Below are 72,089 nucleotides of genomic sequence, written 5' to 3' on the forward strand. Positions count from 1 at the left end.
TTCTGCAGAAAGGGTTTGCCAAGCCTCACCGCGTGGACACCTAACGGACAGTCTCCGATGAGGATACCTACCTAATTCGATAGCTTTTGTTAGCCTTAGAAGTTCTCTCGAGCGCCCCCGATCTACCCGTGGTAGCCGCACTAGCCCAGCGCTCGCTCAGTTGACACGAGGCCCAACTTTCCAGTAGCAGACTACAGGTTCTTAGGGAAAATCCAATCCTCTCATATTAGGATGAAGCCGTCTCAAGGGTACCCTGTCTAGTCAACTCATCGGCCCAGCAATTTCCCTCTATGTTGCTATAACCGGGAACCCAAATGAGCCTAATATCGAATTATTCCGATGCAATCGAGAGGGAAGTCAGGCATTCTCCGACAAATTTCGAACGCACAAACAATGAGCCCAAGGCTTTAATTGCCGCTTGTCTGTCGGAGTAGATATTTACCTCCTTTACTTTAATTACAGAAGCGAACAGCCAGTCCATTATTTCCTCAATTGCGGCTACATCTGCTTAGAAAACACAATCTCTATTGCGGGAAGATATTCTCAAAACGAGTTTAGGTACGGCACGAAACAACTCTTGCATGTTTGTGCCTCGAACAGGTCCTGTCATTTTGGCCAAACTATGCCTAGTTCGTAAAGCACTGTCATTCAAAGTAAATACTTCCAAGTACAGAACCTTTGCACAGAAATTTCTACATCTTCTTCATTTCAATAATTCCTACAGAATTTGAATGCCGCGGTCCATACTTGTCGGTTTCATAACCCTTAGTTTAGCTATTCATTAGTAGCCATTTTAGCAGCCAGATGTTTATCTTTGAGCTCCTCTGAATTTTCGCAGACTTATGCACTTGTTGTTAGTGCCTGATGTAGCATTTTTCTCAGCGTGTGAAAATAGAGACCCCAGCTTGTCTTATAAAAGGTTTTTCAATTGGCGGGGGTCGATTTTGGCGCCCTGTGGCAGCCATTTTGTTTTGGTGATATCTGTCAAATCTTTTATTTATTATTCAGTTGTTTATGCCAAATCATCATGGCAAGTTACACGATTGAACAGTACGTTCAAATGATAAAACTTTATTATCAAAATGAGTGTTCATTAACGCAAACGTTACGCGCATTGCGCCCATTTTTCGGTAGACGTGGTGGCCCTTCAAAGTCGACTCTTCAACGTTTGGTGGCCAAATTTGAGACGACCGGGTCAGTTAACAATCAGCCAACACCCGTACGTTCAAGGAACGCAAGATCAGCCGAGAACATTGCCGCGGTCCGTGAAAGTGTACAGCAGAACCCGAGGCAGTCTATTCCTCGCGTGCACAAGAACTTGGCCTTTCGCAGACTTCAACTTGGCGAATTTTGCGTCGGGACTTGGGCCTACACCCGTACAAGATCCAACTGACCCAGGAGCTCAAAGTTGATGACCATACACAACGCCGTATGTTCGCTGACTGGGCTTCGAATCGTTTGGCAGAGAACCCCAGTTTTGGGGGAAAACTCATCTTTAGTGACGAGGCGCATTTTTGGATGAATGGCTGTGTTAACAAACAAAATTGCCGTACATGGGACGACACCAATCCACATGAGATTCACCAGGTGATAATGCATCCTCAAAAAGTTACCGTTTGGTGTGGATTTTCGGCCGGCGGCGTCATTGGTCCGTACTTATTTGAAAACGACTTTGGTGAGGCGGTCACCGTCAACAGCCAGCGCTACACAACGATGATTACCAATTTCTTATGACCCATATTGAACCATATGGGCCTAGACGACATGTGGTTCCAGCAGGACGGCGCTACGTGCCACACAGCAAACGCCACGATTGACATTCTGCATGAACGATTTGAGGGTAAGGTTATCTCTCGCAGGGGTGATGTGAATTGGCCACCAAGGTTATGCGATTTGACCCCGCTAGACTTTTTCCTGTGGGGTTTCTTGAAGTCTCAGGTCTATGCAAATAAACCATCATCGACCGATGCTCTAAAGGTGAACATAACACAGGCCATCGCTAAAATTCAGCCGGATCTATGCGGAAGAGTCATTGAAAATTGGACCACTTGGATCCGTTCCACCGTAAGAAGCCGAGGCGGGCATTAATGGCATATATGCGCCTTTCAAATAAAAAAATAATTTGTGAATAACTCACACACAGCTTGTTTTATTCCAATTCAACATCTACCCGCCCTTATTGAAAAACGTTTCCTATAGGCCTTATCTAATACCCTTTGCTCATTAACCGAAACAGCCCTACGTCCTGGGGAATCCAGTACTCATTAATGTTATGCTCTTGTTCCGATGGGTTTTTAAAGCACTTGAGGTTATACTTTATCGACCGAAAAGCCAAGGCAGGCAGCTAAAGGGGATAAGAGCTGCACACACTTTTTTGCTATTTCAGTTGCATTTGAGGATATCTGAGAATTTATTTCACATTCGTAAAACCAACCACCATCTGTAAAGGACGAATATCAATATATTATATATATATATGTAAGTATCCTAAGGTTCCCTGTTAGAACAAAGGGCCACTACAAGATTTCGCCATTCGGGCTGGCTGTACGCCAAAGTTTTCACTTCACTCCAGCTCAGCTTCATGGAGCAGATTACCAGTTCTAGAAGCGGTCTCCAGGCTCCAAAATTCCGCGTTTGATATAAAGTTCGGCCAGAATATTCTCCTGAAGCAACGATTTATGAAGCCTTGCTATGCATTATTGCCAGCTGTTGGGACATTAGAGGTTTCGCATCTACGCAGCAGGCAGAGTTTCACATTTGAATTCAAGATTTTCATTTTCGTGCGTTTTGAAAATCAATATACACTGCATTAAAATCAAAGGGGATTGGAATTTATTGACCAGTTTTGCTAATTTATTTGCTTCTTATTTAATTTTAATGATTTTTTAATAAAAGAAAATAAACCCAAGTTTTAATGTAAATTTAAAAAAATCCAAAAAAATCTTTAAAATAGTTTCAGGTATACAGTTTTAAAGATCATTCTATTTCGGTAAAATAAAGTGGAAGTTTCAAGCCCCCGAGTGTTTTCTCTGGTATAAAAAATTATCGATCGTTCATTATACGAAGAAAATGTATAACGCCGTCTACAAAAAAATTATCAAAAATCAACGAGATTTTACTATAACAAAATTTAATGGGACATAAAACTACATATCCGAATTTCTCCAATATTCTAAATAGTTAAAGGGAAAACTTAAAAGAAATGTTTAATGAATAAGAAATAAAAAAGTTATCCAAACTTGTCAATGAATCTTAGTGTTTTAATTATACAGGTGGCGCAAAAGTAACCTTGCGATGTTTTTTGGCTGTAATTTAAAAAAAAAAATGAAAAACTTTGATTCTTCTTGTGGATTATTTTTATTTGGTCTTTTAATTTTTTTACATCAAGTCGAGAATATGATGTCATGTTAATGGCTGCCCCCACAGTTGATTGCCATTTGAGCCCTTTTTATGGCATTTTCCATCACTTTGGCCAAAACTTCCGGCGATAGGTCCTCAGATTCTTGGCGGATATTGTCTTTAAGAGCTGCAAGAGTCTGAAGCTTATTGACATAAACCCGCGACTTCAAAAAGCCCCACAAAAAGAAGTCTGGAGCGGTCAAATCAGGCGATCTTACTGGCCAGTGCAAATCACCAAAACGGGAGATTAGGCGCCCGGGAAATGCATCCTTCACCGTATCGGTTGTGGCACGTGCAGTGTGTGCCGTTGCACCGTCCTGTTGGAACCACATGTTTTCCAATCCCAATTCATCAAGTTGCTGCAAAAAGAACTCGTTGATCATTGCTCTGTAGCGCTCAACATTCACAGTAACCGTTTGGCCCGCGACGTCTTTGAAGAAAAAAGGCCGATGACTCCTCCAGCGACTTTGAGCGGGTGTAATGGCTCTTCGTGGATTACACGCGGATTTTCAGTGCCCCAGAAGCGTAAATTTTGCTTATTTACGTACCCGCTAAGATGGAAATGGGCCCCAGCACTCATGAATATTTTTGATGAAAAATCATCTTCCTCTTGGTGGTGATTAAGGATGGCTTGAGCGTATGTTAGACGCGATTGGCGGTCAGCAGCTAACAGCTGATGCACCGTCTGGACTTTGTACGGAAACATCTTCAAATCTTGTACCAAAATTCGCTGTAAAGACCGTCGACTGATACCCATTTGCGTGGCACGTCGTCTGGTCGATGTCGACGGCGCTTCCATGACATCCTCGGCTACAGCAGCAATATTCTCAGCAATATTCTCTGCAGAACGGCTACTCCGGGGTCTGCCACGCCTGGCAGCATCTCGTGTTGTGCCAGTCTCTTCGAGGTGAGCGGCTAAACGTCGCAGTGTTTCACCAGTAGGCGTTGGACGGCGAGGAAATCTGCGACGAAATTCACGTTGTGCCAAAGTCTTCTTCTTCTTAATTGGCGCGATAACCGCTTACGCGATTTTGGCCGAGTTTAACAAAGCGCGCCAGTCGTTTCTTTCTCGTGCTAACCGGCGCCAATTGGACACACCAAGTGAAGTCAAGTCCTTCTCCACCTGATCTTTCCAACGCAGAGGAGGCCTTCCTCTTCCTCTACTACCACCAGCTGGTACCGCATCGAATACTTTCAAAGCCGGAGCGTTTGTATCCATTCGGACGACATGACCCAGCCAACGTAGCCGCTGGATCTTTATTCGCTGCGCTATGTCTATGTCGTCGTAAAGCTCATACAGCTCATCGTTCCATCGTCTGCGATATTCGCCGTTGCCAACGTGCAAAGGTCCAAAAATCTTACGCAGAATCTTTCTCTCGAACACTCCAAGCGTCGCTTCATCGGATGTTGTCATCGTCCAAGCTTCTGCGCCATACGTCAGGACGGGCATGATGAGAGTCTTGTAGAGTATTAGTTTTGTTCGTCGAGAGAGGACTTTACTGCTCAGTTGCCTACTTAGTCCAAAGTAGCACTTGTTGGCAAGAGAGATTCTACGTTGGATTTCAAGGCTGACATTGTTATCGGTGTTAATGCTGGTTCCTAAATAAACGAAGTCTTTTACAACCTCGAAATTATAACTGTCTACAGTGACGTGGGTGCCGATACGCGAGTGCGCCGACTGTTTGTTTGAAGACAGGAGGTACTTCGTTTTGTCCTCGTTCACCACCAAACCCATTCGCTTTGCCTCTTTATCCAGTTTGGAGAAGGCAGAACTAACAGCGCGGTTGTTAAGGCCGATGATATCGATATCATCGGCATACGCCAACAATTGTACGCTCTTATAAAATATTGTGCCTGAGCGATTAAGTTCTGCGGCTCGTACGATGCTCTCCAACATCAGGTTAAAGAAGTCACACGACAGCGAGTCACCCTGTCTGAAACCTCGTTTGGTATCAAACGGCTCGGAGAGGTCCTTCCCAATTCTGACGGCGCTACTGGTGTTGAGCAACGTCATCTTACATAGCCGTATTAGTTTTGCGGGGATACCAAATTCAGACATCGCGGCATACAGGTAACTCCTTTCCGTACTGTCGAATGCAGCTTTGAAGTCGACGAAAAGGTGGTGTGTGTCGATTCTCCTTTCATGGGTCTTTTCCAAGATTTGGCGTATTGTGAATATTTGGTCAATGGTAGACTTTCCAGGTCTGAAGCCACACTGATAAGGTCCAATCAGTTGGTTGACGGTGGGCTTCAGCCTTTCACACAATACGCTTGCTAGAACCTTATAGGCGATATTTAGAAGACTAATCCCGCGGTAATTGGCACAAATTGCAGGGTCGCCCTTCTTATGGATTGGGCAGAGCACACTTAAATTCCAATCGGCAGGCATGCTTTCATCCGACCATATTCTGCATAGGAGCCGATGCATGCACCTTACCAGCTCCTCGCCGCCATGTTTGAATAGCTCAGCCGGCAGTCCGTCGGCGCCCGCGGCTTTGTTGTTCTTTAGCCGTGATATTGCTATTCTCACCTCGTCACCTGCCAAAGTCACCGACCGATTATTGGTCAAATAAATAGTCAGCAATATTCCGCGTTCTGGAGCAGTGTAGCGTAACATTGTTTATTAACGTGTATTTCGCATGTGTTTACTACACAAATGTCAAAACAGAACTGACATTAGGGGCCAATCGCAAAATGTATAGCATTTTCTGATAGGAGGATTGCTTTAGCGCCATCTGTTATAATTGGAGCCTCCATCCTTTATTTGGTGTTTGGGCTCCTCTCATATTTGTGGCATGTTGTTGTTGTTTCACAAATGGAGGGACTTACAGCAGCAGACTCCGACTCCGAGCAGCAGATATTTTTTGCATTTGCATTTAATTTATTGTGCCATAAAACTGCATATTCAACCTTTTCTAAGAATTCTAATTAAAATGTCTGAAATTTTGATGAAAATTTATGGTTTTTTTATTTTCATAAAGTTTGTAAGATTTATTTGATTTTTGTTGGAAAATAAACCATATTTTCGTAAAAATATTATTAAAGTGAATAAAAAACAAATAAGTCTTAGTGGTAAAGTCATTTAAAGCAGTATGCAACAAATTTTAATTAAACTTTAAATTGCATACAAATCAGTTGCACGCATCTTTGAGTTTTGCAAAGATTTTACCAGCCATAACTTAAATGTGAGATAAAATGACTTTAGCAAAAATAACTATTAAATTTCTTACGAACAAACAAAGAAATGTGTGAAAATTTGTTACACAATCGTCATATGGAACTGATTGGTAAATTTTCCCACCAATCACATCACCATCGCAACAACCTTTGCCTCTAACAAGGATATGAAGCGTGTGAAATATTTACAAGCATTTGTAGCAGTCAATTCATTTTATCACATGACACTTTTAGCATCTGTCAATTTCTATGCATTGGATGTGAAGTGGCAGGTCGTGCTGGAAAAAGGACACATCCCCACTTACATGCAAAAGACCGCTTGCACTGGCATGTGCGCCATAAAGTATGCAATTATTTTACGACCAATGCTGGCAAAATTTTTCCTGTCAACAAAGTCATAAACAATAAGATCAAAGAATATCACTTTTCATGTGACACCAATGAATTTGTCGTAAGGCCGCCACAACTTACGCATATCCGGATGCACACATTCGAAAAATATGTATACATTACTTTGTGTGTGTATATGTGTGCGGGGATTTGTGGGGCAATTCGTGTGACGGTGTGTGTTAGAAAAGCAATTTGCGAAATCAACAGGATTTACAGCACATCGTAAAGTGAAAGTAATAAAATCATGTTCAGAGAAAATAAAAATCGCTGTTAGCCATCAGAGTTAGGCTACGCGTTGGCTTAGCCGTTTGATGTGAACGCTGAAATGCTATTGAGTGCACACAAGCATGTAAGCTATTTGTGTTGGTATGTGTAGGCATAGCCATAACAATGACGTCAATGTCGAGCTAACTTACAATTATAGTAAGCCAGCACTTGCAGTGATTGCGGTCTTTGATGAGCAGATATGGATATAGATATTATTAAGAGGTGTTAATATTTCATTGATTTCATTAATTTTGGCTTTTTGCTCACTTAACTTCAATTACCTCTGCTAATTTATTGATTTTTCTAATATTTCCTTCATGAGGGTATACAATAGAACGCAAAATAATTGTGTAATCATCGAAATTTCTTTTGTCGTCTTCAAAACAGACTGCATTAGAGGCAATACACATAAACCAACGTTTAGTCTAGCCATCAAAGCTTCTTTTAAATGCGTTTGAAGATATCTTCTTCAGCTCCTTCAGCGAATTCTCTTTAAGGGATTACATGGGTTTCGTCGAGTAAAAAATGGCTACTTTTAAAATTTTTTTCTATGTAAAAAATTATTTATTTAACTCAAACTTTTTTCTGCCTTATATTTAAATACATATTTAATGAATAGTTTCTCAAATTTTCAAAAAAAAAAAAAATTGAAGCTCCTCCATTGTGATGTCATTTTCGGTGGGTCCGCGTTGCCAGCATAACTCCTGACAGGATCATTGAAAATGAAAAAAACAAAAATAAGTGTTTTAGTTAAGACCATAAATTCGTGCTTGAACGAAGGAAAGAAAAAAAAGTAAAAATTGGAATTTTGGCAGGCATTTTTCCAAAAAAAATTAAAATTTCGGTCAAATTTGCTTGACATTTTCTTTTTTTTTTTTAAATAGTTCTAATTAAAAAAAAAACAAATTCCTTCGTTCAAGCACGAGTAAATTGTATCTCGAATACCTGTGTAAAATTTCATCAAGATCGGTTGAGTAGTTTTCGAAAACATTAGACAACCGACTTTGAAAACATGTTTCCGAGAAAAACGCGTTTAAAGTTTTGAGTAACAATAAAAGTGGCTTGGAGCGCACAAATTCCAAACGCTGTATCTCCGAAACTATTATTCAGATCGACTTAAAAATTTAGGATAATATTCTTGAGATGTTGTAAAAATTAATAAGCAAAAAAAACGATTTTTTTACCCAGGAAACCCACGAAACCCATCTAACCCTTTAATGACCTCTATCGACTCCGACTCAAAGCGGCATCCGCGGAGTGGCAATGTAAGTTCTGGGAAAAAGAAAAAGTCACAGGGGGTTAAATAGGGTGAATACGGTGGTTTTTCTATGGTATTTGTCGAGTTTTTGCTCAAAAAAGTGTTCACAATATGAGCCTTATTAGAGGGTGCGTTACCAAGGTGCAAGATCCATGAGCTATTTTTCGACAAATTGCTACGGATGACTTCCAAATAATATTCTTTATTTACCGTAAAACCGTTTGGAACGAGTTCCGAGTGCACAACACCATGATAATCAAAGAAAACGAGTAGCATCACTTTAATTTTTGACCGACTTTGACGTGGTTTTTTCGGTTTTGGTTCATGTGGATAGCGCCATTCAGCCATTCAGCCGCCTGTTGACTGGTTTGCATGTCAAACTCATATACCCACGTCTCATCACCTGTTATGATGCGCTGGATAAACGTTGGATCCGAATTTACTTGCTCAACCATGACTTCAGCACCTTCTTCCTATGAATTCTTTGAAAGAAATTCAACTCCATTAGAACGAGTCAAGCAGTCACGCGTCTCATGCCCAATTGATGGTATAAAATATGGCGAATTGATTTGTAAGACACACTAAGATCACAACCTATCTCCCTCAAACCTAAATAATAATTTTCCTGAACCATTTCCTTGACTTTTTAGACGTTTTCATCCGTTGAAGACGTTGATAGGCCACCAGATCGGGGCAAATCTTCCACGACTTCTCGGCTCTATGCAAAAGCCTTATACTACTCGTAGATCGGTGTTTTTGATAAGACACACTCGCCATAGGCTTTCTGCAATACTTTCAAAAATTCGGCACACGAAATCCGGTTCAAAACACACAATTTAAGACAAATTTTTTGTTCGATATTTTAATCCTGTGGTTGGGTGATATAATTAAATGCCAAAAACAAGCTAATTGCCAGACCGCGCTCAAACTCTGCGACACTATAGGGGACAGTTGTACCAACATTACAGCAAAAAAAATGTAGACGTACTCTTATGTGTAACGTGCGCTTTTTAAATGAAAAATTCCCGATATTTTTTTATAGAATCTAAAATAATTTTTTACTGATAGCAATCTAAGTTTATTTGTGTTTTTATATATTAATTAAATACACTTTAAATCGATAAGTTTCATTTGAAATTTTGAAAAATTTTTGGTTTTTGTTTGTTTTTCGCTCACTCGCTTGTTCAGCACCACACTTTTCCTGAGCGTCTGCAGCGTCATAACATCGTCTAAGCAAGCAATATTTTGCTCTGCCCCATCCAAGCATATATTGAGTGCTGATATTACCTCCTCGGATGTAGTTTTATTCGTATTTAGCATAACGGTTGATATAGGAACTATAACAGAATAAAATTAAAGTACTTTTAAAATATTCATCTGTCTGTTTTTCTGTTTCTTTATTTTCTTCTTCTTCTTAATTGATGCGATGACCGCTTACGTGATTTTGGCCGAGTTCAACAAAGCGCGCCAGCCGTTTCATGCTAACCGGGACCAATGGACCAAACACACCGAGTGAAGCCAAGTACTTCTCCACCTGATCTTTATAACGCAAAGAAGGCCTTCCCCTTCCTCTGCTACCACCAGCTGGTACTGCATCGAACACTTTAGGTTGGTTGTACCCATTCGGACGACATGACCAAGCCAATGTAGCCGCTGGATCTTTATTTGCTGCGCTATGTCTATGTCGTCGTAAAGCTCATACAGCTCATCTTTCCATCGTCTGCGATATTCGCCGTTGCGAAAGTGCAAAGGTCCAAAGATCTTCCGCAGAATCTTTCTCTCAAACACTTCAAGCGACGCTTCAACGGATATTATCATCGTCCACGCTTGTGCGCCATATGTTAGGACGGGCTCTTTTTTCACGAATTTATCCTTTAATAATGTTCAGAATTTTTTGTTTCATCAGTTTGCAAGTACTCCACAAACGAAATTCCTTTCTCATCCCTAAAAACGGATTTTAACACCTTCTTGGCTGATTTCTGAATACGAACTCGTTTCCAGATTCACACCACTCTTTAGCCTCTTGTTTTGATTTAAGATCATGGTGATAGGCCCAAGTTTTATCCGTACTGATGAATGGACGCCCAAACTTCACTATATCCTTTCAAAAACATTTTAAATATTGCTGAGAAAGTTGCATTCGAATGTGCTTTTGTTCCATTGCCAGCGAATGCGGCACCCATTGTGCACTCCGCTTTCTGAAACCCAATACTTCAGTCGAAATATTGCTTGCACTGCCTAATGACATGTCTAGTGCTTCTACTAAAATCTTTTCAGTCACTCGCAGATTTTCCAATACGATATCCTACATATATTTTCTCCACGTTTTCTGGTGTTGTTGCTGTTTTTGGACGTCATTGACGTGTGTCGCCTTCAAGGCTTGACGAAAGACGTTTAAATTCAGCAACCCGCCATTCTACTGGTTCTCCCTTACTGAACCGCAAAACTTATGGAACAACCTGGTGTATTGAGGTTTAGTTACGAAAATCTGCATTGACAGCTGCTTCGCATTTTACTTACTGCTACTTGGCTTGTCGTTGCCAAATTTATTAAAAATATTTTCTAAACGCTCCGTTGCTCTTCAATTAACCCATCGTTTAGCATTCTCATCATCAAAACGCAGTACAAATTTGGTGCCATTTAAAACCAATTTTCATGCTTCCGAAATTTTGGTCCGAAAAGCATGAAAAGGTAACAAAGCATAACAACTTGGCAAGGCGAAACATCAGCACGTAAAAACACAAACACACACCCATACATATGCAAGCATATAATCAGCTCCTTCCATTGCGTACTTGGGACTGAGCTCGCTTTCTAAGCACTTTGATAGTTATAAGCACCGTAAATCTCAGCTTATATGTATATCTGTGTATGTGTATATAGACACAGTTGCATATGTATGTAGTGTACGTGTGTGCTTGTATGCCACAGATATCTCATTCCTGCCACCTACGCCGCTGGCAACTTCGTTGCGCACTACAGGAGGTCACAGATGTGAGGGTAATGAAGATCAGCAAATGAGGATGCCATAAACCGTTATACCGCTGTGATTATGCCACGGCACCTAACTACGACTGTGAAGCTTATAATGTATGTACATAGCAAAAACCATAAACATGGATGCCCTTTGACCATTTGCTTGATGGGATATTACTAAGCGTTCAAGTACTCAGTCCAGTCAAGCAGGCCAACACAGGTCCAATAGCTTTTGTGTGGCGCATACTTAGGAACGTACACTTACAGCCACTCAGTATTTGGCGGGTATTAACGAGCATGAAATGTGGCAAACATTCACTCACACATATGCACATAAAATACACATATACATAGGTATATATGTAAATGGAAATAGAAATACATAGCTAACACACACATGTTTCCGAACACACGCATGGTTGTGTACATAAGTGTGTGTGTATGTATGCACGTAATACAGTATACGCACGCCTACTGTGACGTTGGCACTATCCTTTGGCTTGTATGCGGCCATTGTTCATTGTTGCCAGCCACCGCGACCCGAGCCGCAGTCTCTATCATCAACAACAGAATTATATTCACTATTTTTTTCAAGTTGAATAGCCTCTTTCAGTGTTGCTCTTCTTCTTACTGCTTGGTGTTGCTTTGGCAGTTTCTGCCCGACGACAAATTTATGTTAGCCGCATACTCGCATTACCTCCCAGCTCATTTCAAATTGTCCAAAATAACAGATCACAATATCTTCCATCAGCCATAAGGCCCTTTGGTATTTCTTGTTGTTGTTGTCCAGGCATTCGTTCTGAACAATGCGGCCACTTAGAACAGTTGCTTTTAGCCGTAGAGTTGTTGAGGGAACCCTTGTGCGGAGACACGTGTGTAAGCACACCTGCCCAGCTGGAAGTTGCCCTATGGCAGCTGATAGCAATGACTGAACGCCTCTTATACTATGGACATACTATTGGCACTTTAGTGCAAAGTTCGCGTTCATAAATACAGGGTCGCCCTTCAATTATATTTGACACTTGTGAACTAGACAGCTGCAGTATTCAAACAGACAGGCAATGTAGCACGTCAAGGCCATAATAAAGACCCAAATCACTAAAAATCATGTTTTAATTATTTTTATTTTTAATCATTCAAACCTAAAAAACATTATTGGCTAATTAATTTTGCGCCACCTTATATTAAGCATGATTGCGAGTATATAAAACGAAACGAGGAGATACGCAACGTATTTCGTAAAATGGAGCCGCAAGTGAAGAAAATATTGTAAACAGCGTTAAAGAAAATGGAAGACGATCGGTTGGCAAAGATTGGGAGGAAAGATCAACTTGAAACAACACGACCTCCAGGTAGGCCACCAAAGTGTTGGCACGAATGTTGGATGACTGGATACCGATCCGAATGTTGCAATGATTATATTTTTATATCAAAAAACAATCACATATTGTAATTTTTTCGTTGAAAAAACAGGACCCAGTTCTGCAATAAAGATGAAAAAGAAGGAGAAGTATATTATAAAATTCGAACAAATTGTCTAAATGCCCAACCATTTGGATGCTCAACTAAAAAGTATTTCTGGAGAGCGCAATCAACTCTGTTGCTTAATTTATCCATTGTCCCATATAGCAAATGCTGCTTCCACAATATTATTGCCCTATCATGTATCTCGATTTCGAGGATTGTGTTCGCGTGAAATTTTGATTTCATAATATTAACTAAAGCATAATTTTAAGCCCTGCACACGAATTATACACTAATTCAAGGTATGTAATCGCGCCGTTTTTATAATAGTACCAACCCTTTTATATTCTAAATATTCCGAATAATTATTAGTTTGAAGAAAAATAACTCCTTTTGTTTTATGGTCGATATCTGGCTTATGGCGATGCTACGATTTCTAACATACCGATCAACTTCGATTTTTTCTGTGATTTTATAGACATTTTCGATATTATTGATATTTTCTTTAACATCAAAAATGCCTGAACGGAATCGATGAAACCAAAATTGCACGTAATAACCATTCACAATTTCAGCGGCCTGGCAGCATTTTCGCCTTTATGAAAGAAAAACTGTAAAATATACCAAATTTTCAGTGAAGGTTAAGTTTTTTCTGGTACATATCAATATTTTGGATTCAGGAATATCCCATTGCACAGACCCATGCAGTAAGAGTCCAGAAGACAGGCAATGTTCGGCTGCACCTCCTTTTGAAGGTTTGAAGAACCAAGAGTCGATCGCTGTGTAATGCTTTAAGTTATAGGTAGATAGGCATTTTGAATTATTACAATGATACTGGTAGCATCGCGTCACTTGAAATGGTTCAAAAAGTGATGAAGCGATTTGTGCAAAATCCCCGACGAAATGCCAATAAAATGGCAAAAGAACTGAAAATATCTGACTGTAGCATCCCCCACATACTGAAAAATGATTTCCAAGTCAAGCCTTACAAGATCCAAAAGGTGCATGATCTCACCCCAAAGCACACAAAGCACCAACAAATCAGACTTGAGGGAGCGAAATAGTTGCTTCGCTTGGCCGAAAGCGGTGAATTTCCGAACATTTTATTTTCTGTCGAGATAATTTTTGAGCCAATTGAGCAATTCGTAAAATCCCAAAACGATAGGGTTTATTTGACCATCCGTTCACGCGAGAATTTGAGTCATCGATTGACCACCAGGAGGTAATGGCCACCCGCCACAGGTAATGGTTTGGGGCTATGTAACTGCAGATGGGCGCTCTCCAATCGTTTTCAGCGAGGCTGCCATCAAGGTAAATGCGAAATGTTATCACGAAAGTTTTCTGGAGGTTGCTTTGAAGCCGCGGGCACACATACAAACATTACGGTGCCAGACCATGGATGTTTCAAAAGGACTCAGCACCGTCTTACAAAGCTCGATTGTTCCAAAAATAGCGAAAAAAAAACGTTCCGAACTAAAATTCACCAACCGCGAATCCGATGGATTACTCTCTTTGGACCATTTTGGAGAGCAAGGTCCGAGCTAAAAGGTTCATCAGTCTCGAGACGCTGAAAAAAGCCATTCTCCGCGAGTGGGCCAAAATACCTGCAAGTCACATTCTCACATTCGGGCAGCATGCGATTCGTTTTTAGACCGTCTCAAGGCTATAGTCAAAGCAAAAGGTCGTCATATCGAGCAAAAGTAAATTGATTCTTAATTTTGTATTATTTTCACACATTTTTGAGTTGAATAAAAGTAATTTTCCAAACTAAGTTTATGGCATTTTTAATTGGATACACTCGAGTGTCGGAATCTGTACTTACCTATATCTAACCAACACAACTTCAGTTTTTGACGACTTTTGTTGGAAAAAAACCACTGTCATCTCCCTTATTAAGTCACGAAATCAGCTACTGCCTTCAATTTCGCTGAGAGCCCATTAGAGGTTTGACGTTGCGACAACTTTTCATTCTGTACATTGTGATGAGTACAGGTTTTCGATGCTTGTTTCTTAAGAATCACACAGTACTTAAGTCAAAAGTACTAACACCATGTTGAGCATTTCTTTAGGCCATAACATGCATTTTTTGTTACACATATCCATTGTTTCTTATTTGACAGAATTTTTCTTTACAGATAGATGGGTTCAAGTTGCGCTGCCTATCGAGAGCGTTACATTTTTATTTTACCTGAGCGCTTTTTCATAGTTCGCTGAGGGGCAACCACACACAAAAATACTCAGGCGTAGCCAATTGCTTGACTTTATTACTGACATGCCGTAGAGTGATACCTACATTTTTCTGATCACTTCTCATCCATAGCGCTACTTTACTTTCTGCGAATTTGACAACATCAGCTGATTTTCGTGTAAATTGATTTAGCAGTTTTTTTGCTCTCTAACCTCGAAGTTTTAGTTCTTTCTTCCTAACATTTTGATGTTTTATGTAAAATAAAAACTTTTTAAAAATGCATTCGAAAATTCACTCAGTTCTATTTAACTTAACTTTTTTTCATCATCTGGTGACATTGTCGGCGATTGTGATTATTGTTGTTGTTGGCGATTATTCCTGGGTTATTTGTGTGTGACATTTTTTCGCTTTATTTAAATTTCTTTGTTTGTTCTTTTTCTCCTTGGAGGAGTCAAATCTCTCCCTCGCAACTGCAGTGTTGCTTAGTTCTGGATCTTAAAAACCACTAAAATACCCATTTATATAGTATACAAGAATATACTAATTTTTTATTGAATTGCTTGAATTGCAAAGTTCTTGCATGCGCGAAAAATTGTCTCTACTTTATGAGTGTTTTTTTTAATAAATGTGTCATTGTTATGTACAGTAGACTGTATTGAAAAAACAGAGTTTTTAAAATCCATCCTTGTGTTTAAAACATTTGATAAGAGAATTTCTTAAAAAAAATGACGAAAAACATTTTATGCTATATTTGAGGTTAAGTAGCAAGATACGGTGCTCCTTCTTCACAAAGGTCGTTGTGATTTCTTTAGTATCTTTGTTTACTTTTATTACTTTATCTTGAATTCGTATTCACTAAATTCAATAGCTTTTTAAAATTTATATAAAGGTTTGAAATGTTAAGAAGAGTTGAGGGGGAAGATCCAATATTCTTTTAAAACTCCAAAAGGAGCGAAACAAATAATATTTGCATTTTCAGAACATCAAATGTTATAAGAACCAATAAATTTTTAATAGCACTGAAATCTACACAGAAAAAGTTTTAAATGCAGGAGTGACCTTTTTTGGGTTTTATTTTAACTACACATGTTTTTTTATAGGTAAAAGGAAACATACACCAAACTCAAAAATGTTCGAATTTTTGGGTATAAAAAAGCACTAAATTTATTGCGAAGTGCAAAGGATTGGCAACACTGCACAATTACACCAATATGGCGTCACGCACTCTCTAATGGGCGCAATCTTTTTCTATCACTTGGTAAAAAGATTCCAAAGGTGAGCTCTTTAATAAACCGTTATTCTGCTCTGAGCGAGTTTGACCGAATCAGCTGATGTGTTGAGATTTTGTTGTTGATATATAAAAAAAATTAACCAATGGCAATTCGTTGCCATCTGAGCAACGACTGATTAGACGAGCGTGTAAATGCATGTGAAATGATCGAGTAGAATTCGGCTGCTGAGTCGGCAAGAGACTTGACAGCCAAAGTTCTCCTCACAATTTTCTTTTTCACCACATCTCGTAATCTCTTATCCCTGTTTCTATCATTCTTGCTGGCCACCAACTACGCCTATTGTGGTTAAACGATATACAGTACAAACTTATTTGATTGAGTACTCTGTAGAGCGAAGCATATTTTCTTTTATAAGTATAAGGAGATATAAATTTAAGCTAAGTTCATTAAGAACTAAATAGAAAACATGTTAATGGTAGAAGCTGTTCCAGCCTACGACAAGGCAACCAAATGGGCCGAATAAATAAATAATTGATATTGCCTGCCAAGGGTGATCGCCATTAGAAAAAACTTTTTCTAACATTTTGCTGTTTCATGCACGGAGATTCGAACCTTCCCACTACCAAATGATAGTCACGCTCCAACCCGTTCGGCTGCCGCTTTTTTTGGAAAATAATAATTTCAAATTATAAAAATGTGTGAGTTGAATATGATTTGATATTGTAAATAAAATTCGTTTATGTATTGAATGGACCAAGTTAAAGGGTTATTAAATTCCTGATTTGAGCTCTATGAACAATCCTTATTGAGTGAACAAGTCTTGCACGAATAATGTAGTTTACTTTATCCGGATTGTACTGTATATACTTAATTATGTGTACCGTGTGGAGCTGGTATAACTGATTACATAATTATCTTTAAGTAGTACAAAGTAGTTTTGTCCTAAAGTCAATAAGAATTTTGTTCATTTGGCCGAATAAGTAAATAAATAAATTTAATAATAAATAAAAGAAGTTTATTTAGTTTATGGATAGACTGAATTCTCGCCTAAACATACTCCGGTGCGTCTAATCCTTTCGATTTACAGCTGGGTTTCCTTTACGACTACAGTCTCTCACACACACACACACACATATGTAGACATATAGCGGTCGCTAGTTTTGATACAATCTTTTTGCTGTGCCACTTCAACTGACTAACCAATTGATCGGTTGGTTGACCGTCTGACTGCTGTGTGCCGATTGAACACTTTTCCAGATTTAAGTAAAAATGACTCAATTTTCTGGCCACTTAACGGCTATGCCAACCGCACTTAACGGAAAATATTGCGTCGAGTATTATTTATTTAACAAATAATTCAACAAAGTTACTGAAGTATTTCACAAACGAATGGTTGAATTACTTCGAAGAGGCTTACACTGACTGCTATTTTTTTGGAAAAATATTAACGTGCGTTAAACTTTTCCGTATGTAATGGTTCAAAACGAAATTTAAAAAATGTAAGATAGTACCATCCATAAATTCAGCTTCAGAAAAGGTTTTGTTTGTGTTTGTTTCGGCGTTCCAAAATAAACAAAAGACAATTCGATGCATTTTTCAGTACCACTAGATCAAAAACGAGTTGTCGGAGCAGCCGACCTAAGATAGTATAGCCCTTATCCCTCCGAAAACCAACAGACAGAGCTGAGATCTTCCAATTCATTAAAGGTTTGTGCACCCAAAATAACGAGCGTACGTCTGGATAGAGCAGGACAATGGCACAGAAGGTGCGAGATCGAACTCATTACAATAAAAACTATGTTTTTTTTGTTTAGTATAGCATTAACGCCGAGTCTTGACGTATTATCGAAAAAAAGTGCTAGAAAGCCAAGAAGTATATCTGCATAAGTATCTGTGCCGATGGGTAGTTCTCCCAGCATCTTCCTAGCGTATGTGTATGCCATATGTCTATGTGCAGAGATTAACTTAGATAGAACTTCCGGAATGAGCGAACTGCCATTCTGAGCGCTAGTCACGCGGCACTCAAGGCTTTGCCATTCAGTGAGATTAAGTCCTCACTGGTTCTTGAGTGCATCGAGAAACTGAATCTGTAATTTGAGTCCCAGGACACAGGGGTATAACTGGGAACACGCATTGGAAAGCAGACGCATTGGCCAGAGAACTGGTACCGAAAGAGATTTAAAAACCTCATAACTCCCCCAAGAATTAATTGAGAATGCTCACGCGCATCCTCACAGGCCATTGCAGACTACGAAGTCATCTGCGCATGATCCGTATATGTTCCGCAGATTCTTGTCGCTTCTGTGACCAATCCTCGGAGACTCCAATACGTCTTCCCCTAGAATACATCGCAATAGAGACAAGTAGAGGGCACAAAACTATGAAGTCGATGTGCAAACCTCCGATAAATCTATTCTAATCCAATAAAAGTTTATTTTTTAGATTGTGAGTGAGCTAGAATTGCTTCTCAACCATTTCTGTTAAAATATGTGCCCAGGCAAGATGTAGTAAAGAGCGTTTGACTAGTGAAATCATATTATTCGGATTAGGGAAAGTGGCATTTTGGTATTCAAATTTGTGGATAAGTATTCTATGAACAAAGAGTGCTTGAACATTTCCAATCAAGTGCGTTTTCTACTACAAGAATTTTTCTCCAAAATACTTCAAACCAAATATTTCAATGGACAGGCTCAAATCTGGTGATATTGGCGGTTCACCTCAAGCGCTTCTGAGTTTTAGTGTGAAATTTGTCAGATAATTTGATGTACCTTTTGCTTTGTACGATTATTCACGGTCCTGCTGAAACATTCATGGTTTAGAGCCAAATTAATTTGCTACCCAGGCAAACTTTGCCGGAATGGTATCACGGCCTACTAGATCTTAGGAGACACGATATGAGAAATACGGTATGGATAATAACAGGGAATTGTCTGATTGGAAGGCATGCAAATATACTGTAAGTTTATTGCCTAAAGCTTACCCATATTTCCACACTCGCTAGCCTTAAGGTCTCGCTTCATTTGAAATCGTGGTTTTTGGGTGTTTTTTAAAAGCATGTAAAACAGAAATGAAAAAATACTTTATATTTTTGTTTCGAGTATTTTACTAATGATTATTCAAGGTGAAGTCCAAAATAAATAAGACTGAGCTAAAATAGAAACGACAGGGGCTTTGTTCTAATAACTTCAAGTTTATTTATTCAAAACAGTCCCCTCTGGTCTCGATACACTATTTTGGATGGCCTTTATGAACGCAAAACGTTTTGCCAATGCAATTTTCCGAATAGGTAAAAGTCACAGGCAGCCATATCAGGCGAATACGGTGAGGGATTCTAGTCAAAAAATAAGTCAGAAGAGTGGATGGATGAGATGGTGCATTATCATGCAATGAGCGCCAGCTTCCTCTTTCACTGTATTCCTGGAGAATTCGATGAATGCGATGCAATAAACGCTTCAAAACGCCGAGATAGAAAATTGCATTGACGGGTTGGCTCATTAGAACTCGTGAAACTCTTGAAATCGTAAAAAGAAATTAGCAACGACTTGATTTTTGACTTCTCCAAACGCAGTTTTTTGGTGGTGGCTCGTCTGGAGCCTTCCATTCGGCACTTTGACGCTTAGTTTTAGGTTCATCTTGGAAACACCTCGTTTCATCACCAATTAAAATGTTGTAAAGGAAGTTCTCGTCTTTTCGCGCTTCTTTAATGAAATCTTCCGAATGCCGAATTATGAGCAATTTTTGATCCTCAGTTAACTTGTGCGGAATGAAATGTGCACAGACCTTCCGTAAGCCCAAATGATCAGTTAAAATGCGATAAATCGATGTTTTGGTGATATTCAACCCCGACTCCATGAATTTCAATGATGCTTAATTTTTAATAAATTTACAAACAATTTCGATGGAGCTGTCGGTGATTACTGATTTAGTTTATTGTCGTTTATGTCCTCACAGCTATCTTTGAAACGTATAAACCACTCATAAACTCTAACACAAGATAGACAATCATCGCTATAAACTTTTTTCATCGATTCAAATGTTTCGGTGAACGTTTTACCGATTTTAAAACAAACATTTTTGTACCGAAGACACAAACATACTGACACTTTAGACGCAATAACTTCGCTTCCACTAAACCGAATGATACCAAGCTTTCACTGGAAGTCAGCGAGGGATGTAACTTTCAATGCACTAACTCATTAAAAAGATAGCGCCATCAAAACCATTTTTATGACGTCAGTCTTGTTTATTTTGGACTTCACCTTGTATAAGATTATACCTACACATCACAGAGTGCACTGCTAGTCCATTTCGTATGCCGAAAGTCAACCTTATTACCCCCACACGAGTATCAGAGCACTTTAACTATCTTTGTTTTTTAAACCATATAAAATAAATTACGACCTTAAGAAACCATTTCGACTCTTATGGCAAGATATTAATTCTCGTAGAACCTGTGATAAATCGGACTCGCTTTTGACCGTTCAGCAAACAATAACTATTATCCTCACTCAGTAAGTGGTTGGTGAAATTTCTAAACTTTTATTTGGCTGATGAATTTTTTAGTAGGCACACAGTTTTAGTCCTGAACGTTTAATAAACACCTGCCTTTCTTCGCCCAGCGGAAGTAAAGTAAAAAAATGAGCGGACAACGCCCTTCAATTCGGTTGGGCGGGAGAGTGGCAGCCATTGGTTATAATATTTATATGATTAGTTGCAACTAATATTTATGACAGAAAAAAGCTGTTGCACGTGATTTGTCTCTAGGAGCTATGAAATTTCTCTATAGCGCTTACATACACTCAAAGACTAGACACATTTTAAATTTAAAGACAAGAAAGTAGGTCAATCAAACTTGTTCAATGTGTATTACATGTGCATGTGTTGAATGTTTTGTTCATGGCATATTGTTTTTATGGATTTTGTAAGTTTTATCGTTATGAAGTAAAAAGTTTTACTTTTTGTTTTTCATCAAATATTCATGAAATTGAACTTTACTTTTGAAGGTGGTATTTAAAATTCTGTTTCTGGCTGTCCATACGCGTGGTAATATTTACCATGACCACTATACAAAATATTTCTACTCCCCTTCCACAAAAATTAATTTTTGATATCATCGATAATTGCGCATGCAAATGAAAATGAAAGGGATACTAAAAAATTTACGACTTTTAATTGAATTTTAACTAACAATACAATTTTTCCAACTTTAATAATCGTTAAAAAAGTTGGAATAATTCTAAAAGCCTTAATAACTAATTCAGCTGTAGGTTTTACCACTGAAAGCCATTCTTGTTTTTCAACTACAATCAAATTTATAATCAGACTTGTACAGTAGGTGAGAGTTTCACACTCGTAGCTACATCTGTATGCGTGAACATTATTTAATGGCATACGTTTGTTGTTTTGAATTGTGTTGGCCGCGACACAAGAGCCGCTTGTTAAAGGCATATTTTTTATATATGTGCATATATATGTTGAGGATATGTGAATAATTGACGCTGTATCCTTTTTATGGATATTGGGCCGAGCTCTTCCTCCTATGTGTTATGAACGTCTTGATGTTCTCCCTCAAATAGACGGATTTCCAGTTTTATGTCGCCTAAGAACGGCAGATGTATTTTTGTATGAAGAGTTTTTTGATATCTCAAAAGGGTTTGAAGGTTTGCTATTGCCTGCAGTTAAATAACAGCTATTAGACAATTTATTTTCAGCCCTTTTAGTATTTCGTGCCTACAGTAGGTTTCGAACCCGTGTAATACAGTATTGCACAAAGCGCAAGCCCCTTGAGTATTATGCAGATGAGCTTATATTTTTCCTAACTGAAACAATTCAATTTAAATGCAATAATTATTAATTTTGTTTGTGTTCAACTTCAAATGCATATAATGAAGCTAAAATCTAATGATTTAAATTTTATAAAAAATATTAAAATCTTTAATTCACTTTTTCCTATATAATTACATAGGCATATCTGCATGTGAAGGACGATATAAAATGAAAAATATAAGTTTCCATGGATATAAACTAATTCAGAAATGAACGAAATTTGGCCGTAAGCGAATTGTTCTTACACTGCCTGGCTGATGAATTTTCTTTACTGAGGAAATCAACCGCCGCCGCACAGAGCTCCGAACGTGGACAAAAATGCAAAAATCGAAAGTTTTGTAACTTATGAAAAAATTATAAACCCATTTCTTTGAAGCATTAAGTAAATGCTAAGTAAGTTGCTAAACCCCAAAACTGGAAAAATTTAGATACAGAACAAAGTCCCTTCTAAAACACCTTAAAATTTTTCAATGAAAAAAAGTTATATTTTCCTAGCCTTTTTTCGCCTCATGAAAATATTTCATTTTGAAAAAGTGGCTACATGCCTTTTTTCGTATTTGTTTTAGCTCATCTATATTTATAGTACGTGAAAGCATTCAAAGTGAATGTCATCAGACCCGCATTGTGTGATCAATTTCGAATTACAGAGCTTTTTTTTCGTCGGGACAAACTAGCAAGTACATCACTCAGGCAACATTATGTCTATTGTACTGCACTCGGGATCTCTTTTTAATTTTCTTTAAATCTACTCGACCATCGAAGAAATCTGAGTAGATCTTGTGGTGCCAACGAGCCAAGCGACCTTAAGCCTGATTCGAGCGAAGGCCGTTCAAACTCACAGAAAGTGGTCCGCCGTCTCATCCTCCTCTCCATATGCCGGGCAGAGTGCACTGTTTGAGATGCCCACCCCACATGGAGTGATTTGCTCGTAGAAAGTGGCTCATCATTAGTCCAACCCGCTGCCTACAGTCCCTTCTGCTTAGTGACAGGAGGAACTGCGACAGTTGGACGGACATGCCAGTTAACATAAGTTTTATCCATCTGCAGCCTTTCTCAGCCTACTAAGCTCACTTGTGGGTTAGAGTAACTCGTTTGTTAACCGTGACTTTGATGGCTACAGAAGGGCGTGGCGGAACGGAGTCAGAGATCTTGTTTCCCGCGATACCCACGTGTTCCGGGACCCATGGTAACATCAGGATATTATGTCTGCCGACATAGTTCAACCTGAGGCCATGAGCCATCTTCTTCTCCATCTATTTTTTACAACAGAGTTCATTGCATATACCTCCGCTTGAAACACAGATGCATACATTCCAAGAGCAAAGAGTTTTATTCGACGTAGATACCAGAGCTGGAACCATGATCAGCCCTGTAACTATCCGTGAAAATGCGAGAACAAAGTTGTCCGGACTTATTTTCTGAGTTTGACCACAGTTGAGCCTCTGGCAGATTACAAAGCTTAATCAGAGGTATGCAATAAAGTTTCACTTTTGGAAGTCAGAACTCGATTTAAATATAAAGAAAATTAGATGAAATGCAACACCAACACCCTGAGAGATTTTCTTTCACTAATAATTAATTCATTAATTAATTGAAATACATCTTCATCACAATATGGGAGTGAAACGGAAGAGGTTTAAATATATTTTCGGAGAAGGCTGTTTTGAAATTTAAATTTTAATAAATTTTATCCAAGTTATGTGTTTTAAGGAAGCTTTATTTTTAGGAGAGGTAAATAGTAGTTGATGGAGAAAAATACTAATTCACTAATCTTTGCGATATCGTACGATATCGAAGTATAAGAAAACCGGTCAGGAAATTAATGATTGGGATTGTGATATTTTCACAATTAAAAACGAGACTGGGGAAACTTCATATGACATGCATTGCACCATGATCGACGGTGCGTAGCTATGTCTTCAAGCAAGTGTTTCATATAGCAGGCACGTTACGTTAAGGGTACGTTACACTTCCTGTGCCAGTGCCCTGCTCTAAGCAGAACTTGTTGCAATAGCCTGGGATCGGTATACTTTTCATCTCTGAAGGACCCACCGCTACTGGACCAGCTGACGGTAGGTTTCGTCATTTATTTCGTCTGCCTTCAGTATTAAAATCAGTCGGCATGAAATGATGAGGTCAAAATGACCCCTGACTCCCGGTCTATTAGGATATTGCTGCTGTAGCGCAAAGTGTTGCTGCACAACTTTCAACATCGATATCTTGACGTTCTCAACAATTCGGCATTCACGAATCGTCTGATTGGCAAATTTGATCGGTAAACGTATTCATGGTGCACACTTATATTATCAAATTTTTCATTGTTAAGAACCGTTTTTTGAATAAAAATAGTGAAACTCGGAGGAATTTAAATAATTTTTACATATTTTATTTTAGCAGAACATTAAGGCTCGTCTTTCGAAAGACCCTTTAGTTTAGGAGATGTGAGGTGTTGAACTTTACGATTTTATTGACCCTCACTTAAACTTGTACTTTTGGCTCTTTCCGCTATCGTCAATCATTCTTCATTCCTACATTATAAAATCATTTTTCGTATTCGATTTGCAAAAACGAAAAAACACGCATACTTTTTTCTTATATACAAATATATTTTTTATTTCAATAAAATTCGTCGCAATTCCAATTCAAGTGACTGGTCAGTGGACATATCTACTTATCTATTTTTTTGGGTATTTTATTGTTGATATGAAAATTAACGAGATTGCTTTTTACATTTCGATCTATTATCATTTCAGTTGCATACCATATTTAATAAACAATTGATTAGTCAACCAGCAAATTAATATTGTCACAATGAAATATGGATTTTTTGCCTTAATTTGCAGTTAGTTTTCTGAAAATTTTTCCACAAGCAATTCTTTTATCAATTAGCGCACATTTCCCTCTGGCGAGAGCGGATGCTAATTGCCTTTCATTACTACATTTTATTACTGTATTTTATCACGTATGTGACACATATCATTTTTTGCCCCTATTTCACATTTTTAATATTGTTTTTCTTTTCAGCTAAATTGAGTTCACAAACTTATGACAACATGTTCAGTCAAACTGTGGTGATTTTAGCGTTTTTTATTTTAGGTAAGTAAACAGAATTATATTTATATGTATTTGTACACAGGGTCTTTCAAGTTCGCGTCCATTTGGTTTGAAAATTCAAATTAAAACTTGAAATAAAACATATACAAATTTAGGTTATTTCAGGTCTGCCATTTTTATTCAAAATACTGCTCTTACCAATGAAAAATGAGAAATTACATCATATTAAATGTCCATCACGAGCACGACTAGCTACTAATAAAATTCGCCAAAGACGATTCGTCAATGCCGATTTGTTGAGAACGTCGAGATATCGGATATCGATGTTGAAAGTTGTTCAGCAACACTTTGCGCTACAGTGGCAATATTCTCAACAGAACGTCCAGTTTTTGGTCTGCCAGTTCTTTTTTATCCTCGGCAGAACCAGTTTAGTAAAATTTTTCCCCCACCTTTGAATTGTCGACCCATTCGCACGATTTTTTCCACACAAAAAAAAACACGAATTTTGCGATATTTTGTTCTTAAACATCGACCATTTTCTTAATAAGTGTGAATAATTTTTTATCGCGTAAAATTGTACATCTGTCTACTTGAAAAAGCGTACCGTCTAGGAATTTTTCACTACTAACCTCTTTTAAAAAAATTTAGGTCCGTCTCAACAAGTCGGTGGCTTTTAGAAATTTGTAGGCAGCAAAGGAATTACTTGCGGGTAACTCTTTAAGAAAATCTAGTGCCTGCGGGAATCCAAAGAATTGTTGTCTGGAAATGTCTAGATTTCGACAAGATTGTCGTATGTAAACCAGTGTTCCGGGTATGTCATAAAACGGGTAACTGGCTGGTTGTATCATTTGGTCTAGCCGAGCGTGTGTGATAATTGTGTGGCCAAGGTTTTTAAACCTCTTTTGGTTATACCAATGAGTCCGCAACTTCGTTGCCAAACATTTAACCATAACGGACATCATTTTCAGTTGCTTTTTTCTTGAAGAGACCTTCCTTTGATAAGATTGAGATTGCGGATAAATAAAGGTATTTCCAATAACGGGTGTTAGGAAAGAGTGGATTACGCTGTCGAGAGATGATTAACGATCTTTTATGGCCGAAATTGGATGGTATTGATCTGGACAACTTTCATTTTCAACAAAACGCCGCTACGTGCCACAAGCAACTAAACCATTGACCGTGATATCTCTCGAAGAGGTGATCACAATTAGCCACCGGGATCTTGTGATTTAACACCTTGTGACTTTTTTCTTTAGGGCCACGTGAAAGAGCAGGTTTACGTCAACAGCTCAGTATCGATTCAAGACCTCAAAGATGGAATTCGTGAGGTATCTAGGACATTGGGCAGCCTCTTTGCAATTCGGTTATGGAAAATTTAATGAAAAGGATATTGTAATGTAAGGTTGGTCATTTGCCTGATGATATTTTCCACTATTAACGGCATACCTCCTTCCTCTTTATAATGAAATAAACATCCAATCATTTATATTAAGAAATAGAACTTTTCTTTGAATATCAAAATATCTTATTGGAAAACCCTTTAGTATTTTTGTTAAAAGGTGATGAGGGTTGTCTTCAATCCCATCCGGAATCTCTGGCAAGCTACTTTCTGCCAAAAAATTTTTTTATTGTTGTTTTTATTTTATTTATGATGGCCTTTAAACTCATATTTAGAATCTATAACCACCCTTCGAATTTTTTATTATAGAACGGCCAACAAACTCTGCTGGCAATCCCAGAAAAACTAAGGTGAATTGTAAGTGTGTAAAGTTTGGGATTTTTCGAAAAAATGTATGTGCCTAATGTTCAGACCCAAGCTATTATGACTCAGAGCATATTTTTCGGTACACACACACGAGACTGAACGAAGGTCAACGTTTTTCATGAAAAAAATAACATCGTCAGTTTAGAGCTGATATATTAGCTCTGGAATAGTTCGCTGGCAGTTTAGCAATTTCATTGAATGTTATTATGAAAAGAAGCGAAGAGTGAACGGACTTTTGTTCGCATTAAATTTGTTGCCTTTCGTTTTGTCTTCTCGAATCCAAACGTATATCTTCAATACCCACACTATTAATATTAAGGCAAGATAACAGAGCTAACATAACTCTAAATCTCTTCAGCGGCAAGGGACTTCCTTCAATGTTATCCCTTACTGTCCGGATATTTTCAATTGAATGGCCGCAAAGAACATCCTATGTTGGTTTTAAGTCATAAGTCGATTATAATGACCCTAAATAGCCAAAACTTTTTGAAATTACAAATGTTCATATATTCACCAATTGTAAAGAGTGATTAAGTTTCAAGGGCCGGTGTTGGTTTTGAATAATATACAATTGTTTTAGGAAATTATTCTAATTTCTCTTTACTATGATAATATTGGTATAGCTCAATTACGTACGAAACACAATGTCGGCCAAATGGCCGCCGCGGCTCGGCGGCACACATCCATCCGATAGTGCAAATTTTCGATGACGCTGAGGCATAATTGTGGTTCTATGTCGTTAATATGCCGAATTATTTCATCCTTTAGCTCTTGAATTGTTGCTGACTTATCAACGTACACCCTTTCTTTCAAATAACTCCAAAGAAAGAAGTCCAACGGTGTCAAATCACATAATCTTGGTGGCCAATCGACATCGCCTCGACGTGAGATTATTTGGCCATCAAATTTTTCGCGGAAATGAGCCATTGTTTCGTTACCTGTGTGACAAGTGGCACCGTCCTATTGAAACCACATATCGTCCACATCCATATCTTCCAATTCGGGCCATAAAAAGTTCGTTATCATCTCACGATAGCGAACACTATTCACAGTAACTGCTTGACTGGCCTCATTTTGGAAAAAATACGGCCCAGTGATGCCGTCGGCCCATAAACCGCACCAAACAGTCACTCTTTGTGGGTGCATTGGTTTTTCGGCAATCACTCTTGGATTATCATTCGGCCACATGCGGCAATTCTGCTTATTGACGATTCCACTGAGGTGAAAATGTGCCTCAACACTGAAGATTATTTTCTTCGAAAATTGTCATTTTCTGTTGCCATTTCCTGCCACCATTCTGACCATTGACGACGCTTGAAATGATCAAGCGGCTTTAGTTCTTGAGTCAACTGCACCTTGTAAGCGTGTAAATGCAAGTCTTTATGCATAATGCTCATCAACGACGAGCGTGAGAGGTGCAATCGTTGGGCACGACGACGAGTTGAGATGGACGGCTCTTCAACCTAACTCTCGCGAACAGCAGCAATATTTTCTGCCGTACGAGCTGTACGAGCATGAACTGGCGTTTTCACATCTCCTGCAGACCCGGTTTAAATTGACAGAAAAAATTACGAATTACGCGATATGCATTTTGATTTGATTTTCATAATAAAGCTGAATAACTTTAACGCGTTGATCGATTGTGTATTTTTCCATGGTTCAAATTGAGTTAATCTGAAATTGAAAAATGTCAAATGAAATGCGGAACAAAACTTGACGTTTAGGTGTGGTTCACATTCAACATCGGCCCTTAAAAAAAGGGGCCTTTACTACACAAATTATTCTTACAGGATTCTCAAGGGATACAAATATATTTTAAAAAGTTGCGACTTTACTACTTAACATTTGCCAAAAGAGATGCTGCTGAACTGAAAAAAACACATTAGAAAAAAGACCTTGAATGACCCTGTATCGTACATTACCAATAGTGGTGCGCTTTTATACACTGTATTATGTATTTATTAGAATAAAGCAGAGAATTTTAAAAGGATAAAATGCACAAATGGTGCCAGTGCAGGTAAGTTCGTAATTACATTTTAAAATATGCATATTTTTTAGAGTGAGAAATTAACAAATAAATGCATTTTTCCCCTATTTCCAAGGCTATGCACTCTTTGCAAATATATCAACTTCCCTCGCAGGCTTTCGAAAATATAAATATTTTCGGCAATTCATACTGAAAATCTAAAAATTCTAAAAATGTTAATTAGTTTTATTTAGTGAACATTAGAACTAATTTTTCTGTTGCCAATACAAATTGAGCTGAAATCAAACATTTTAGCATAGATTCGAAGAGCAAAGATAAAATTAGAGCCAATTTACACGATGACTTTTTACCCAGGATGGAAAGCCATGCGTGTCGAGTTTGGTGGCGAAAAGTGTAACGAAGTCAACGGGGTAGGCATATACGCACGGTCAGAAAAATTTAGGTCCACATTTCGCCTTCAGCATATTCACATTTTCGTATTTTTATCCAAGTGCACCAATATTCCAGTATGACTAAAGAAAGTTGTCCGCTTAAACGACAAAACGCGCAAACAAAACGCCATCGTATAAATGCACGAAGATCTTGGAAGAAAATGTGTAAAAAACCCTGGGTGAAAAGTCGTTGTCTAAATAGGCTCTTATTGAGTTTAATAATATAGCATAACTTTTAATAGAAGAAACGTTGAATGAAATGAATTTTTTAATAAATTTTTTTCAAGTTGAATAAAAACGATTATAAATAAATGGCGCTTAAACAAAAAAATGTTATTTGTATTACACAAATTTTAAATTACAAGAACTCCAGAACAAATGTGGCACTAAGAGCAATAAATAAACATTTGCTAAAAAACTTGCTAGAAAAAATTACAATAAGTTGCGCTCATTTTACAAACTATCTCAAACACCTTAAACAAAGTTTTCTCCAGGCGTAGAGCTTAAATTGTGAAAAAATGGGTGTGATCGATTTACTTTATCGCATATCTCCCATACAAACCTAACTTCAAAAACGTTTAAAAATGTCCTTCAAAAAGCACCAATGAATGTAGGACTCCGAAATTTCGTCCATATATGAACAATGATATAATAAGTCCACCAACAAGAAATCAACTAAATCGATTTACTTTAACTCACACCTCCCATACAAATCTAACCTTAAGAATGATGAAAAATGTTATAAAAAGCGAACCGATGAATGCAGGACTCTGAAACTAATTCCCTCTATATATACAATAACATAGTAAGATAACTTATAAAAATTGACCATTTCCGATTACTTTAACCCAGGCATCTCATACAAACCTAACCTCAAAAACTTTTAAAATGCCCTTCAAAAAGCACCAATGAATGTAGGACCTTGAAATTTCTTTCATGTGTTAACAATGATATAGTAAGTCCACCAACAAAAAATTAGCAAAATCGATTTACTTTAACTCACACCTCCTATACAAACCTAACCTCAAAAATGATGAAAAATGCAGCTTGAACACTTGAAAAATGAACCATTCTGAAGTTTTATCAACATATTTATAATAATAACATTATTAAGCACTCTTAAAATAGTCTTAGTCAGCTTATTTTTACACATTGCCTTCCACACAAATCTAACCTCAAAAAACTCATAAAAAGGTTCGGTGGACTCATAAATAACAAGCGTTATACAAAACGTTATACAAAAAGGGAAAGCAGAAACTCTATATATTCATATATATATTTTGTCGCACGGTGTGTAAAGGTTAAGTATATATTTTCAATCATTTATTTCAGATTCTTCCATATCATCAACTGAAAATTACCTACTCCTGGCCAATCCGTGCTCTAGGCAAGAAAATATTTTTTTACTCTGAATGCTGCATACAAACAAAATTTACTCCGTCCGGTATACATTTTCTTAAGCACTTTTCTGTAAGATTTGGATGTCTATTTTTCAGATTTTCGATGCTCTTTCCGATTACTTGCAATGGCAATTTCAGCTAACTCTTAATTACGAATATTGGAAATTGGCACTAGTGACAAAATCGGTGTAACTTTCTGCAGTTAGTATAAAATATTGAATTACCCTTTCACATTTTACTATGTGCTTTTAAAGCTGATAACCTTCATCCATATCACTCCAGTATGGATCATATGAGCTTCGAGTGTAACGAGAAAGCGGCTGAGTTTCCTAGGCTCGTAATCTCCTTAGATGTAGCCAGTAGAAGTTTCCTTCAGCTTAATTAAGGCAGCACCAGAGTCTCACTATTACAGCATTGTAACAAGACGATGGAAGGATGACAATAGAGTATCAAATACCAAACAAACTGCTTGAGTATGGTTGATCCGACATTTCAAGACTAACCGCGGTTCTCATAGGATACTGGAAGGTAGTGGAACGCGCGACGAGGTTAAACATAACACACAGTAATATATGCCGTAGTTGTAGAGAACTGAGGTAGAAGCAAACTCCTGTTCACTACCTTTGTCCGTGGTTATCAAGAACAAGATTACGAGCTTTCGACAAATCATTCTTCAACAACCTTGAAGGAATTTTAGTATTCGGATTGAGGTATCTTTCAGCAGAGAGTAGTGGTATTAAAACGGCACCAGAAGCTGATTAAGTGTCCCTCAGTTTAAGAACCAGAGCTACTCAATCACATAATATGACACAATGACATTTTTTTTCTTGTTTTGAAGAAGGCTTAAATCAAAATGGCAAAAGCATTTTAGAGATATATGGGGCATGCTCCCAAGCAATCCTCTCACCTCCTCTAAATTCTACAATGGGACCACAAAAATATAACATTTGGGTATAGTCGTATTTATGTCCGAAGACGCAACAGTTACCTGAGTCCAGCTTCCTCTCCTACAGGCAGATGAAGGATATTATCATCAACGCTGTTAACAGTGCCAATTACTCAATTATTAACCCACTGCTGTCTTGTCTTCTGTCCGTTATTGTAATGAGTGTTTCACTCAAAAGTTTGAGGTTGCCGTCAGTTTGTCATAAACAGTTCACCTTCACTGCTGCCGTGATTGTGGCTGCATCGCCTTGCGTTACCAATCAATATGGTGGGATGGCGTCATAATGTTTGAGCTGCCTCCCACTTACAACTGGTTGCTCACATATCGCGTATGAGGGTACTGGCGGATGCTTGACAATGACATTTTAAATAATTAGATAAACCAGATGTATTTTATTATAAACACTAAATAATAAAATGTTCTGTTGGAGTTGTGCCACTTGAAATATATCCTTAAATATCCTAATTTTTGATTTTTTGTATGTAGGTATTCATATCCGTGACTTTATTGGTGCCAAATCTTGTAAGCACAGATCAGCCAAAGTGGGCGCTACATGGGTAATAAAATAAACGATAAAATCTGACCTTCACAAAAATAATTTTTTCCGCTCATAACCCAATGTGGGCTGAGTTTTAACAAACCGTAAATGGTAAGAAATATATTTAAATAACATTACTATAGAGAATTTAGTACTTAATGCTTCTCAAAAGAATGCTTATCTATATTAGAACCAAAGTAGAAAGCTTTAAAACAAATTTTGTAACAGCTAAAAGCTTGGAAGTGCTAAAAGCTAAGCTTGCAATAGCTGCAGGCGTTTGTGTGATTTGCACTGAGAGCAAATGCAACAAAGCGCTTTTCAGTATGTCCATGTAACTTGGAAGCTATTTCTTGTTTGTAAAGCTCTTAAAGCTTTTAAAGAACAGTTAAAGCTTGCCTCAAAGTGGTTACGTTTACCCGAGCCAATACCAATACAGCCAATTAAGCACAAGCGCACGAATTAAAAAAGCTACGCTTTTTGGAGAAAAAGAAAGTTCTATTTTGGAGAATTGGGTATATTTATTAATAGCACCACTAAATTTTCTTTTTTTCTCAGAGTAGCCAACTGTTGAGTTTTAAAAAGCACTAAAACTGGGAAACAAGACACTAAAGGCATACTTTTTCTTTTTGATTCCATGAATATGTGTCGTATGTTTTTTAAAGAGAGAGAATGCATTTTTATTATAATCTGTAAGATTATTTCCCTTTCCCAATTATCATTATTTTTACTTTAAGCTCCGGAACCGAGATTTCTTTTGGGTGCACAAGAGTTTTATTGGGCAAGAGCTTCCAAAATAAGCCAGATTCATCGGCCCTCTATATTTTGACCGCAAATCTTTAGCCATCGTATTCCATTCCTCGTTTTAAAGTTTGCAACCCAACCATTGTTAGCGTTTAAGGGGTTAGGGGTAGTCAGAGGCCCGAAAAAATGATGATTTTCACGAATTTTTTTTTGCTACTTAATTAATTTATTTAACAAAAATAAAAACATAGCATAAAAACATCATGTTTTAACTTGACTTCACCAAAATTTCAAAAAAAAAAATTAATAATTGCAAAAGTTATCGCTGTTTGTGTGAAGCCCGTTTCTCCAGAAGTCCCTTGCCGTGAACATCACAAGTCCTTGCAGATTCATCTAAAACCAATCGGACAAGAAAAATTAGTTTTATTAATAGATAATCTTGTGCCTGATCGAAGCTTTTTTTTTTCGAAATGAACAAAATGGTGGCCTCAGAAAATTTTTTCCAGATTTTAGAAAAAAAAACCAACAGTTAATTGTTAAAAAAAATCGAAATTTTTGAAAAAAAAAATCCTTCGATCAGGCACAAGTTTTTTATGTTTTTCAAAAGCTGTATAAATTTTATTGAAATCTACGTAGCGGTTTTTAAGTTACAGTGTTCACCAGTTTGAAAAACATAGTTTTGAGAAAAACGCATTTAAAGTTTTGCTATCGGCTCCGGAGCGGCCGAGCGCTTTTTGTTAATTGTTGAATAACTTGAAAAGTATTTGTCGGATTCACTTCAAATTTTTACACAATATTTTTAAAACATTATACTTTAAGAAAATGCAAAAAAAAAATCGATTTTTTGAAAATTCTGACTACCCCTAACCCCTTAAGCCTCCAGGTTTTTCCTGAATTTTGGCGTATTGTAACTTGGCTTTTTCTTTTAAAATATCACTTGACTTCTTGGTCTGCAAACCAATTGAACAACGCATTTCGATTTTTGGACACTCAGAAATCTTAAGAATTTTCCTTTTCCTTAGGTCGGATTCAGATCGCGTAACAAACTTCTTTATTTACTGCTCACTTTTTTAATACGAGTTATTGGTACTCTATGCACGTTTTAAGCTAATGTACAGGGTGCGCCATCTTTTATGTCTCTATGTATGTAAACGCTGAATAATTTTGTCATTTACCAACCGATCGATTTCAACATGCATGTTTTCGATATGTCAATTAATTACACCTTCAACCAAGGATCGCTTTACACCGAAACAACCGAAATCGACGCTATAAAACCCGAAATGCTTTACAAGGCGATGACAAACGCAGAAAAAAGATCGGTGCTTGTGATTGCCCCATGATTGATATTGTATTCAAAAAATAGTTTTAATAAATTGTAAATAACCAAACCAAACAAAAATACCTCACTTATACAAATCAGATGTTTCTTTTTTTTCAAAGTTATTCAATGTTTTCGTACCGAAACAAAATATGGCGCACCCTATATTAATGGAAATTCCTGTTTGTTCAGTATTATAGTTTTATTCACACCATGCAAAAGTTAAAACAAAACTGTTATTTCGTCAGCAAATGAATTAGACGGTACTTCCCCTAAACTCGTTCAGCTGATTCAATTAAAAAAATGTCATTACCGGAATGACATCGACGGTACTCCCCCAAGCTCTATTCTCAAAAATACAACGTAAAAGAGAAAAATATATTAGAAAGATGAAATTCAAAAGAAAATTGTGTTGTTAGTATCGAGGTATGCAGGTATCGAGTTTCTACTGTATATTTTTTTTGTTAAATAAAAAACACTTGCCCCAATAGCTCTTACCTGCGTACAAGCACTTTGAGCGGAAATACAATTTAGCTGTTACAAGAACATGGGTGGTAACTTGAGCTTTTATATCAATTATGGTTGCACTAAAAAGGGCCCTAAACCGTGTTTTTACTTTTAAATTTTTAAAATGCACTAAATCCAATCTATTTTGGCAACTATGCTTTGATGTTGTGCAGTGACCTAAGTGAACTTTTATAGTTTGGAAAGTTCTTCAACGAGCGCTTTTTCGGAAGAACCATACAAGAAAAATTTACGAAAGCTTTATGCAATTTAAGTCTCAAATTTTTGGCAGAAGACAACGTTTAATAGTCCATTAGAGCTTTTTGACGAAATAAGTCTGGGCAATTTTTAGGCATATTTATATTTTTTGTACTGTACTGTTATGAATTTACAGATTGTAATGGCATATTAAAAAATGTTGACAATGCAGTTCCTTTCCGGTCAGATTTGGCTTATAGAAATTTTGCTAAAATTAGTGAGTAATTTCAAAAATCATTGAATATATAACTAAGGATATAAATTTATGGAAAACAGTAAAATTTAACTAAAACACTACTTTCTATGCTAATTCTATTTTTTTTTGTTATCATGCACTTGGACATGAATTTTATGGTTTTGTTTATTTTTATTTTCCAGTAGTAGTAGTAGTAGTAAAATGTAACATACATATATATGGTAAGTATATTCATTTTTCAGAAATTCAAATATATTTACAATTCACTTTGTTTAGAATATAAATATATATAATATAATATATGTTCACATAACAAGACAATTTGTTGGCTGCCATTTTCCTTATATAAATATAAATAAAATAACCAATTAGCTAAACTCCGCCATCAAATAATTTCTATAGCGTAAAGCTAAAGACAACTTAGCGAGTACAAAAAATTTTCAAATAAAATGCTTCTCATTTTCTGCTTCGTTCAGATTGCAGAGACTGTACATTTTTTACACATTTTACACATTCGAATTTATTGGCATTTAACATAAGCAATGCAGATCAGGCTTTGAAAATCATTGAGATATTTTCAATCCGCATTTCTTCTTTTAGGTATATTGAACCCTTTGAGTATTTGTATATTCGTGATGCACTTCCAAGTGCCTTTTTAGTATGTTTTCTGTTGTGTTTGGCCTTTAATTCTGATAGCAGCTGTATGAAAAGGCTGTTTCACTACGTGCTATTAGCGCATTCGTCGAAAGTTAATATGAATTCCGCGCCCATTTCTTTAAGATGTTTATACCAGAAAGTGTTTTTTTCGTATCACTTACTGTGACAATTTATGTAGAAGTCTGCGTTCTTTATATCCAAATAAAGTTTTAAAAATATATGATATTTCATGTGAAGACCCAATGTGGCTTTGTTCAGCTGCGGTTTCCAGCAAAGTTTGGCGGGAAGTTTGATATGCTTAGGTTCCGTTTTATAAATATGCAGTTCGTCGACCTCACTTGCATTTATAGACAGCTTGGAAAAATTTCCATTTATTTTTTAGCAATACTGACGATTTTGCAAGAAAGTTCGTCCAGGTGCAATTAAAGCTTGCCTTGGCTGCGCTCCAATATAAAAATGTTGAATGCAGGTTTAATTCATTTATGTGAGTAAATGGAGTAGTTTCTAAATAAATGACAAATATGCTTTTTCGAATATATATGTAAGTAAATTAGATGGCAGTTCCGAAATTCTCTTTTTAAGTTGAACAGTAAGTATATACAATTGAGCGTTAGAGCCATTGCGTAAGTATATTCAAAATATATACAAAGTGCCCCAATATTTTCTTTCTCGTGCTAACCGGCACAAGTTGGATACACCACATGAAGCCAAGTCCTTCTACACCTAAAAGAGATCTTTCTCTCTCTCTCTCTCTGCTGCCATCAGCTGGTACCGCATCGAATACTTTCAGTGCCGGTGTGTTTCCATTTGGATTACATGTCCTGGACCACGTAGCCGCTGGAACTTTATTCGCTGCACTTTGCCTATGTCGTCATAAAGCTCATACAGCTCATTCTTCCATTGCTTCCGTTACTCGCCGTCACCAACGTGCAAGGGTCCAAAACTCTTCCGCAGAATCATTACCTCAAACTCTTCATAGGACACCTCATCGGATGTTGTCATCGTACAAGCTTCTGCGGCATACGTGAGATGAGGCATGATGAGAGCCTTAAAAAGTGTTAATTTTATTCGACTAGAGAGGAATTTACTACTCAGTTGAGGATGTATCCATATGAAGAAGTTCACGCAAGTGGGGAATGTCACTGATTGCTATTCATTTGGGAGTAGCCAGGACGACGATTCTTCTGTATATGGTCCAAGCAGCTCATAACTTCCAAGCTTAGCCTAAGTATCCTCTGGGTAGCTTCGGAGCACCCATTCGAGAGCCAGCTAATGTGAGAAGACGAAACAACCCAAGATAGCTGGTTGTGCGCTAGGTTTGTGACCCGCCACGTAAAAATCCTGCCTACTGAAAACAAATATTAATTAAAGTAAGTTAAGAGATGTACACTTACAAATTCCTGAAATTCGTATAAGACTATAATGTTGTGATCGCTAACATATTTTAAATGGAATAGGCAAATAAACAAGAAGAATTTAAATGCATACCTTCTCAATTGTTTCATTATGAACTTGAAAAAGTGTACAAGTAGAAAAAAGTAAATCAATTTTAGTTTCAGAAATGTGTCAAAATCAATTAACTGGTTAATCGAATTGGAATTACAGCGGTCTATGAATTCATTAACTTCTGCTTGACATCTATGCACTAATTTTCACTTTTCCTGTAACAGTAGGCTACAAATACAAATACAAAATAGCCCTCCACAAGCTTCATACTCGTACACCCAAATGAGATCTATTACATACTCACCTCTCTACTGGTGGCTTAACAGTATGCTTTCGTGTTATTAACTTTATACCTGATATGGGCCTAATGGTATCAAATACATAAAAGAGTAATATAAACGAAACTCCTATACGAGTATAAGCTTATAAGTCGACATCAAATATTAGTTTGTACACTATTAATTCCGAGTTTCGAATCACATTATTGAGCAACCGCAAGTCATAGCTCTTCGCTAACAACAATCACATAATTGTAACTTTCTTTAATTTCTTTTCGATAATATAAATAATATACACATACATACATACTTCGTTGGGCGAAAAGCTGGTAAGCAAAGATATTAACTTCTGCAAGTCAAGCTCAGTCATTCCATCAGTCACTCATTCACTAACTTACTGCCCAACCAAATTATTTACAAACTTACTGGCAGCACTTGAAAGCCAACGTTTCTGGCCATAACGCCAACTCAATTCAACAGCAAGTGGGCTGACAGACAATTAGGGTTAATTCGAGAAATCAATTTCGTCATTAAAGTTTGCATTTGCGCAAGAATGGTAATAAATAGTTTTCGGGTATTAAGCATAATCTGCACCAGCGGGTGTTTAATGGAAAAAGTTTCGATATTTTATTACGTATTTGTGGATATTTTTGGTACACAAGTAAAGGGTGTCTCACAAACTGCATACGAATTTATGAGTTAGGAAGACATTTTTTTAGTTTTATTTTTTGCTAAAACATAAAGTACCTACATTATGTGGGAGATATGGATATGGATATGGATGTCGGGCGAATGATGTTCAAGACCTGCTGTGCACTCTTTTACTGAAATTTTCCACGAGCATTTTATATAAATGTAGCTGTTGTTGCTGTAGTAGTTCACCAGGACCTGCCAGTCCGGTGATCATCATCGTATAACTCATCTAACGGCAGGCCTACGGAACCCACGGAATGTGCTGTTTCGACAGGTTGGGCCCAGAGGAAGCGGAGGGTTCGGTGAGTGTGTTGAAGAGGTGGTTAGGTAATGTTAATAGGTGATTAGTACCATTAGGAGTTTAGTACGGTAGGAGTTTAACTTGCTATAATATCCAAACCGTAATTGAGTTAAAGTCACGCGGGTCTCACAAGGCAGCTGAAGCTCTTCGTCAGCAATGGATGGTGGTTGGACTCCGATAACAACATTTCGGGATCGGGAATTTGAGAATGCGTGACACAAGAAGAATTGTCACTTCAGCCAAGATGAGATGTGTTGATATTCTGGCATGTAGCACCAAATACAGAAGCCTGTAACACTGAAAAAAGAATTTAGCCAAAATGGTAGGCCAGGCGCTCAACGGCGCTACTTAATCGATCACGGAAGAAAGTCTCTTTTTTTAATTGCTTTGATAGCAGGCCACTGTCTCCTTTGTCAACATGCTCAAAGATTGAAGGCACCACATTTCGGCTATTACAGAAGTTACAAGAATGCAGAGGAGGAAGAGTATGCAAGGCATCTTCTCTGTTACGCCACTTTTGTAAACTTTGGCTCATCGCTCTTGAATAATACTGATAACCTTAGGGATATAAAATCCCTCCAGACTAATGGGTTTGCACTTAAAACTAAATTGTTTAAGTGCTCCCGGTAGTCTAGAGCTCGAAAATGGTATTTTCAGGAATTTATTTTAGAATAAAAAAAATTTAAATTAATGATATTTAAATTTTTTACCTCTAAATTAATGATATTTAAATTTTTTAGGCTTTTTATGTATTATAACTTCTTTTACATACAGAAATCTAAAAAAAAAATTTTATAATTTTAATAATTTGAAAAATGCCGCTGAAGTTGACCCTCTCGAAAAATTGGAACTGGACGGTGCTGTCCATTTTGGCTCTTCTATTTATCTGAAATACAAAAACCAAAAAAATTATTATTCAGTATGACTGTCACTATGTACGGGACTAGAAAAAAAAAAAAAAAAAATTTGACAAAATGGCACGGTTTTGAATGTGACACTCTAAAAATCGGGGTTTTTCAGTTCTTTAATAAAAAAATACGAAATAATAATATGACTGTAGTACGGGCGATGGCCATTGATGTTGTGAAGTACATATTAAAATTTCAAATGATTCGGTTGAATAGTTTTTTTCTTTTTTTTAACAACACCAGGCCGAATAAAACAGTTTTCAGATAATTGAGTTTAAAGTTTTGAGAGTAGCCGTGCGACGAATCTGACTCTACCTGCTAAAACGACTGTAGAACCGAAAATACTGAGAATATCCTTCCAAAAAATTGACAGTATATTTTTAAAAAACTGTACTTTCAAAATATTAAAAAAAAATGTGGATCACCGGGACCCCTTAACAAGCAGTAGCAAAGAATCTGCTACTTTAGTATCGCAATAGATCAGCAATGGTCCAAATGAGTTTGTTTAAAGACTGACTGCCCCTTCCATCTACCTGCCTACCATCGTCCTCCATTAATGCCTCATCCCAAAAACTTGTGTAGCGATGCGACATCTTCTGGGGCAAATCCTATTGCATAAAAAATGACAGGAAAATGTCCACTTAATCAAATCTTACCGGCATTTTCGGACACCCTTTATTGGGAAACGCGTGCAAGTGGTTAGAGCTGAGAAAGAGAAGAAGTTAAGCGATGAAGTGCTTACAGACTAGTTTTTATATTTATTATATATCTGTATAGTATACATGTACACCCATGCACACATAAGTTATGAGCACGAATATGTGAAAAACTTTACAAAATGAAAATTAATAATGTACCTACCAATAAGTCTCACCCCGGATTGATGGGGCGTAGCTGGACGGCTGGTAATCCTTCGTGCTTGGTTAGATATTTGATTGAAAGGATATGTTTTATTTGCACTAACATACATATATTTCCACTGATTACTTCAATCGACAGCTATTACTTATGAACAGCATGCACACACACATACAAAAGCTGGCCGTAATCACACATAAATATATGCATGTGCATGTGTTGTAACCCAGGCAAAAGTGGTCTAAATACAGAGCAATTTGAGTTTTGATTTACTTCAAAGTATTATATATCCAGTGCCCACGACCGACTGTGCATGCCCAGAGGCACACATACACACTCACACATGCATACATGCCACAAACCTTTTTGATTTAAGGTAGCTACGCTGGAATAATAAATTTGCGCAAACATCAAATGTATCTGTATTAAGACTATACGCTATGGGCATTAAATATACAACAACAACAACGCCTGTACATAAAAAAAAACAGTTTATCAGTTAGTTGTAGCAATTGTTATTCCTCTAAAACTTATTTATGTCTATGCGTGGCGTACTTAAAAATACTAGCGCTTTTGTTTTGTACTCAAATTACCGGGGCATTCAGGTCGCAGTGCAAGGACCTCGAACTTGCGTGGGCGTGTGTGTTGAATAGTAGGCTTAGATTGGTTTCCGCATTTGTTATTTAACCACAAAATGGCAATAAATATCTAACAACCGGTTGAATGGGCGATTTGAAATGTACCATTAGAAATATTACTCGCATGCACACATCCACATATACATATCATACACACGCCTAACTAAAGGTGCATAAAATTTTCAAATAATACGTATTGTTTGCGGGGACGAATCGAATTTTGCCGTTTTACTATGATATTTTATACTAGTGGGTGTGCGTAATAAATACCACAGACTAGTAGAATTGAAACGATAATTTACGTAGGCCAAATAGCATTGAATGAAGTAAGCCCTTCTGGCTTCATTCGATCCTAGGGGATACTCATATTTCTCTTTGTCTTGAATTTACTTCTGCCAACAGGTAAATTTGAAATAAAAAATCGTTTTGTGCATAGTAGAACCAATTTTGATTTTTTGATAGGTACATAAAAACCAAGAGTACAAGGTGGCGCTAAAATTAATCACCCAATTTTGTTTTTGAATAACTTTTTTATAAAATGAAAAATTTCATTTTGCACATAGTAATTTTAAATTTAAATTTTTTGTTTGGAACACCAAAAAGTACAAGGTGGCACAAATTAATCATACCATTTTGTTTTTGAGTAACTTTTTTTTGAAAATAAAAAAAATTGTGCATAGTAGAATAAATTAAAATTTTTTACATAAACCAACGCCAAAGGTACAAGGTGGAGCTAAAGTACTTACCCAATTTGGTTTTTGAATAACTTTTTATAAAGAGTACGAGGTGGCGCAAAATTAATCATCCAATTTTATGTTGGAATAACTTTATTATAAATTAAAAAATCTTTTTGTGCGTAGTAGAATCAATTAAATTTTTTTTTGATTGGAATATACAAATCAAAAGTTCAAAGTGGCGCAAAATTAATCATCAAATTTTGTTTGTTATAACTTTTTTATAAAGTAAAAAACATAATTTTGTGTGTAGTAGAATAACTTACATTTTTTTGATGGGAACACCGAAAAGTACAAGGTGGCGCAAAATTAATTATCCAATTGGGTTTTTATAAAATAAAAAAAAAATCACTTTATAAATAATAGAATAAATTTAAATTTTTTGATTGGTAGATAAAAGCCAAAAGTATAAGGTGGCGCAAAATTAATCATCCAATTTTGTTTTGGAATAACTTTTTTTTATAAAATAAACAAAAAAATATTTTAAAATATGGAAATATTTATTTAGACCTTTACGCGCTTCATTGCTTGTCCATTTCTATGCAGCAGCTGTCTATTTCACAAGTGCCAAATATGATTGACGTACGAGGCCACCGGCAAAAATTGTAAACTTTCTGATAGGGTTATTAATTTAGCGCATTCCAAACATTGGCTGTATTGTCTTTCATCGAGATCGAATGGATCCGAATGCAGATATTTGTCAGATATTTGCTCACAATGCGATAAATTTACTCAATGAATTTTGATTTGAACGAATACCCAGCCTGAGGCAGGAGCATAGAGGTTGAATAGAACCTGATGTAATACATTTAATGGTAGTAGTGTTGAAATTTTAAAAGGTTGAGCAAAGGAGCACTAGGAGATTTGGTGGCTCCTAGAACACTCAGGCTAAAAACCATAATGTATTTAAAGGTCTGGAAAGAGGGTAGATAGTCAAGGAAGGAAGAATAAAAGTATCAGAGAAAGAGACAGGAAAGAATAGAGACAGATATAGAGATAGTTAGTCCTATGAAAATATTCCAGATTCTTTGGCAAATCTGTAAATATCCTCCAGTTTTAGAGAACGAATATTACACATTCTCACGACATCGGAACCCAAAACTCGTAGCCGTGCTCTAGCACAGGCAGGACAATCGCAGAGAAAATGCTCAGTGCTATCCGCCTCCTCCAAGCATGACAGGCACATTGGGTCCTCAATGATGCTAATGGTGGTCATATGCTGACCCTATGGGTTGTGTCCTGTAATAATACCTACCATTAACCGAAAGTCTTTCCTTCTAAGTTTTAGTAGAAAGTTTGACAGTTTTCTGTTCGGACTTGTGACAAAACACTTTGCAGTCGGCAGCGTTCTAGACCGGACCATCGCTCTGTATGTAGATTGCCTACATAATCGCTGATCCAATTCAGGATTCCTGCGGAACTGATTCCGATTATTGGCTCTGGCCCTTGTGGGGGAACCGCTGATCCACGGTTGGCGAATACATCAGCAATTTCGTTTCTTTGAACACCGGAGTGCCCTGGAACCCTGTTTTGTCTTGCGAGAGAATTAACCTTCTTCCTACATTCTTGAACAATCTCTGAGGTTTGCTTTGTGTTCTCCAGGGCCCTCAGTGCAGCCTGACTGTTACTGAAAACTCCAATCTGTTTCTCGCTCCATCTCGTCTCGATTATCCATTCAGCTACTTTCAGGATGGCAAACACTTCCGTTTGGAAAACAGTTGCCGTGGACTTAACCTTGCTCCGTCGCCACCAGACCATAGAGGCGTAAGTGATGATTGGTATGATAAGTGTTGTGTATATCCATAGGACCACAGCAGGTTTCAGAGCCCAGGTTTTACCAAAGGCTCTGCAGCATTGCTGCGGTAGTAGTGTTAGTCAACAGGACTAATATTAACAACGTCTAAAACATTTAGTAGGCCACAAAAGATCTCTTAGGTCGAGGTGTCCGCCATTAAGCGCAATACAAATACTAAATTATTATTAGTTAATTAATTAATTAATAGTATAGAAATAAGAAAATTACTTTCTAAAACCAAAGACAAAATAAAGGACAACCTAAGAGTTTAAATGCCACGAAACTAAAAGCATACGAAACCATTTTCAAACGTAAAACAAGTATTCATTGGTACTAAAATGTTGGCTAGTACGGCAAAAAGAAAAGAAAAAAATCAAGAAACAAGCTTGCATTTTATTTTATTTGCTTTTGAGCCTTCGCTTGATGATATAATGCCAGCCAAGTAGCAAATAGTAGTAACAAAAGTTAACCTTTTGAAGCTCAGTATCGTCGATTTTAAAGCAGTGTGCACAGATTTGGTGGTTGAGGTCAGTATGTGACTATGGTATCTAAACATGTACTCAGCTGCCCTGGCATTGACATCTGATGGTGACATTTATAGCTTGTGCTTAAAGGCAAACCGAACTTTTTTCGCTTTTTTGAAAAATCGTATAAGGACAATATTTTTCTGCCTCAAAAGTATTCCTCTAAAACCCCTTTCACTTTTTTGTGACGTCGACGAAGCAGCTAATTTTTTTTTAACTGCGATTGGATGGATTTCACAACCACTACTGATGGGTTCACCGGTCTTGGCATGATTTGAAAGGTTACGAAAAGAAGAAATTCACCAACCGAAACTCATTTACTAGTAGAGTGTATCATATCGTGGAATGTTCTAATCTCGAAAACCCAGAGTGTGATGCGACCAATTGCTCACAAATCCACTCTCACTACTTTCAGCTGCAGGAAGTAAGTTAAAATATCCTGATGGTTAAGCTTAAGGAGCAGAAGATTTAGGAGTGTCAATACAAGGAGTGATGGCATCAAATTTACAGGGTCCAGCACTCGAAGTACAACCAATTAAAAAGCTCATAAATTTAGTTTTGAAAATGACTTTTATTCAGTTCAAAGTGAAGAATGTGTGAAAATAATACAAAATTAAGGATAAATTAGGATATTTTGGCCCACTCGCGGACAATGGCTTTTTTCAGCACCTCTAGACTGGTGAGTCCTTTAGTTCGGACCTTGCTCTCCAAAATCTTCTAAAAAGAATAATCCATTAAATTCGCGTCTGGTGAATTTGAGAGCCATTGTGTGGACGTTGTTTTTTTAGCCATTTTTGGTTCACTCGGGCATTGTGCGACGGTGCCGAGTGCTGGTGAAACGTCCATAGTCTGCCACCAAAATGTTTGTCTGCCCACGGCTTCAAAGCACCCGCAGAATACTTTGCCCATAAAATTTCGCATTTACCTTGACGCCAGGCTCTATGAAAACGATTGGAGAGCGCCCATCTGCGGTAGCAGCGTCCCAAATCCTATCATTTTGGGAGTTTGAAAATTGCTCAATTTGAAAATTTTTCTCGTCAGAAAATACAATGTTCGGAAGCTGACTGTTTCGGTCATGCGAAGCAACTAATTCGCTCTCTCAAATATGACTTGTTGCTGTTTTGGTGTGAGATCATGCGCCTTTTGCGCCTCTTGTAAGGTTTGACTTTGAGATAATTTTTCAGTATGTGGCGGATGCTTTTCAGTTCCTTCGCCATTTGATTGGCACTTTGACGGGGATTTCGCTCAAGTCGCTTCTTCACTTTTGAAGCATTTCACGGGACGTTGCAGTCTTTTGATGAATACCTCCATGAGGTTTCGCGATGCCACCAGTACCATTGTCACGAGTAATAGTGCGATAAACAAAAACTTTATTTACTTTAAGGTGCTCGAGCTCATGAACAATCAGCCAATAGTATTTCGACGAATGCTCCTTCCCATCATAGGCGTTCCAGAAAGCGGAATTAAGTTTCAACAAAAATAGCATCGTTTTTCGAGTCATTATGAATTTCATTTTAAAATCACTAGATTATTGACTTAAGTATCAATAACGAGTTTTTCTATAGCATTTCCAATGTTCATGTGCACGTATATACATACATACATACCTAAAAACATATCCATTAAAATGTATATCTCCTCATTTGTTATTAAATTCGTTTATGATGCAATATTAATAGCCCAATTTTCTATCAAGTGTTTGCTTTCCATCCAATAGCGCGCATGCAACTCAGATAATTAGGCTTTAAGCCCAAATAAATGCCCGAATGCGTAGTCGTGTCCCAATTGCCCATTCAAGCGGAACACTTCAGAACAAAATCCGCCGAAACAAATACTCAAAAGTGTACGCAAAATATTGCAAGACAAACACTCACACACACAACACCCGCCTAGGCACTAATTTTGCTTCCATTAAATTAACTAATCTTCTTAACGGAATTTAACTAATAACCCCGCTGGCTGTGCTCAATTGGGATCCTCTTGACTGCGGCGTAGCCATTCTTCAAGGCGCTGAAAAAACAATTGTCTATACTATTAACAGTAAGTACCATTTAATAGCCCCTAATGAAATGGCCGTTGCTCTGGCATGGTGGTTAAATCCCAAAGTAAAACAACACAAAAATCTAAATAACATCACCAGTAAACAATGCAAAAATCGCGGCAATTTAACGCCGCAGCCGTCGCAAAGAAATTTAATGTTCTTGTGACTTTTGAACCTCATGCCTTAAATGGTTAAATGCAAGAGGGCATAGGAAAATGCGTAAAAGGATGCTTGGCGAAGAGATTGCAAGGGAGGCAAGGCGGACAAGCTGGCTGCTTACTACCGCAAGGGTTGAGCAGTCACTATTCGAAGCATTTGTGTGCGTCGTTTAAGACTTTTACCAGCCGATGGTAAGAGATATTCTATTTAACTATGTTATTTTCAAGCTAAGGGCGAATTGACTGCTTTGAGCCGTACGCAAATGGAAAACGGGAAGCATTAACGGTGCGATGTGATGTGAGTTAGTGCTGTCAATCTTGCGAACGCCGAAATAATAAATTAAATACCAAAAACGTCGGGACTAGAGGGGATGAACATAACGAAAAGAAGGCAACCATGAGTGCATTTAGGGTCGCTGGAAAGAAAAAACGTATGGTCATGCAAGTCTATTATTGCGACAAACTCAGCTAACCGCGGAGAGGACTGACATCGTCCTTGGGACATCGTCCCAATGGTAACGGTAGGAGAAATGGAGTAAGGGATTCTCACTAAACAACTTCAACACTACAGTTTATACAGATGGCAATAAAATGGATTGTGGTATTGGCAAATCTGTACATCTCCCTAATACCAGCAATGTCTTCCAGGCGGACTGACGATTGGGGAAGCTTGTAGGCGACTAATTGAGACCTTTCTTTTAAGGGAAATACCGCTATTCTTTTGGAAAGTCAATCTGTAATCCAGGCACTGGATTCGGCTACAACAACCTCTTAACTAATGAAACAAGGTTACCATAATCCAGGTCCTTGGACATCGGAACATTGACGGAAATGCAAAAGCGGACGAACTAGCAAGAGGGGGATCTGCCACGGGCAACATTCTTGCATTCTTGAATCGCAGCTTGTGGATGGAGGGACCACACGACATGCAAAGTTAGCAGAACGTTATGGCTGGCCTGGCGAAGGGATGCCTGGAGACTTACGGCAGTCATAACTGGCTTCTGGTCCCTACGATATAACTTGATGTGGCAACAATGGCGCAGAAATGCTAATTGCTTTCCTGGTGAATCTCCACTTCAACCAACCAACCAAAGATGGTATGAATCTCAGTTTAATTTATCCACTTTTTCAAGTTGGAGTGCAGGAAAGGAATTACATTTTATTGAAAGGCAGTTCACTTTAACCAAAACTACGAAATTTTACCATTTTGGCGCGAAAGAATAAACAAGCACTCGTAAGAGTGTGCAAAATTGTTAAATAGAGAACGCGTATTATCACTGTGATTTCGATAGGTGTTGTGTGCAATGAGTTTGGATTACGGTTAGAAAAATAAACTAAAAAATGAATTGCAACAACACATAACTGAAAATTTTTTAAACTCGTATTAGTAACTTTAGCTATAATAGAAAAACATGGGAGTCGATTTTTTTTAGTTAGGTTGCCTTTTGATCGCATGCGATTTTAGAGTACATTTATGTTTTTGAACTTTTTCTTTATGCTTTTAAAATATAATTTGCTTCGCACTTAAGCCATTACCAGTCAAAACGAAAATGCAAATCTGAATTGAATCCATTGCTATTTATCGCTATAAAATTAAAATAAAGCAAAATTTTAAATTATTTTGTTATTAACACCAAATTTCATTTTAATACATGGCCTACTCAGGTTCAAAGTCACAAACATTTATTTTAAAATTATAGTTGAAAATAACCACTCGTCATAATAATAAAATGACGCCACTAGCGAAAAAATACTTCCAAAAGTAACTGCGGATTTTAATATGGCCACAATTCTTAAATCTAAGCTTAATTACGTGGAATTTTCCAGTTTCTTTTCACACTTTTTCCTAAGTTAATTTGCATTTTTTGCCATGATAACGTCTTATAATTCGATTTAGCCGGCTGCACGCACGAAAAAATGTGTCGTTACCTTGCTCATTCGTCGTTACCTTGCTCATTTGTCGTTACCTTGCTCATTGCCGTTACCTTGCTCATTGCATTGAATGAACTGCAAGCGAAAGCGCGGAACGAACGACAAAGCAAACAAAGCAAACGAAAGGCAACGTTCGACATCTTGCTCTCTCCTACTTAAGTGAGCGTATATATGTATGTATATGCGCATATGTACATATATAAATTCATGTATTTGTATTTGCATATGCCTTCTTATTGATTCTTATTAATTTGATTTACTTGAAGAATTTAAAATAAAACCAAGTTTGTTAATAATACCTGTTGTTTTAATGTTATTATTATTAATTTTTTTATTATATATAAAGGAAAAAATTATGGTAATATTTACCATATACCTTATAAGATATGTTGTATACTAATATATGTATATAAACATGCATTTACATATACAATTTCGCGCAATTTTCAAAAAGAACAAATCTATATGTAAAGATGCATACAAGTCATATGGACATATCAAGTGTACGAATCTACAGGGTAGGCCATTTAAAGCGGGCCCATCTGGCAACCCTATAACTTTTGACAGGAACGTCAGATCGACTAATGACATAGCGCGTTGGAAGCGTCAGTCCAAGACAATTTTTACCATGGAGCAGTACACTCCAAAAGAACGCGCTGAAATAATTCAGCTTTACATCCAAAATAACTTCTCAATTGTGAAAACTCAACGTGCGTTTAAAAAAAAAAATAAAGTTAAAAGTGCGCCATCCAAAAGCACTTTACAGCGTTTATACGCAAAATTTATTAACCACGGTAGTCTCAGCAATACCAGCCACGCATCCAGACAACGTACACGACGTTCTGCTGAAAATATCGAGGCTGTACGAGCCAGTGTTGAGGAGGCTCCGCGAACATCGAGTTATCGTCGTTCTCAGGAATTAGGCATCGCCAGGACAACACTCAGGCGCATAATTCGCATCGATTTGAAAATGTTTCCGTACAAAATTCAAATGGCACAAAAATTAAACCCGGCTGATTACCCGAAACGGCTTGATTATGCCAAATGGGCCGTCGAAACCGTTCGAAATGAACCCGACTTTTGGCAAAAAATCATCATGTCAGACGAGGCTCATTTTCAGTTGAATGGAGGCGTAAACAAGCAAAATTGTCGCTTCTACGCTGCCGAAAATCCTCAATTAGTTGAAGAACAGCCTCTCTTCGATCAAAAAGTGACTGTGTGGTGCGGTGTTTGTGCGGGAATGGTCATCGGACCGTTCTTTTTCGAAAATGAAAATGGAGCCTCTGTCACCATCAATGGAGAGCGTTATCGTGCCATGATACGCGATTTTGTTATGCCAATCATCGAAGAAAATGACATGGAAGGCTACTGGTTCCAACAGGACGGGGCTACATGCCACACTTCACGCGCTACAATCGATTTTTTGAAGCCATTGTTCCCTGGAAGGTTGATTTCGAAAAATGGTGATTTTCCGTGGCCACCGAGATCACCAGATTTGACGCCACCGGACTTTTATTTGTGGGGTTATCTGAAATCCAAGGTATACATCAACAAGCCAAGGACTCTAACTCAACTTAAAAACAATATCCGACGCGAAATCGCCGCCATACCGGCCGAAATATTGGCCAAAACGATGGAAAACGCCGAAAAAAGGACACATTTGGCCATCAAGGCCAGAGGCAAACATTTGAAGGATATCATTTTCAAAAACTAGCTGGAACAAATCTCCTTGAATCAAAATAAATGATTTTTCATATCAACACAAAAAAAAATGTTTTTTTCAATGTTTTTTTTCAGAAACAAATGGGCCCGCTTTAAATGGCCTACCCTGTATTCTGTACGCAAGCAAATGTAAGCTAATGTGCTTGAACTGCAAGCGAGAGCGCGGAACGAACGACAAAGAGCACAATCGGCCCCCGCGTTCGGCAACGTTCGACATCTGGCTCTGTCCTATATATGTATGTATATGTATTTATATGCGCATTTGTATATAAATTCACATACTTGTATTTGCATATGCCTTCTTCCTGTGTGCATGGTAATGAACCATTTCTCTGTTGAGAATAGGACGATGATAGGAAAAGTAGGAAAAGAAAGGGAGTGTTTCGAGTGTAAAGTGTCTTGAAAAAGGCAAATCGATGATGGTGCCTCTTAGTGTTGTTGACTTATTAACGTCTGATGCACAATCGAGATTGAACATATCTTTCATGAATTTGATAAATGTTTCGTCATTTTTCACGTTTGTGTAAATGTAACTTGACCTATTCCATTGCAATTTCATTTACCTCCTCCTCTATATCCATACAAAATATCTATCAAACAAATAAAATTAAAATTTTGTTTTGAAAATTGCAACCCTTACATCAATATTTTCTTATGACGTTGTCACGTTAAACTATCGTCAGTAAACCGACTTTTTTTGTACCAAATAAACACTCGAAAGTTAAATAAATTAATTTCAAGTTTATTTAATAACAAAATATGGTGAGTGAACATAGGCTTTGAAATAATTCGTTTGGGGTTGGTCCCGAAGATTCGGGACTACATTAACGATATCCTGAAATGGTGACATCAATAATTACCACTAAAATTGGCATTTAATAAAATAATTTTCCGGGATCAATCCCGAAGTTTCGGGATTTCATTAGAGATATCTCGAAATTATGGCATTAATAATAACCACTAAAATTTACATTTATTAAAATAACCTTCCGGGATTAATCTCGAAATTGTAAAATTAACATCACCAATCATAGTGCACAAACTGATGTGCACAAATCCTCGTACATCAGCCTACGCTTGTGCCTGTGATTATGTGGTGAGCCTGCTAATGTTGTTAGTTCAAAGACATTTCTGGCCTTACCCAATCAAGACAAAAGTTTTACAAAGCTTAATAATTACATTTTTTTTCTATTCCTATTCCAACTATTGCAAATTTATCTTGAACTCATGTGGTGACAAAGTGGGGCGGTTGTTTCAAAAGTCTAGACTTAAAATCAATTAAAAAATAGTTTCAATTTCTACAACGGAAAAGTGTCATAAATAGCCAGAGTCTTAAACTTTTTTGTTATGAACTTTAATAAACTCAGCAACACTACAATGCATATATAGGTATGTACATACATATTTGTATAAATATATCACTCGTCCATGCATTATACTCAGAACACGTCAAACATTGAGTGAGCTCTATGAATATGTCCGAGTGCCTTCCCCTTAGGGACCTGCATTTGCCCCTTAGGGTGGAATAATGAAATATAAAACTTTGAGTAATGAGTTTTCGTGCAGACAGCTGAGCAACTCACACCTTCAGACTTATATACGAGTGTATATGTGAGTGTATATGCAAATGCGACTTAAGTATCCATAGCAGGTGTGGGGGAAGAGAAGAAAATTCACCTTCGTTCACAGTCGTATGTTCATGACAGGTAAATGGAGTGCTGGTCTAGCATATGGAGAGTATAAATGGCTATGTACAATATGTCTATTTAAAATGCACGAAAATTTAATAGATAATTCTTCAGTTCGCTGACCAAATATAGTAAAACTACATTTTTGATATTTCTCTAATCTTAAGTCAGATTATTTAAAACCACTTTGAAAGTAAAAAAATTGTTCTTCTAAATTTTCGTTTATTTTTTATCCCACTCCATTGTAATATTTTTTTATATTAAACATTTTTTTTTTACTAGGAGCAAGCATCGAAACTCTTTACTTCGCCATTTAACCCAAATTAAACCTCCAACCGTCAATGTATCTATCCTCTTTCGGTCCTACTGTTAAGTAAATCGTCGGGAGACGGTTTCACACTAGGATCTACGCCAATTAGTCTTCTTTCACATGCAATCCGTCAAAAATGGCAAGTACTTTTATATTCTCACAGTTTTGTTTATTTCCGAAGTAAATCGCCTCAGTTCGGCCTGCCCATCCACTCCCACCGTACTTGTCTCTTGTCGATTTAAGAGTCCGTTTCTTGGTCAGGTATCGTCTGTTTAGCTGCCACTGACCTCGTAGATGCCTGCGTACTTTAATGCATGTTGCATATCGCCGCTTGCTGATGAAATCTTCTCCCACTCATAGTTTGAAGTCATCAAAATGGCAACTATGTTTTCTGGTACTATCGGATCTTCTGATAGCGTAGCTAAATCAAGTCACACATCGTGGGCGTACAATAAGCACATGTCTTACATCTTCCTCTTTATGGCATATTGGACATAAAGGCGACTCACGTACCCATAAGCGATGTAGGTACTCTGATAGCACCCATTAACCGTCAGGAATTGTGTTAGCTGGAAGTTAAGCTCACGATAGCTTCCATTTAGCCATCTTTCGATGTTTGGGACTAACGTAACGAAAGTTCACCTTTTTTTGTCAAGCTTTCCCAACGCTCTTGCCATTTCAGTAAGGACGTAGCCTCCTCTTTTCTATAATCGCTGATATTTAAGTGTGACACAACTTCTTTTAGACTTACTCTCTCGCTCGTTCTTCGGGCAATATATCGATTAGCATCGTGCCTGCGATCACCACTGCAGCTTCGCCCGAGATGGTGTTAATTAATGTTAAATGCAGTAAACCAGCAATTTTAAATTTACCATCGCAGTATGTCGAGAAATTATGTCGCTTGAGCATGAAGGCAACGCGATATAAGCTTTCTCCCACGCTAATTTCATAGAGCATAGCAATTCAAAAGTTGATACCTACTTGCATATATTTCGTCCATTCAAAAAGTACCCGAAATTTGGTAACAATCTATAAACGACTCAAATACAAAGTGGAATGTCAATATAAGCGTCTCAACCATACGATACAACCTTGATCAAAAAGTTCCCGGAATAACAAGGTGACACTCTAAGTCAACTGATTTGAGTTATTTTTATTGTTGTTGGGCTGACAGATCTGGGATTAACGTTCCAACCAAAATTTTATTTCCATTGCTTGACATTTGTAAAAGTTACGCAGTCTTGAGTAAATCTACCTATGCACTTGTTTTCGATTCTTTACTGTTTTAAAAATGGATTTTAATTTGCATCAACGAGTTTGTATTAAAGTTTGCGTTACAAATGAATCTAATGGTGCGAAAACCTAAAATTTGTTGGGAAATGATACTTTAAAGAAAATAGCCGTTTATGAGTGGCGTGAACGCTTTAGAAGAAATCGTGAGCCAATCGAGGATTATGAACGGTTTCCGTAGTGGCAGACTGTCGATGTCGAAAACTGATGAAAACATCAATAAACCGAAAGTTGCTCAATAACAGCAAATTAACCAACAAAGAACAGACAGAGGACTTGAACATTACTTACATTACTTATGGATTCGTTCAGGGCAATGTAGTTAATGATTTGTGCTTGCGCCGTGCTCTGTAAAGTTGGTGCCAAAGGATCTGAATTTCGTGCAAAAAAAGGGCCACGTTTATATCGCCAAAGATATGATTTCGAATGCTGTAGACGAAACTTGGGCTTATGAGGACGACAGGCTATCCAGATATCAGGCAAGTGAGTGAAGAGTTCCAAATGAATCAAGACAAAAAAACCACGTCGCTTTCAATCAAGAAAGAAAGCGTTGATCAAATTTTCTATGGATATCAACGGTACTGCACGCCACAAATTTTGATCTGAAGGTCAGACAGTTAAAGTCTATAGTTTGGGCGTTATGAGACATTTAAGTGAAGCAATTCGCCCAAAAAGAAAGGATTTGTGGGAAAACAACTCATGGATTTTGCACCATGATAACGCACCGTCGCACAGTGCCATCATTATCCATGAAATTTTGACCACGAACAGAGCGGAAACCATCCAACAGATATCTCATTATCTCTCAATAATTTACTTGATATGACTCTTTGCAGTTTTATTTAGTTTAATCGACTCAGTAAACAACTACGGGGAACGCGTTTTAACAGCCCAAGAAAAGTAATGGAAAAATTGAATACGATTCTGATGGCTACACCGAAAATAGAGTTTCCGAAATGTTTGGAGAACTGAATCAATCGTTGGTATAAGTGCATTGTGGCTGATGGAGAGCGTTTTGAAGACGATGATATCCCTTGATATCCCTTTTGAATTTCCTGAACATATTCCGGGAACTTTTTGATCGAGGCGGTAAGCAATTCCAAATGTTAGTATCCAACAAAATTTTGTTCAGGCTGATCGGATTTTTTTCACGCTGCAGCCGGTTGGTAAGGCAAAGTGTTAAAGCGTTGACTTTAAATATTCCATATATGTATAAAAGTCTTCTTCTAAAATATTTTTGCGTAAACGCAATATTGACAACTTCCGGGGAGCAGTTTGATGAAATGTAAATTCACTTGATAAAAGTATGTGGGCATAGTAAATGTTCCATTAGAAAATTTACCCAATCCAAAAACTTGCTATACTTACATAAATATGTAGATATTGAGGCAGTTTTGTTTAACGCCTATAAATATAATACATACATATCATATGTGTATGTGTATAATATTCTTTACATATTCATATAATTGGCGCACACAAACTTCTCTCCGAACATCTCTTCCCATTCCTGGTGCGCATACAAATTTTTTTACATATACACATACAGACACAATACAAGTAAATTTAGTACCCCGACTATGGCAAATCGAGATTATTGGAGAAGCAGAGAGGGTACATGACAGCCTAAAAATAAAAAGAGCAAATATGGATTTGCTTGTAGAAGGAAGCGGTAGCCTCGGGTCATTCGTGGTCACACGCAACGTAAGCGGCTCACAAAGAGCTCGCACTTGTACACAAGGGTATTGAACTTTTGCTTACAGAACGTAGTTTAGAAATATATAGACATAATCATCCATTTTTGCTTTTGAATAACTTGTTTACTACTTATAGATACAAAAGAATTATTTTTAATGATGTAAATCTTATTTTGACTTTTACCCGCTCCATTGGTCCATTTATATACTGAAGCTGTCTAGTTCACAAGTGCAAATATGATTGACGTACGATCATTTGGAAAAATTATAGACCTTTCGAGAGCGTGAGTAATTTTGCGCTACCTTGTGTATACAAAAATGCTCAGAATGATGAGATTAATCGCATTGGTAATCGTTGTTTGCCCGCTCATCCGCTAGTGTATACGATAGCTCGAGAAAAAATTAATACATTTCAAGGGAAACAGAATGGAGTCTTTAGTGACAGTCAGACTGCACTACAGACTCTGGAGAACGCAAAGCAAACCTCTGAGATTGTGTAGGAAGGCAAGAAGAATCATAATTCTGGTGCAAGACAGAATAAGCTTGTGCTTATATGGGTTCCGGGACACTGCGGTGTCCAAAGGAATGTAATTGCCGACGAATTGGCCAACTGTGAATCAGCGGTTCCCCCACAGAGACAAGAGTCATTAATCGGAATCAGTTCTACAGGAATCATGCCCTGGATAAGCGATTATGTAAGCAATTAGCATAAAGAGCGATGGTCCGGTCTGGAACGCTGCAGAACTGCAAAGTGTTTTGTGACAAGCCCGAGCAGAAAACTGTGAAACTTTCTTCTGAAACTTAAAAGAAAATAAGTTCCGTTGATGGTCGCTATTGTTAGAGGACACAACCCTTGGGGTCAGCATATGGCCACAATTGGAAACATTGAGGACCCAATTTGTCTGTCTTGCTTAAAGAAGGCGGATACCATTGAGCATTTGCTCTGTGAGTGTCCTTCCTCTGCTAGAGCAAAGCTACGAATTTTCGATTCCGATGTCATGAAAATGATTAATATTCGTTCTCTTAAACTGGAGGATATTTTCAGATTTGCCAAAGAATCCTATCCTATCTCTTTCTTTCTGTTACTTCTCTTCTTTACTCCTTGATTATTTACTCTTTTACTTCCCAGAGCTTTGAATGCACTGGGTTTTTTAGCCTGACAATTTTAGAAGTTAATAAATCTTTCGGTGCTTTTTGGCTGGACTTTTTTTAATTTTCAATTTTAATATACTTCAAGGAAACTCGTTGCACAGAATAATCTTTGTTCAAAGTAGTTAGGTAATGTAAATGGGCGAAATTTATGAGTAACCACACCACCCAGCCATATAATGGTAATTTGAAAATAAATTACTCAAATTTGTTACAATTAATGAATTTAAATTCGTGGACGCCACCAACTTTTTTTGTGATCAATAGCGACTTAATAAACCTCACTAAACCAGACACATGCATTGCTGCCCACCTCATTAGATCCGATATATATTATTGAGATCACATAAAACCACGCCCACTTTTTTATGTGTCAAGTCTGAATTATCGCCGGTTCCTCTGATTTGCCTCATTGGCTATGAGTTTTTTAAATCCAAAAATAAAAAGCCAGCCTAACTTTAATTTTGTTAAAATATGCGAGGGTATACAAAATTCGGGCTGAGTGGAATTTACCACTTCTTGACTTGTCTGAATTTCTTGGAACAACTGGGATATGGTTAAGTAGCATGAAATTTGAACATTAACATTATTCTCATATACAAAAACTTTAGAATGGTGATTATAATCTCGATGTCGTGAATGGATTATGAACATTTTTTTCCTTGTAATTATGCATTTACACAGCTCGCTGCTGGCTCCACTTGCCCTCATAAGTGTTGCTGTATAATTAAAGGAAGTTGACGATAATTTCAGACGCTTTATATTTGAAGTAAAACCAACTATATATATACGAGGTGTGTTCAAAAAATAAGATGAATTTTAATTTTTCTCAAAAAATATTATTCATTCATCAATTTCTATTTTATCTCCTTCAAAGCAGTCCCTCTCACTTGTTCCAGCATTTCTTCTATTCCTTGAAGCAGTTCTGATATGCACTTTTTGCTATGTCCTTAAGCTCCCTCAGCGATTTAGTTTTTATCTCCTCAATCGTCGCAAAACGCCGTCCTTTCATGGGTCTCTTCAATCTCGGGAATAGAATAAATTCGCAGGTGGCCAAATCTGGTGTATACGGTGGCTAAGACATGATAACGGTGTTGTTTTTGGCCCAATAATCTCTCCCAAGCAAAGATGAGTGAACAAATGCATTATCATGATGCAAAAGCCGTGCATTTTTCCTAAATTCCGGTTTTTTTTTTCGTATTGCTTCACGCGAACAGCCCATAACTTTAAGATAATACTCCTTATTTATCGTACGAGCTTGTCGTAAGAACTCCTGATGCCCTACGCCATGGTAATCGAAGGAAACAGTAATCAAAGTCTTGACACTTGATCGAACCTGGCGTGCTTTTTTTGGTCTTGGCTCCCCTGGACTCTTCCATTGGGACGATTGGGCTTTGCTTTTGATGTCATATCCATATACCCATGATTCGTCAACAGTTAAGCAAATCTGGTTGATCGTTGACGTCATTGAACAGTTCATGAGCGATGGTCAAAATTCAGCAATTTTGGAATGAACTCGCCTCTATAATCCTATGGCTAGGAACCCATATCATAGTAATTTTAAGCTAATGACCAAGTAGTTCTAGTACCTCTCTACACTGTAAAACTAGTTTGGACAAAATGGAATTGGAATCTCAGGTCTTCATAGCTGCTTGACTGCCTGAAAAGATAGCTAACCAATTTCTTTGTAGTGTTTTAAAAATTTGCATTTTTCACGGATTGCTAATAGTTCTGCTTGGAATATGACGGCATAGTCAGGATTTCGAATTGATTTGGATAAGTTGAGCGCCTCGGAAGAGAGACCATCTCCCAAACCACAGTTCAACTTAAAGCTGTTAGTGTACATTTCAATATCGAATCTGCCAATCATCGTCCCTTTGCTCCATTCGGCTCTCGTTGGAAAGCGAATTTTAGTTTAAGGTCGGGGACTGTGAAGTCTGATTTTGAGTAGTAAGGGTCCGTGTAGAAGGTTCTGGCTATGACCGTACGATCTTGTTGTCCAGCTTCCAATATCCTGTAGTTAGGATATATGCTGATCTTTGAATCTTGTTCAGCTTGATTGGAGACTTAGGGGACAATACCCGGGAGGAACATGCACCAAATTTGAGATTTGCAGCTTTATTAGCCTTAGAAATTCCCTCGAGCGCCCCCGATCTCCCCGGTACCGGAAGGATTTCGCAACTTTACACGCTTGCGCATAACTCAGCGCTCACTGAATTGGCGCGTTTCCAGGAGCAGACCATAAGCTGTCAAGGGAACCCTAATCCTCTCATTTTGCGGCAAAATCCTAACGAGGGCCCCCTGTCTTTCAGCTCGTCAGCCCAGGAGTTTCTGCTTTGCCACTCTAGCCGGGGACTTAAATGAGCCTAATATCGGATGCAGTCAAGAGAGAAGTCAGACATTCCCCGATTGATTTCAAATGCACAATATTTTAGATATTTACTACCCTTTCAGCAACTACAGAGGTAAGCAAGCAATCCACTGCTTTCCTAATTGCGGCTACCTCCCATTGGAAAACACGTCGGTGATCCTGTAGCTTAAATTAAAGCTGTCCCTCCGTCCAACTTCGAGGCACCCGCAAACATGTTTGCTATGCTCTGTATCCAAATGTTGCAGTTGAGGGAATATCAATGGAAAAAGTACTGCCACGACTCTGCGAGGGTGTACATTGATCACGGACCATGGCGATGAACTCTAAGCTTCTAAGAATACTTGAGTGTCCGTAGCTTAAGTCTAGCCTGTGGCCCAAACACATCAATCTGATTGTAGCGCGTGCAGCGTCAGTTTTTCTTACGATGGGCGCAATAAGTTTCAGGAATTTGGAAACTGGATTTTATACGAGCAAAAAAAAAAGCCAATTTGTTTTCCAATGCACCTTAGAACGTCAGTGACAAAGTTATAGGTATATATCAGACTAAAAGTTTTCAAAATATCGCACCATTATTTATTGTTTTGTTTATGACTGTTTAATCGCTGAAAATAAGTAAAAAACTTCAAATGGAATTTAATATGCTATGAGTAATTAGAAAGTGGAAGGTGAACAAATTTTGTGCTTGTGAGTTGGCGTCCAACTTCCTTTCATTTCATATCCACCAACCCTCTGACGCCTATGTCATATTCGTTGCTGCCGGGCAACTTGATGTGACCCCCACACCATTCCGGGGTGTGCCCCCTAACTATGAAGCATTGAACGGCCAGTGAGTAGAGCAATTGCATGAAGGTTCCCTATCGCTTTAGTGCTTAGCGGAACTCACTTATTGTATCAAAATAAAGTTTCTGTGTTATTATTTACCTGTTTTGGTGTTTAATTATATTTGCGTGTGCATATATAATTTTTTCTATTATGAGTAAAATGAAAACCAAAAAAAAATATTTTAATTGAACCGCCGAGAATAACGCGTCGCGGTTCTGAAATATACCTGGGGTGATTTTATTATCTTAAGCTCTAGCTGGTGGCCGTAAAAATTATAATGGATGCGGGTGAAGTGGCAACATAAAAGTCAAGTGACATGAAGTACCACTCAGCAGGGCACTCACGGCGCAGCAGGACCACTGCCATTCCCTGATTATAATGCCAATGAAAGTGTAGTTGCCCTTTTTTCATTCTATAAGCCGGAAAGAGTGGGATGTAGCCTAGTGGGGCTGACAACAAATCAGCAATAAAAATAAGCACAGCTTGCCATTTGAATTACAATGCCCATTTGTGGATCAACGCTGCAATAAAAATATATTGCATATAGACTTTGTAAAAATAAATTTTATTCATTTATTTAGGCTCACCAAATAATTTTCTACTAATATTGGTAGATGCTAGGCCGCAGATCTCCTAGCATTTTTGGATTATATAATATTTTGCACTACAAAGTGTGAAAACTACACTTTTATGGCCCCTTCGAAGAGCGGATGCCTTTTATGAGCAGCATTTCATAATAGAAATGCGCGCGAGGGTTTCGCCTTCCAACCTACAGAGAAGCGACCGCTATTTGAAAGCCACAAGTACAGCGGGCATCGGATCCACGATCAGCCAAATAGTAGTCACGCGTAAACCACTCGTCTATGACGGCAGCTGGTGTATTTGCTAAAACTAAAAACAATTTAATACAACAAAAATGTACGTCAATGAAATCATATTTGTCACGCCATAGTTGTGAATGCGTTGGACGTCAAATAAGTTGGTCAGTTGATTGAGTCATTTTACTGGACATCAAATGGCATTTTTTTTATTTTAATAATCAAATTTTTTTGTGACCATATAAATGTGAATTATGAAATTATTTTATGGCTTAATGAATTACTTGGCACAAATGATGAATTCTGGATAAAATAAAATAAATAAATAAAATATAAAGCACGACGTTCACTTTGCACTTCATTTTACCATTCGGATAAGTTTTACTGCGTATTTAGTGCTGCTGATTTCTTCTTCTTCTTGATTCGCGCTATGACCACTTAAGAAATTGTGGCCAAGTTTAACTAGTCGGTTCTTTCTTGTACTAATCGGTACAAATTGGGCACATCAAAAGAATCCAAGTCCCTCTCCAACTGATTTTTCCAATGCAGAGGATGCCATTCTCTGCAGCTGCCTCATAACCGGAGCGTTTGTTGACAGCCCAACGACATGACTCAGCCAACGAAGTAGCTCAGTATCTTTATTCGCTGCACCATGTCTATGTCGTCGTAAAGCTCATACAGCCCATTGTTCCATCGCCTGTGATAATCGCCATCATCAACTCTTACAAATGTCCAAAACTCTTCCGCAGAAACTTTCTCTCGAACACTCCAAGGGACGCTTCGTAAGAAGCTTCGGCGCGATAAAATAGGGAGGATATATTGGACTTATAAGGTGTTCGTTTTGTTCGCCGAAAAAGGAGTTCACTATTGAATTTTCAACTTACTACAAAGTAGCTCTTGTGGGCTAGAAAGATTTTCCACTGGATTTCAAGGATGGCTTTATTATTGAGATTAACGCTTGCTCCTAAATAAAAGAAGTATCTGACAACTTCAAAATCATAACCATCAGCGGTGATGTGGGTACCGATATGCTAGTAATTCGACTATTGGTTTGATGGCAGGCGCTATTTTGCCTTGTCCTCGTTCACTACTATCTTATTTATCCAGCTCAGAAAAGGCAAAGCTAACGGCGCCGTTTTTTAAGGCCGATGATGTCAATATCATCGGCATACGATAAGAGTTGTACGCTCTTATAAAAAATTGTGCCTGAGCGATTAAGTTCTGCGGCTAGCACGATGTTCTCCAATATCAGGTTAAAGAAGTCACACGACAGCGAGTGACCCTATCTGAAACCTCGTTTGGTATCAAACGGCTCGGAGAAGTCATTCTGAATTCCGAAGACGTTGCTGGTATTGCTCAACGTCATCTTGCATAGCCGTATTAGTTTTAGAAGAATAAAAAACTAATATCGTGGCATTAGACAACTCCTTTTCTTATTCTCGAATGCGGTTTTAAAATTGATGAAGAGGAGGTGTGTGTCGATTTTCCTTTCATTGGTCTATTCCAAGAGTTTTCGTATTGCGAATATTTAGTTTATTGTTGATTGTATAGGTTCAAGACAACACTAATACCCCCGATGGATACGACCATATTTCGAATAGAAGCCAAGAATTTCGAGGAATTCCGCTTCGATTAGGATTATTGCACCGGAGTGAACGAAATACTTAGCGGCGAAGTCTCCGACACCGAATTTGTACTTCTTTACGTAACTGCTGCAGCTGACGTTGTAAAGTCCAGAGACCTTGTTGTCTTGCCCTGTTCGTCGCATCTCTTAAATGGCAGGATGTCAGCTCTCTTACAAGGACATCCACCAGTCGGGCGAAAAAATTTTCAAGGATCGGACGTTCCAAGTGGAAATCATATTATAGTTCTCAAAATTTTCGGCGCCGTTTTCATCGAAAAAGGAAGCTCTCATACTAGGCGTAGTTTGCATTGTGCCTTTTTTTTAAGTGGCGAGTCCCAAACCTAGCGCACAACCAGCGATCCTGATCTGTTTCACATTCTCACATTGGTTCGCTTCCAAAAGAGTGTTCGAAAGTTACCCAGAAGATATTTGGGTGAAACCCAAGGGTTGTAAGCTACGTTAGCTGTATGAAGAGGAATTTCGCAGGTCACTCCTAAGTGAAGGCAATTAGAGACTCTCCGCACTTGCTTGGGCCTCTACTCATGGAGCCATCCTCTGCTGCCGATTTCGGTATTCCTATTTTTATATAAAAATTTTAATTACGTAGTTAACAACAAATTAGGATATTTGGAAGACATCTCAAGTGCAAATCTACAATTATACTCCAACTGTAAGGGCCACTCAGTTCAGCAACATCGAATCACACAACTCAATTTTCACAAATCAATCTAAAATAAATTTTAAACCAATATATTATTCGACGCCAAGATACAGTCGACTCAGCAATTAAAGGCACGCGACCATCCACTTTGAGAGCACTCCTAAGTTTAGGCCTTAGGGAAGCTCGAAACGAACAACAATTTTGCAGATTGGCATATCGTTGGTTGCCGCATTTGCGGATCAGAAAACCCGCGTGTGATTATTTGGAAGTCACTGCATATTCAGTGAGTGACAGTTTGGTGCGTATTTTGGTGCGATAGCTCCATTGGCTCATTTTTCTTTGAAAATGCTTTTGAAAATTTCAACGGTGGGCATTACAGAGGATTTATGGGGAACTGTGAAAGATCGCAGTTTTGCGAACAATCTATTAATGGTTAAACTCCTTAAAGCAAATCTCGAGCAAACCATTCTTGCTTAATTTGACTTAATGCGAATTTGACTTAAACTTTTTGATGAACTTGTGCACAAGGATTAATTAAAATCAGCTGGATACTTATTGTATAGGCTAAAAAATCTGCCCATATTACCCGGACAGAGTGCAACAATTTGATAAAAGAACAAACAATCCTATGAAAATACTGGAAAAAGAATAGAAAAATTTTGCAGCCATGATGCAGAGCAAAATAAATTATTTGTGAAGCAAATCATCACACTATTCAAATAGCTTTTGAAATGGTTAGTAAATTTTTAGGAGAATCTTGCTTAAATTTTATTGGAAAGTCAGTTTTAGGGAAGCAAATTTGTTTTTTGTCAGGATTAGCATTCAAAACAAGGTAAGTGTTACTGAACTAAAACAAGAAAGTCACAAGTTTTTCAAGGGATTTTATTGCACTGTACGGAAATGTGGATTTCTTGCCGGTGGGGTGATTTTAAGTATTTGTTCTACGTTCAAAGTTATCGTCAATGTTATGGTCAATGGAGTTCGTTATTGCGCCGAGTTGGAAAACTATTTTTGACCTTGAGAGGACTTATATGGTAAATGGTTACTTCCAAATACCACATGCCGTCTTAACTTGGAACCGACAAGTCACGTGAAGAAAAGGTAGATCACTGATGAATTGGCAATGGATTATAGGCAAATGAAAAATCGTTTGATGAACTAAAAGCAATAACTAATATAGAAATAGAAATGTACGGAAAAATTATACTGAATTCTTAAGCTCCTGAAAGAGTATGGAAATAATAATAAAAATAACGTGTAACCACGGAATCAAATGCCGCACAGCTAGTAAAATAAGTAGTTTGTTGAACAGGACTTTCCGAAATCGTGTTATCTCGAGAAATAGATGAAGCGAATAACTACCTTAAAAGCCTTTTTGTTAGGTTTCACCCATTATTAGTGTAGGTCGAAAACCAGGTCAACAAATGTATGAGGCACATACCTAAAATTTTTTTCTAATTAATTTAAATAAAAAACTGTTGCGTTTCTACTACTCTGTACTTTATTTTTCATGCTACGTAATAATCTGCTCAAAATAGTTCCCGTACCTAAAGTTACGTATACGCCAAGGTCTTGTAGGTGTTGTAATACAAGTCTTCAACTGCTTGTAGCAATTATATATGCCAAAAATAGTAGCTTTTAAGACTTGTCTAGCTTATCATTTAGCTGCTGATATTTTTAGGGTTATATTTTTAGGCAACTTTTTTTAACAAGCATTTATCGCCTGCAAAATCGTCTGCAAAATAGCTATAATCACGGTTTTCTAATTATAAACACATTTTTTATAGCTTTTAAAGAGGATTCGTGCATCATTTTATTCACGTCGCTGAAAAACTTACTTCGCCTCTATGTATGTTAATTAAAACGCTTCAGAATTGTTGACTGGCCTGTCAGCGAGTCTATTAGTCGAAGACACATCGTTTTAGTGCTCGTTCCGTCATCAGCGTCACCAACACCCAGAAACAGTGATATTTCCCTATATAAAAAAAAAAATATTTCTTGTTGTTATTTTGTGTACAAAACAATTTTTTACATTTATTACGAGATTTTTTCATCGCCACGACTTCCACTTCATACATTTTGTATGTACAGATGTATTTTTCTCTGCTCGCTTGGTGTAAATGTAGGACTTGATTTGTTTCCATTACTTGCATTTCGTGAAAATTGATCGATTGCTGGCTTTCGTACTTTCGGTCAACAAAAAGTGTGTAGAGAATAGAGTAAGAGTAGAATACAATAACAATAAGAAAACAACACGAAAAAAATACCAGACAAAGTATGAATAAGCAAAAGCACGACGGGGAAATGTCGCGCGAGCCAAAAAGGTCAGCGGGCGGTGTAATCATCGTCAACGCCATGAAATTAATGATTGTCAAGTGTATCGCGTGTCAAGCGTTGAGAGAACGAAAGAAAAAAAAAAGAAGCATATTTAGAACATTGGCATAGACAGCGCAGTGACGAAGAGTGATAAAATAGCTATAAATGCAGAGCAGAGCGTAAAAGTGGCAATTTCATTGTTGATTGGTCAATTCATTTGTTTGACCATTAACAGGCAAAATGGCTGACTGAATGAACAGTTTGACTTAGGAGATGCGCTTTGAGGTAATTTGCTGACTTCCTTTACATATTTTTGTCCATTCAATGTTTTGTTTACTTTGTGCAATTGCACCACCCAATATTCTCACGCCGTTTATTCTATTGCTTTGTGATTTGTTGGTATTAATTAATCATTCGTTTGCAATAATAATAGGAAATTAATCATTTACCGCTGCCCTTGACCCATTATTCATTGTGGCATAATAGAGGCTTCCATAGAGAGACAAAGAAAATTGTTGTCTAAAGCGCTTTGTGCCTTGAAAGCCTGTATGCAAAGTAGCAGCTGGAAATAGTAACTCAATTTATTATCTAGTCAGTGTCCATTGTTGTAATATATGCAATATTTGCATATGAAGTTATTTATATACATGCATGCATGTGTGTGAGTGTATTAACATATGCATTTTAAATGAAAATGGAAACTGAAATGGAAATGGAAAAAAAATTCCAATTTACATGCTAAATAGCAAATAACTCCAAATCCCATTTATATTTTCTGCTTGAGTGATAAATTTTCGAAACATTTGACGATGCAAGCGGTCACATACGACTTAAGATAACCGTAATAAGAAGGCAAAGAAATGAAAAAAGTAGAAGCAAATAATAAAGTAAAATATTTGGGAGCAACGACAGATACGTAACGAAAAGAAAACAATAAAATCCGCATACTTATCAGCAGCTTAAGCATTTCAACTTATCCGCTCCATCTTTTCCACATGTGTGCGATAATACTTACACATACAGATACAAACTAGCAACCATGTAGGGAAAACAAAATTAAACTATAAGTAGTAGGTCGGGTCGATTTGTAGGGAGGCAAAACAATCGCCCATTGCTCTGTGAAAATCATATTCTAGGGATCAAAAGAAGAAACTTTGCCGAAGGAATCATACCTCTAAAACAAATTCTGATGTCCCCCAATTTGGGTCGAACTTTTTAGTTTCTTTTCTCATGTAAAGGCCAAAAATGGTGATATTTTGAAATGATTGTATGGGGAACCCCCCAGGGGAGTTCCAGGAGGTGTGCCACTGGCATGGGTGGATCGGCCGTCCAAAGTTAGTGGGGGTCGATCATACATTTGGACTCGATTGGAGCACTATAAATGGGTCAAAGTGGGATTTTTCGTTCGACCCAAATTGGGGGACCTCAGAATTCGTTTTAGAGGTATGGTTCCTTCGGCAAAGTTTCTTATTTTGATCCCTAGAATACGATTTTCACAGAGCAATGAGCGATTTTTAAATCGACCCGCCCTAATATGTAGCGATAAAAGTTCTTCGCTCCATGCACTTTTGGTTAATAACAACTAGTTGTATAGTGACCCAATTCTAACTAGTTGGACACTACTCAATCAAATAATTGTATTGTATTAACTCGCTTACTGTTTAATTTTGTGCTAAAAATTGTTGATTCCATGCAATTTTGGCCAACGACAACTATTTGCAAAGTAGTCCAATTCTAAGTAGTTGGACTCTACTCAAACAAATAATTGTATAAACTGATTGACTGTTTTTCTTTAGTTGAAAACCAAAATTATGTTATGAAAAAATTTAAGTTGACCCCATACGCTCTTGGTCAATGGTAACTAGTTGCATAGTAACCCCATTTTAACTAGTTGCAAATAAATCAGAGAAACAAATATGTTAAGCCATTTACTGTTTAATTTTGTTTGAAAACGTATCTTTTCATCAAAGTTTATGCGTCTCAATTTCTTGATATGATGAAAATCATAACTTAAATCATACAAAAGTATTTTTAATAAAGTGATCAGATTGGAGGTACTTTTTCCAATAGGGTTTTTTTGACAGATCATACGTGACTACTGTCAAACTAGCTTAAGAGAGCATATGAACTCTTTCATAGTCAGATCGCTGCAATAATCAGTCGGGTGTGCGTAGGTTCGAGTCTCCGTGCATGAAACAGCAAAGTGTTAGAAAAACTTAAAAAACCATAAACTCGAATAGCGGTCACCCTTCGGCAGGCAATGGCAAACTTCCGAGTGCATTTCTGTCATGTAAAAGCTCCTCATAAAATTCATTTACCATTCGGAGCCAGCTTAAAACTGTAGGTCACTCCATTTGTGGAAGAACATCAAACCGCACATCACAAGGAGGAGGAGAAGCTCGGCGAAACACCTTACAGAAGTGTATGCGCCAACTATTTATTTATTAATTGTGTCAGGATCCCAAACTTTCATGATAAGCGAGTGCGACATGATAAGTCCTGGCCACCTTTTCTTTGTACTATAAAATATATTTTTACGTCTTTGTACTACAAAAAATATTTTTACGATTAAAAACAAGGAAAATGAGCCAAACTATGAGAGCCCGATGAACCGATGTATGACAATATAATTTTGAGAGGTCTACTTGCTCTAGTTACTGGTTCGAAAAAATTCGCGGATAAGCCCACGAAATTAGTTTGCTATCAGAGGATAGATAGTAAGGGATAACGAATAAAACTAGCACTGGTAGTGGCAAATAGTAGCCGGTTCTTTATACAACATAACGATAATTGAAATTCAATCGCCTATATCAGTAAAGAAGGAAAAGGGACAGAAGGCGTCGTCTTATTTCATACCAAGAGCGCACAACTTCCGCGCCCACTAACCATTTCCCGCAGGGTACGCAAGTACATACATTAATAATACATACATATACACTTACAATCATGTATCTTTTGTATAGATTTCGATTTAAATTGTTTTATTTGCATTTACACACAGCGCTATTTTGAATAGATTAGAAGCGAAGAAAAAGGTCCAAATTCTGCGCAGTAGTCTACAGGGGTACAGGAAATCGGCATAATGTGGCCTCAGTGTGGATAAAATTCAACGCATTTATTTATTTCTGCATATAATTTTCATTTCTATTTCTCTATTTTCTATTACTAACAAGCATTCCCATAACACATATTGCGGCTATTTTGTGGGTTGCGAGGCTTAACTGCCTTGCCGTAAAGCCACATTTTCTATACTAAATTTGCATTTAAAAAATTTTTGTTTTGGATTCGCTTTTATTGGCCATACGGGTTTTCGGCACAAGTAAAATAGTTTAAACTAGTTCCCAGCTGGCTACGATATATTCAAATTATCTTCATGGATTATATATTCATCATTTTTGGTTTACTTAGCATAATTGAAGAGCGTTTATCAATGAATTGATGAAAAGATTGACTGAATTGAGAAGAAATTCTATAATGCACAGTTTCCAAATAAGTTGCTTTGCCAGTTGATGAAGCTGTCGTTTCAATCAAAGTTAGCCTTCAGAGTAGTGTAATGGAGTGAAAGCTTTGTATTAAATTTGTGTGAAAGTGCATGATGATTGCAAAAAAATTATAACCGTTAAATCTTAAAAGCACAGAAGATTACATATATTTATGTATATTCGTACTTACCCCATTTTTTGAGTGTTTGGTGGCGTGCGCCTTTATGATTTTCCTCAAATGGAAGGACCTACAGTTTTATGCCGCCTCCGAATGTCTGATGATTTTTTATGAGGAGCTTTTGCGTAGCGAAAGTAAACTCGGAGGTTCTACCACTGCTTGCCGAGGGGGAGTGCTATTAAAAGAAACTCTTTCTATGATTTGTTGGTTCGTGCCCGGAGTGTAAAAAAATGGTTTTCATGAGAAGCTTTTGGCACTACCTTTCGAGGAACGAAGCTATGTTTTACGTTGGTATTGGATACCGAACTCAGAACTCCCATCATTTAAAAAACTAAGAGGAATTTGGTTTCCTAAAGATTTTTAAATTTTATCGTCATTTTCCTGCAGTCCACTAAATTTTCTACAATCAAAGAAACGCTGCGCTAGAAACGGAGGCTTTCAGTTGGCTGGTGTAGAATTGCTGGTTTATATACGCCGTAGAAGATCGGAATGTTTCAGAAATTTGTAGATTTTGGAAATGTTGGGACCAGAAGGATTAATAAGTAGTAGTGGTGATCATGATCATCAAAATATATATGTGCAAGTTATTGCGTGCGGCGTGATTTTTTTAAGCTCCACAGCTTTCGTGCTTACGTATTTCTATGTCTTATAGAATGTATGTATGAGAAACCGACTCTGTTTTGAATTAAATAGCTATTTTAATGAAGTCATTAAATGCCTTGTTTGTGTGGGCTTAAGGTTGATTGTAACCAAGCCAATTTTTAATGTGCCCGTTCAATTGAAATACTTCATTTAAGCTGTGTGAGCATTCTGCTGCTTATGTGGAGTTTCTCCTCGGCTTTCATAACAAATTCTTTTGTGTAAATTGTCATCCAGCCTATCCGCTCTCCTTCTCCGTCAGCCTTCGATGATCATAGGCCAGGTCCATGTCTATCTCCTCTAGGGCAAAAGGCTAATAAGTGCAGTATACTGACTAGAGCATTACAAAATGGGCGCAGGCTGGATTGGATCATTTTGTAGTAGGTGTGCAGTAGTGGCCAATACATAGGCGGATGTGAGGCATAGTATAGTTAGATTTTAACGAGGATAGGTAACTTGATTTAGTGCGATTAGGATTAATCCTGGTGTAGTTATGGCTATAGTGAACGCAATCAGCTACTATTTGGGTTTACCTCTGCTGCTTTATGAGTCGATAAACATCAGTTCTACAGATGAGCTTTGATGTGTTGGTACTCCTACCATGCTCATATTTTTAACAATAGTGTCAGAGATGGATTTGCCGTTGAGGCGTGAATGTCCTGGTACCCACATGATTACGATTTTATGGGGGTCAGAAATCGGGATAGTTTTTACGGCTGGAGTAATATAGTTTGAGTTATTGTAGTTTTTTTACGAGACATACTATCTGTGTATATGATCTTGCCCTAAGAATTTGATGCATACTGCACGGCGTAGAGAACTGATTTTGCTGTGAAAATTGAGCAAAACCGAAGTTGTAGACCGCACGATACAGGCTCCCAAACTTTCTTTCACGACAGCAAGAGAAATGTTATTCGCAAATTCAAGTTTAACTAAGCAATAGTTGGTTCAAATTAGTTAAGGGGTTAGGGGTAGTAAGAGGCCCAAAAAAATTACGGTTTTCAATGTTTTTTGACGTGATAACGTATTATAATTCGATTTAGCTGGCTGCATGCTCGAAAAAATGTGTCGTTACCTTGCTCATTTGTCGTTATTTTGCTCATTTGTCGTTACCTTGCTCATTGCCGTTACCTTGAATAAACTGCAAGCGAAAGCGCGGAACGAACGACAAAGCAAACAAAGCAAACGAACAGCAACGTTCGACATCTTGCTCTCTCCTACTTATATGCGCATATGTACATATATAAATTCACGTATTTGTATTTGCATATGCCTTCTTATTGATTATTATTAATTTGATTTACTTGAAGAATTGAAAATAAAACCAAGTTTGTTAATAATACCTGTTGTTTTAATGTTATTATTATTAATTTTTTTATTATATATGAAGGAAAATATTTATAGTAATATTTACCACATACCTTATAAGATATGTTGTATACTAATGATATATAAACATGCATATAAATATACAATTTCGCGCAATTTTCAAAAAGAACAAATCTATATGTAAAGATGCATACAAGTCATATCAAATATACGAATCTATTCCGTACGCAAGCAAATGTAAGCTAATGTGCTGAACTGCAAGCGAGAGTGCGGAACGAACGACAAAGAGCACAATCGGCCCCCGCGTTCGGCAACGTTTGACATCTGGCTCTGTCCTACTTGAGTGAGCATACATATGTATGTATATGTATGTATATGCGCATATGTAGGTATATAAATTCACATACTTGTATTTGCATATGCCTTCTTGCTGTGTGCATGGTAATGAACCATTTCTCTGTTGAGAATAGGACGACGATAGAAAAAGTAGGAAATGAAAGGGAGTGTTTCGAGTGTAAAGTGCCTTGAAAAAGGCAAATCGATGATGGTGCCTCTTAGTGTTGTTGACTTATTAACATCTGATGCACAATCGAAATTGAAGATATCTTTCATGAATTTGATAAATGTTTCGTCATTTTTCACGTTTGTGTAAATGTAACTTGACCTATTCCATTGCAATTCCATTTACCTCCTCCTCTATATCCATACAAAATATCTATCAAACAAATAATATTAAAATTTTGTTTTGAAAATTGCAACCATTCCATCAATATTTTCTTATGACGTTGTCACGTTAAGCTATCGTCAGTAAACCGACTTTACAGACGACCTCTTTTTTTTCCTAGTCAGTTGCTTACTGTTACAAAAAAAATAACTAGCATTAATATATCATATTTCGACTTGACTTAAGCAAAATTTCAAACAAAAAAATTAATAATTGCAAAAGTTATCGCTGTTTGTGTGGAGCCCATTTCAAAAGAAGTCCCTTGCAGTGATCATCACAAGTCCTTGGAGATTCATCTAAAATCAATCGGGCAAGAGAAATTAGTTTTATTAATAGATAATCTTGTGTCTGACTGGAGCTTTTTTTCACAATAAACAACATGGGGACTTCAGAAAATATTTTTCCGAGTTTCGAGAAAAAAACCGACAATTAATTGTTTAAAAAAAATCGAAATTTTGGAAAAAAAGTCCTTCGATCAGGCACGAGTTTTTTATGTTTTTCAAAAGCAGTATAAATTTTACTAAAATCTACCAAGCGGTTTTTAAGTTACAGTGATCACCAGTTCAAAAAACATAGTTTTGAGAAGAATGCATTTAAAGTTTTGCTATCGATTCCGGAGCGCCCGAGCGCCCTTTTTTAATTCTTGAATAACTCAAAAATTATTTGTTGGATTCACTTCAAATTTTCACACATTTTTTAGATATTATTAAGAAAATGCAAAAAAAATCCAATTTTTTGATAATTCCGACTACCCCTAACCCCTTAATTAGCTTCACAGTTAACAATGTCTACTAAGTAAAAGCATTTTGGAGTAGTAAAAAAACAAAAAAAAGTTCACAAAACTTAATATTTTGATAATTTCTGTAACATTTGGTTTAGATTTACTTAAAATGACGTAAAGACAATTTTAGATTCATATTCAACAAAAAAAATCTACAAGAGTCATCTCCATTTGGTCCAGCAACCGCCTCCCGCACATCTGCGTTAT

The sequence above is a fragment of the Anastrepha obliqua genome, chromosome 1 (assembly GCF_027943255.1).
Source record: "Anastrepha obliqua isolate idAnaObli1 chromosome 1, idAnaObli1_1.0, whole genome shotgun sequence".
Taxonomy (NCBI): domain Eukaryota; kingdom Metazoa; phylum Arthropoda; class Insecta; order Diptera; family Tephritidae; genus Anastrepha; species Anastrepha obliqua.